Source organism: Heloderma suspectum, chromosome 7 (assembly GCF_057233095.1).
Source record: "Heloderma suspectum isolate Gila_16-S chromosome 7, 16-S_ref, whole genome shotgun sequence".
Lineage (NCBI taxonomy): Eukaryota > Metazoa > Chordata > Lepidosauria > Squamata > Helodermatidae > Heloderma > Heloderma suspectum.
Window position 1 is genome coordinate 1,758,801 of NC_139464.1, and position 69,527 is coordinate 1,828,327.

Sequence of the window (69,527 nt, forward strand, 5' to 3'; positions counted from 1 at the left end):
GGATTGACTGATTTGACCTCCTTGCAGTCCAAGGGACTCGTAAGAGTCTTCTCCAGCACCACAGTTCGAAAGCATCAATTCTTCAGCGCTCAGCCTTCCTTATAGTCCAGCTCTCACAGCCATACATTGCTACTGGGAAAACCATAGCTTTGATTAGACGGACCGTTGTCGGCAAGGTGCTGTCTCTGCTTCTTACTATGCTGTCTAGGTTTGCCATAGCTTTCCTCCCAAGGAGCAAGCGTCTTTTAATTTCATGGCTACAGTCACCGTCTGTGGTGATCTTGGAGCCCAAGAAAGTAAAATCTGTCACTGCTGCCATTTCTTCTCCTTCTATATGCCAGGAAGTGCTGGGGCCAGATGCCATGATCTTAGTTTTTTTAATGTTGAGTTTCAAACCAGCTTTTGCACTCTCCTCTTTCACCCTCAACAAGAGGCTCTTGAGATCCTCTTCGCTTTCTGCCATTAGGGTGGTATCGTCTGCGTATCTGAGGTTGTTGATAATTCTCCCGGCAATCTTAACTCCGACCTGTGATTCATCCAACCCGGCGTTTCTCATGATGTACTCTGCATATAAGTTAAATAAGCAGGGCGGCAATATGCAGCCTTGTCGCACTCCTTTCCCAATTTTGAACCACTTGGTTGTTCCATGTCTGGTTCTTACTGTTGCTTCTTGACCCTCGTACAGGGTCTTTCCATAGCATCCTTCTAAGCACTAGACATAATTATATTAGGAATCCTTAAAATAGCCCAGTACAGTACCCAAATTATTGTGCCCATTTTGCAGTGGAAGGGGGACAAGACGGAGGCTGCACAAAGAAGAGTACCTCAGCTGATGTTTGGAGGGAGATTCCGGCCCTAAAGCTCGTGCTCTGGTTTCCTCCCTTCTGCTACCTCGGCTCCCATTGGCAGCAAGGGCACAGTGGTGCCGCAGGAGTGCAGGCAGAGCTACCAAACTCAGGGCGAGAATCCCCCTCTGGGAATGGTCCACGGCTTGCTGAAGCTGCCCGACGCGCCCCGCCCCGGCACATGTTCACTGCAGCTCCCCCGACGGAGGCAGAGGCCGGGCCTTGCACGCCTCGCCCGCTGCGTGCGCTGCTGCACGGTGCGCGAGGTGGAGGCGGCCTGCAGGTGGAGATGACATCAGCAGCTGCTGCCTCCACAGCAACCCCAGGTCAGGGGAGGATACACAGAGCGCGAACACCCGCCAAGCCCGCGGCCCCTCCTGCGCTGGGCTGGCGGGCGGCCAAGGCAGGAGGGGTGCTGCCGCCGCCGCCAGCACGGAGCAGGGAAGGCAAGCCTGTCCCAGGAGAACGCAGGCCTGGGGCCGCTCCTCCCTCTGCTGCCTTCCCCAGGGAGATCACCTGGCCTGGGCAGGAGCCAAAAAGGCCCCGCCAAAGAGAGGCGCCGCTGCTGGAGGCCGGGGGCTTCCGAGCAGCGGAGCCCCCGGCCCCCCCTGGCCTGCGCGGGGAAGCCTCGCCGCCCCGCCCAGCTGCCCCCGCGCCTGCCGCAGCCTCGCTCGCCCACCTCGTGCGGCCTGTGAGCCCGTCCAGAGTCCCCCCGCACGCGGGTGCAGCCCTGCAGCGCCAGGCGCCCGTTCGCTCCTGCGCCGCGCCGGGGGCCCAGCTGCGCGCCGCGCCGCCCCTCCGCGGGCCCCAGGCGCTCAGAGCCAAGGCAGCGCCGAGGCTGGCGGGCTCCGCGGCCGTGCTGCGGGCGGGGCGCGGCTGGTCTGCAGGCTGCCTGTTCCCGCGCGGCGCTGGGCAGGCGCGGCCTCCGCAGCGAGCTCAGGGGCTGCCTTCTCGGCGCCGAGCCGCGGCTTCGGGCTGCGCGCCAGGCGCGGCGAGCCCGGCCGGGGGCACCCGGCGGAGCCCCGGGCGGGAGGCGAAGCTGCGCCCGGGGGCGCTTCCGCCGGCCACGCCCGCTCCGGGCTGCGGAGGGCCTCGGGCCGGGCGCCCGCGACGGCCCCTCCCGCGGGGAAGCCCCTCCCCGGCGGCTCGGCCCTCCTCCTCTCCCGCTCCGCCGCCCCCGCTGCCGCGGGCCAGAGCGAGAGGCAGCCGGCGGACCAGCGGCCGCGGGGCCAGGAGGAGCCGCGAGCGCGGGGCGCCCAGCGGAGCTGCCGGCGGGGCGCAGCTCGCGGGGACGCGGCGGCTCCGGGCGGCGCGGCGAAGCGGCGGGAGCCCGCGCCGGGGGAAGGGGAGCCTGCCCGGCCTGCCTTGCCAGAGCCCCGCGGGATCCTCCCGCCGCGCAACGGGCGAGCTCGGCGCCCTGGGACGCCTCCTGCCCGGCGGACGGCGGGGGAGGCCGCAGGGCGGCCGAGCCAGAGAGGCGGCGCGGCGCGGCGCGGCGCGGGCAGGAAGCCGCGGCCAGGCGGCCTTCGGGGTCTGCCCCCGGCAGCCGCGATCGCGCTGTTCCGCGACGAGAGCGCGCGCCCCGCCGCGCAGGGCTTGGCCGGCCGGCAAGGGCCGCGTGCCCGCTCCGTCCGGCCGGCCGGCGAAGCTCCAGGCCTCGAGCGTGCCAGCCCCGGCAGCCGGGCGTGTTCCTGGGCTGGTCGCAGGGAGCCCGACACAGGCCGGGCCATCTGGCACCGGGCCCTCTAGCATCTAGCTGGGCGGCCTTCTTTCTGCTGAGGGCTGCATTCCCTCGGCCGAAAGCTGGTCGGGGCTGCGGGCGGAACCAAGGCCGGTTCTCTCTCCCTTTCTGACACCCCCTCCCTTGCAACCGCGCGCACCTCACACACCTTATCTCCCCGTGACACCCCTGCTGCCTCGCTCGCTCGCTCGCTCGCTCGCTCACACCTCTCTGACACCCATTTCTCTCCCTCTAATACCCCGCTCTCACACCTCTCTCTCTCTCTCTCGCACACACACACACACGCACCCTCCCACCCCTTTTGACACCCCTTCTCTTTCTCCTTTCTTGTCCAGTTGGCAGAGGAGGGACAGACTGCTCATGCCAGAGGTCTGAACTAAATGTTTGCAAAGGGCCTTTGAAATTGGGCCAAGCAGTGCAGGGACATGGGACTAGAGCCATAGATTCCCCCCGCCCCCACGATCTAGAAGCACAGCAAGGGGCTGCTAGTGTAAGGCTGGGCAACCTACCCATCTACCCCCTTCACCACCAGTCCTGGCTATCTGGACACAAGCAGAGGGCAAGCAGGATTCAGAAAGGTGATTGCAAAGCAAATCTGACCTTGGCAAGTAAACCAGGCCACAGGCTGCAGGGCAAAACACAAAAGCAAGGAAGGAAACAAAATGGGGGGGGGGAGTTGAAATTAATTTCCCCCCAAATGTCCCCTTGTACATTTTGATGGTGAATATTCTGAAGGTTTTGCCATATTTCACAGTATCTGATCACTTTTCAGTGCCAGCTGTCAGTCTTTGAAGTATCTCATCCATGACTTGCAATTCAATTTAATTTTATATCCACACATGTATTCAATCTCAACAGATTAATTTTTGACATCAAAATTTGACTCTGAAATTTTAGTGCCAGATTTTGAGTTCATGGGGAGCAGGCCACCAGCCACCTTCACCATACCTATGCAGAGAGAGCGGGGGGTATATAAAACCCATCCAGCCTAATTTATTTATTTATTACTCTTATATCCCACCTTTTTTCCTCTCACAAGAACTCAAGGTGGTTTGCGTGATCCTCCTCTCCATTCTATCCTTACGACAAGACTGTGGGGGATGTTAGGCTGAGTGTCAGTGACCGATCGATCTGTAAGCACCCTCAAAACAACACAGTGATGACTTGAAGCCAACATGGATTTGTCAAGAACAAATCCAGCCAGACGAATCTGATCTCATTTTTTGATCGGGCAACCTCCCTTGTGGACTGTGGGAATGCTGTGGATGTAATATACCTCAACTTCAGCAAAGCTTTTGACAAAGTGCCCCATGATCTCCTGATGAGCAAACTAGCTCAAAGTGGGCTAGATGGAACAACGATCCGGTGGATCCACAGTTGGCTACAGAATCGGACTCAAGGAGTGCTTATCAGTAGGACCTTCTCAAGCTGGGGAGAGGTAACGAGTGGGGTACCGCAGGGCTCAGTCCTGGGCCCAGTGCTCTTCAACATTTGTATTAATGACTTGGAGGAGGAGGTGCAGGGAATGCCGATCAAATTTGCAGATGACACCAAATTGGGCAGGATAGCTAATACCCTGGAAGACAAAAACAGAATTCAAAGTGATCTTGATAGGCTGGAGCGCTGGGCAGAAAACAACAGAATGACATTTAATAGGGATAAATGGCAAGTTCTGCACCTAGGAAAAAGAAACCAAATGCACAGTTACAAGATGGGGGATACGTGGCTCAACAACACTACAAGCGAGAAGGATCTTGGAATTGTTGTCGATCACAAGCTGAATATGAGCCAACAATGTGATGTGGCTGCAAAAAAAGCAAATCCTATTTTGGGCTGCATTCATAGAAGCATAGCTTTCAAATCCCGGGAAGCACTAGTTCCCCTCTACTCAGCACTGGTTAGGCCTCATCTGGAGTACTGTGTCCAGTTCTGGGCACCACACTTGAAGAATGATGCAGACAAACTAGACAGGGTTCAGAGGAGGGCGATGGGGATAATCAGGGGACTGGAAGCAAAGCCCTATGCGGAGAGACTGAAAGAACTGGGCATGTTTAGCCTTGAGAAGAGAGGACTGAGGGGAGATACAGTAGCGCTCTTCAAGTACTTGAAAGATTGCCACAGGGAGGAAGGCCAGGATCTTTTCTTGATCATCCCAGAGTTGGGATAATGGGCTTAAGTGACAAGCCAGATTCCAGCTGAACATCAGGAAAAACTTCCTGTTAGAGCAAAATGACACTGGAACCAATGACCTAGGGAGGTGGTGGGCTCTCCCAGACGAGGCATTCAAGATGAAGCTGGACAGCCAGCTGTCAGGGACGCTTTGACTTGGGACTCCTGCATTAAGCAGGGCGTTGGACTCGATGGTCTTATAGGCCCCTTCCAACCGTACTATTCTGTGATTCTATGACTGGCCCAAAGTCACCCAGTAAGTTTCATGGCTGAATGGGGATTAGAACGCACATCTCCCAGATCCCAGTCTAACACTCTAACCCCTACACCATGCTGACTATTTTGAGGGGTCTAGAAAATTAATATCCAAGGACCAGGATGGCTCAGAATGCCAGTTAATTATTTATGGACTTCACCCTCAAAGTGGCAAGAGGCATGAATCACAGCTGTCACGTGTTTCCATTTTCCTTGTTTGCTCTGGTCTCAACTGGCCTTGCATCAGCCCATTCACCATGCCAAGCTCTCTGCTCTTAATTATGCTGGCTGGGAGAGGGACCAAATACATGTCTTGGGGTGGAGGAGAAACCAATGCCTCTTCCCCCGCTGGCATGCCACTTCCCAGAAATCTGGCAGTGAGTTGGACCCCTTGGGAAAACCTTGTGCGTAAGAGTATCCAATTCATCCACTTGCTAAGCCAACAGCATCAGTCACAGCTCTGACTAGGGCCTCTGTCACTCTCTTGGCCCATTCCTGGGGGATGGAATATGCATCGCAATGTGTGAGACTGACAGGAACGTATTGTATTTTGTAGATGTGGTTCTATATGTGTCATAAGCTAAGTCTGAGTGCAAAAATGTGTTTTAGAAACTGGGGCTAAGATGGGTTAGATAATCCTTGGAAGCAAAACCCTTCATGATTTAGATGGACCTTCACATGGGTGCCTCTGAAGCCAGCTGTTAAGTGTGGCTGCATTGAGAAGTAGCCCTCTCAGAGCTACAGTTATGTGCAGGAGCTTATGACAAGGACTGAAGCTCCTGTTTTAGTCAAGGTGCAGCAATATATGTTTAAAATAAAGGAACTGGGGCCAAGGTTAGGTAGAATGTTAGACATAGTAAGATTTTTACCTGGTTGAGAGAGATCCTGGGAGAATGCAAAACCTGCCAAACATGATTACCTACACTCTGCCAACTACATCTGCCAGATAGGTAACCCTAAGATCTCAGTAATGATGGCTTTGTTGGTTGAAAGGAATAAAACTTTAATTTTAATAAGAAACCTGCTAGCCACTAATTTTGTTTCTAATAATCCAGATTGCATTGTATGTAGTAATGTGTTTTGCTTATTTTATCCTTGCAAAGTTTAGTTATTTTCTCATACTCTTTGAGCAATAAATATATATTATGTGGTACCGCTTTGTGTTACCTGGCTTGAAGGGGGCTTCGGGGACCACAACCCATAAATTAATTCTTGAAGCTCACAACACTCAGCTGGGATTTTTGCATCTGCTGCTGAGTGGGGTCTGCTGCTGTTTTCTCTCTGAGGTGAGTCACAGACATACCTGTTGAGGTAAGCTAGTCAGATGGAGCAGCAGTGTTTTCCCCATCTCACTTCTGGAACTGTTAAATGCCTCTGGCATTTGACTGGGCATCTGTTCCCATCCAGCCTTCTTGGAAGGCGAGATACTAAGACCACATGTGGCATGGGTGGTGAGAAGAGGTCAAGGCACATCGTTGTGAGGCAGCTGGGGAGATTAAGCCAAGAGACCCACACTAGCTGGAGGACTGGCTGGCTGGTAAGTGGCCATCGCTACCAAGAATAGCAACTAATGTCTGTTAGTCGGAAGTGAAACCATTTGGGCTGGCTTTTGGAACATCACGTCTAGCACTGGAGGGAGGGAAAGCACAGTTCCCATTTTGCATTAAGCATACACGGGGTCCACAGCAGAAGACGGGGCACACTGTGTGGTTTTTATCTTGCATGTCACTGTAAGAGGGTTTCACCCTAAAGGCAGTCTAGAAATGAGACAGACAGAGCAACATCCCAATCAAGGGGCTATCTCGATGTGTGTTTGTTTGAAGGGTTCCCTTTCCAGCCCTTCCACCACAACCCAGAAAGCAGAGCCTTGTGGATGTCACACCTGGGCACGTTTGCAGTGTGCACCTCTCTCTGCTCTGCATGGATGTTCAAAATCCAAAACACAGCCGCTGCATATCCATGCAAGCCACCCAAAGGAGGGAGCATCGGTGGAGGAAGCACTTAGCAGCTAGGACAGCATATCAGAGCCCAGATTTTTTGGCTGTAAAGACCATGCAATAATTAAAGCTCACTGGGGATATTCACCCATTGGAAAGGGCAGAGCGGATTGAATGGAGTCAGAAGATCTATGGATTGAATGCAAACATCAAGGACCAATATAGTAATATTGTGAAGAACTCAGATGCTGGGGAAAATTAAGATTATGCATCGCCGGGTTTCTCAGTAAAATAAAAATTAAATGGGTGATCTGTGGGGTCCCACAGGAAATCACTGAGGCCAGGAATCAAGACAGTTTGAGGGGAGGATAAAATGACAAATGTTGCACAGCTGATTAAGGGATGGAGTTCTACGTCCTGGGACTGCAGTTCAGTTTTCCACAAAAGGGGAAATGCTTCCCAAGCAAATGTCTATTGTGTGTCTGCGATTTTGAGTGTGACCACATTGTTCAGCTCATCCCACTTCTCAGAGCAGTGATAACTCCCTTCCCAATGGCCAACACATCTGGAGGGTAAGCAGGTTAGGGAAAGCTCTTCCAAGAGGTTGGATGTGGACTTTTAAGGTTCAACACCCCTGTAATGACTTAGATATCATAGAATAATAGTAGGGTTGGAAGGGGCCTATAAGACCATCAACCCCAACCCCCTGCTCGGTGCAGGAATCCAAGTCAAAAGCAGCCCTGACAGATGGCTGTCCAGGTTCATCTTGAATGCCTCCAGTGTGGGAGAGCCCACCACCTCCCTAGGTTCCATTGTTGTATCGCTCTGACAGGAAGTTTTTCCAGATCTTCAGACGGAACCTGGCTTCCTGTAACTTGAGCCCCTTCTTCTGTGTCCTGCACTCTGGGATGATCAAGAAGAGATCCTGGCCTTCCTCTCTGTGACAACCATTCAAGTTGTCCAACTCTATATTGAGTTAACTTGATTAGGGGTGGGATTTTAATTGGTGCAATCCTCTTTTGGGAATTGGGTTCTCCTACTATGTACTCCTGTTCCTGCATTGATTTGGGGGCAGTGACTACTTTGGGAAGTATGACAGATTGTTTGGGGACTGATTGTTTTCCTTTTACTATTCCATCCAAGAGAAAAGTGCAGGGATGCTATCCCTGGCATTTTCAGCAAACAGAGGCAAATGCCTGGTTTTATGTGGGCCTGTAATGTGAGAGATGTCTTTCTGATGAAACCTTGCAGGAGGATAAAAGAGCTTCTGAAACAGCCTTTCCTAAATTAGCCCCCTTGGCTACGAGGAGGAATCCCACCCTCTGGTGGAATGAAGCCTGTGGCTGTGACTCAGAAGATAGGAAATAATGTCCGAGTGTGTGTACTAGGAGTTTGGTGAAAAGGGAAGTTTTTGTGCATTGGGCTCACGGGATGATCAGAAGTACTAAGCAAGAGCTGGAGACAGTATCAAGGGCATTGCAGACTTTGCAAGTTGTATGTGGGCAAATTAGGAAAGTGAGTTGTGGCATGAGGAGCAGAGAGCAAAGCTTGCAGTACCTCATTCCAGAAAGCAGCATGTTTGCTACAGCAGTTGCCCACTGAGTATTTGAACATTTTACTTGGCTTATGATTTGGTTTGGAGGGAGGACGGGAGAAAGATGAGATACAGGCATGTATTGGAATAATCAAAGTAGTAAAGTTGCCTCTAGTCCAGACTTGTAATAGGCATATAGCTTTAATGTTTTGCATAGAAGCTATGACAGGGGTGCTTAATGCTAGGCAAGTGGCTTATTTATTTATTGCATTTCTATACTGCCCAGCAGCCAAAGCTGTCTGGGAGGTTATTTGGATAGGCCATGATTATTGAATGCACCTGGAGCAGTTTTCAGGAAGGATGTTAGCATCAGTGTCAGGCAGAAAGTAGAGCAGGACCAACTGAGAGATCCCTGGGTGTTTGCAGTTGATCACTTCGCAATAGCAAGTATAGAACAGCAGGTATACAAGAAGCCACCTTCAGCTATGGGCGACCTTGTTCTAGCTGCTTCTCTCTCAGCCTCAGTTGTTCCTCACCTGTAAAATCAGACTATTGACTGGTTGCCTTTGACTAGATTTTTGTCAAGCTCTGTGAGCAAGTTTGACTTTGTTAGATCTGGAGTGACTCAGATGTAGAGTTCTACTTGCTTTCACAGGTCATCCACCTGTATAGCTCATGAAGTGAAGCTGGTAATCAGTTCTGTTCCCGGCACCAGCTCTGGTTGGTGGACTCTGGCCAGGAAAAAACAACGTAGCTCCTGCAAGGCTGACGTCTGCCCAGCTCTGCCTTATATCATGTTCTGCACTTGGAAATGAGGAACACAACCGTGTAACAAGGAATCCCTAATAGCAATTTTTCTGTTAAGTCACTGAAAAGGCAGGCAAGATGATGTTAAGGTAGGATTAGTTAAAAAGGTTTTATTTCTCAATTCTTTTTAAACTTGAGAACCACTACTAAAATTAACAGAGGACCATTTCGGACATTGGTTTAGTTCTGTACATGAGCTTCTGGCTTGCATGCTATCTCCTCCCTGACATGTGCCAGAGGAGGAGTTCTGAAGCATCCACATTTGGCTTTAGCTCAGGGAACTCTTACTGAACAAGCCAGGATTAGAAGACCCTCTTTGATCCCAGCATGGTTACACTAGACAATAGTTCTGACATAACAGGGAACTCTGATTTAAAACTGGAAGCTTTTGATCACCTCCTCTTGCACTTGAAATTTTGAAATAATTTGGGGAGGGGGGTGTTTTTCAGAGGTTTTTTTTTTCTTCCAATGTCACAATCAGGACACCCGAGTCTGAAGTGAAGGTAAAGAAAACCCACACGCTGGCTTCTGACAAAGACAGACATCACCTGCCTTTTGGGCTGCAGAACTGGGATGGAGGTGGAGAAGAATGGGCAAGATACACACAGTGCTGACTGCAATGCACCAGTTTTGGCCCCCAATCATCAGGGCCTGGGGCCACTCTCAGTGAAACCACATAACCCAGACGGAAACGTGGCTGAATGCAGATTATTGTCTTAGCTGGACTGATGTCCTTATAGGTAGCTAGGGAGACTGGATTGGATCCACCCACATATAGGAGCGGAGCGAAGTCCAGTAGCTACAAGGTAGAGCTTGGAGCATTCTGAGCCCCACCAGGTCCCACCTTACCCCTTCTGGTATCCTAGGAGAAGTTAAAACGATGGACGCACACAGAAGCTCCCCAGCCAATGCGGGCAGCCTCTTCTCCCCCCCACAGGGCCTTGCGTGCGCCCCCCTGCCAGGCCCACAACCTCCACAAACAGGCCCTCCAGAGCCCCTTCCTGCTGATGGGTGGCAAACTTCTGTGAGCGTGTGTCTCAGAATACAGCAGCTGGCATGGAAGCATAACCAACTGCACAGACAGTTGCTGCAATCCCCCTTGTGTACTGTGTTTATTTCAAAAAGTATATTTAAGGTATCAGTATTCTGCCTCATCACGCCGGCTTGACACGGTTTACAATATAATTGCAATGAATAAAAAAAGTAAACGATGAAAACCAGACCAGTAAAAACAGTCACCACTTGGGACCATGAGCTCTTGGAGGGAGCAAGGGAATGAAGCCATCGGGCCCCGCTGTGGCAGCTCTCAGGACTGGCTGATGCGAGAGTGCCGAGCCTCGGCTGAAGCTCACTGAAGCTGTGCAAGGGAGACCACTGCTTCCCAAGGCTCTGTTTCCAAAAAGGCCTTTTGGAGAAAGACCTGTTAGAAATTATTTCAGTACTGCAATGATGCCCTGTGGCCAGACCCTCCCGCTTGGCCCTCCCCCACTTCTTGCCCCAAGGGGAGGGGGCTGGGAGGACACCAGAGCTCCAGAGGAGCCTCTCCTCAGCCCCCAGCCACAGGGCCAGCCCGACCCTGCCCCACGAGCAAGGGGGCAGGGACAGAAGACTGCGTGGGCCGAGGCCCATGAGGTCTCAGGGCCACCCCCTTCCAACAGGCCACCCCACTGCTGCAGCAGAGAGCAGGGCAACAGGCCTCTGGAAGGGGCGGGGCAAGGCAGCCTCTGCGCCCTGAGGAGCACAGCACAGCGCTGCCTTTGGGCCAAAGAGGCTGTTCCAATCTGACCAGACCAGCACTAGGAGATCCGTCCTCCTGGGCCAGCAGAGGCCTCCCCTGGCTTGAGAGCTTCCGGGCTGGCTGTGCCCTCCTCCTTGCACAAAGACTTGCAAAGCACCGCCCAAAGGCGCGTGTCCACGCGGAATGCGCGGAGAGTGCCTGAAGGCGGCTGCCCCGGGGAAGAGCCCGGCGCTCCAGGTGGCTCCCTCCGCCTCGCCAAGTCAAGAAGTCCAAGACGCCAGAGGCTGAGGAAGGACTGCCTCTCCTTGGGCCCGAGGACTGCCAGCTGGTCCCCTTGCAGAGCAACTCAACTCTCAAACCATTTGCCCCCCTTGGCTGGCAGAGCACTCTTGCTGGGGCCAAGGATCTTGCGCTTGTATTGCTCCACCAGCTGCTCAAAATGGGCCTCTGCCTGGCTGCGTCCCGCCTGCCGCCTCTTCTTGGGCACCTGTGGGAGGAACCAGCACATCAGCACCCGCGCTGGGGAGGAGCGCTTCAGCACGCTGGAAGCGGAGGTGGAGCCGCAGCAGTTGCAGCGGCTTTTGTTTGAGCAAGGCAAACTCAGCCTGCCAAGAACAGGTGCGAGCCAGGGGACAGCGAAGTTACTGGGCCACTGCCTGCCCCAGCGGGATAGTCCGGCCAACTCACCTGCTTCAGCACTACATGCCGCTTTTCCTGCTGCGGTGACTTGCTCAGGGGCGCCGGCCTCTTTGTGGGGGGCAGCCTGACTTTGCCCTTATCACGCTTCCTGCCAGGGGAGACATTGCTTAGAGTCACAAGAGTGGCGGTGCCAGCGCCCTTTTCCAGGCTCCTTCTCCCACCTGTCTGCCACAGGCAGGAATTGTCTGTGCCAGGCACTGCTGTTTCTCAGCAGATACCCCTTCCCCCAAGAGGCGGCACAGAGATGTTCCCCCTCTGCCATACAGACATGCCTCCCTCTACTTTGACCCATGGACACCACCACATTCCAGGGGCTGGGCCGAAGCTACGGCACCCTGACCCAGAACGGGCTCTGCATTGCCGGGGTGGGCACAGAGGTGAAGCTGAACAGGAGAGTCTTAAGGAGAACAGAAGGGGCTTGCTAGATGCAGAAGCAGGGGAGCAGCAAGGCAGAACTGGAGTGGGGAGATAGAGCAGATGCACTAGTGGCACATGACAAGCCCGCAAGGGAAGCCGAGGCAGGAAACAAGGACAGGAGGGCAAGGATTTCCGAGGCTGGCGCCGGGGGCAGGCAGCAGGAGGGACGGCAGCATGCTTCCCGCCTGCCCCCTGCCATCTGGGTCCCAGGCACTCTTCCGTGCCATAGTGCTGGAAGAACCACCCCTTCCTTGCTCCTCCCCCTTGCCACTACCTGATCTTGGGTCCCCGGTGGGAGGGCAGAGCCAGGACCATGCGCCGCTTCTTGCCATCTGGCAGCTCCACCTGCTCCACCTCTGCACGTGTCCGGAACCCCGACCAGGACGCAGTGCCTGTGGTGGGATGAAGGCTCAGAGGCGGCGGCTGGGCTGCTGGCAGGTTCCTGGGCCGCTTCTTGGGGCGGTTCTTCTGCACCGCAGGGTCCAGTGGATCCTTGCATCCGGGAGGGGCCTTGCCCGCTCTTGTCCTTGGAGGCGTCTTTTGCCCCTTGGCCCCAAGGGCAGGTATTTCAGGGCCCCCAGGCTCTCTGGTGCTAGCTGTTGGCCCCTTGCCCACCAGCCCCTTGGCTGCTTGCTTCTGTCTCAGCTTCTGCTGCACAAGAGAGAGGAAGGGTCATCCCAGTGCAACAACCCAGGGAGCCCCAAGGAGGGGTGGAACAGGCTCCCCACTTCACAGACACCTGGCTGAAATACCATTAAGGACGTTCAGGGTGTGACCACTGTTGTGCCAAGAGTCGAACTTCTGCAGCTTAAACAGTTGCAGCAAAGGTGTGCCAGCTCAGTCTGCTGTATCTCTTGTGTACTCCTAATCAACAGAGGTGGCCAACACAGAGCACTGAAACCCAGTTCCCTGGCTGGGAGGAAGGCACTGATCAGCATTTGCTCAGGCAGGCTTCTGGGACTGCACGTGTGTTTTCAAGCTCATCTCCAAAGCCATAAGGGCTAGAAGTTTGGTTTTCTTTCAAATTTAAATGGCAGTCGAGATGCCCAGGACCCAAATTTTGCAGTTGCATGGCGAGATCTTTGTGGATGTGCAGAATCCTGGCAGTATAAGGGAGAAGACTTCAAGGCAGCTAGTTCTGCCTGCAGGCCATGGCCCAGGAGCCAGATGGCACCAGCCCCCATTTCTTCAAACTGGTCTACATTCACCAGGGGACTTGCCACAAAATGTCCCCAAGAGGCTGCAAGGTCTCAAAGGCCTGTGTGCTCCAAGGGTGAAGTCACAGCAGAGCCCTTGCCAGAAACCTGTGAGCACAGCTGTAAAAAGCCCCCCAAATTCTCACACTAGGCCTGTGAAGAAGGGAGCCCCCCTCTCCACCCAGTACAGACCAGTTCAGCCATAATTTCCCCTTTGCCGCCCAGCTCTGCGAGCATGGGGGGGGGGTTCACCACAGAACAGTCTCTTACCAGGCTGCGCTGAGCACGCTGCTCCTTCAGCTTCAGCTTCCGCCGATCCTCCAGGGAGAATTCCACAATGGGCCGCTGCGGAGACAAATAGAGCTGAATCACCAGCACCGAGTTCCACCCGAAAGCAACAGCCGAGAAAGCTCCTCGTGGCACCCAGGCTGGCCTCTCCCTCCCACGAGGAGCGAAGGCCAGCCAGCAACCTGCGAGCGCAGGCACAGCTGGGAACAGCAACCCCGTCTCTGGGAGAGCCGTGGGGAGGAGAACCACTTCCACCCCAGGGTGTGAGATGCCAGCACTTCCCCTTCCAGGCTGATGCCTGGAATTCACAGGGGTGGAAAAGGACACAGGAAACGGCCAAATCCCAGGGCAGGCTGATTGCTCGTCCACCCTGGTGCCGTTGAGAAAGCCTTTTCCAGGACCAGTTACCTGATCCATCGTTTTAACCAGAGAGCCCACAAATGAACCTGGGACCTCCTAAGATGAGAGGCAAGTGCTCCACCACTGAGTGGCAGTCTCTCTGCCAGAGACTGGGAGAGGAACGGGAAAGACAGCCACTGCCCAGCCTTCCACTCTGTGAGGCTCAATCATACACGCGCAACTGCGCAGCAGCCTCCGCTTGGAAGGTGTGCTGGGGGACCCACCTTTTGGTCCCCGAAGAGCTGGGGGTTATTGTTGACGTGGCGGAGGGCTGCCAGCGCATGCTCATGCTCCTGGAACTCCACGAAGGCGTAGCCCAGGGACTGGCCCCGGCCCTTCCCGGCAGGCGCCTTCAGGCCCCGCATCACGCGGCTCTGCAGAGACGGAAGGCAGAAGCTCAGCAGAGGCGAGGGTGGGCAGGGCGCCAGCAGCCTCAGGGCACATGGATGGCCAGAGGCCAAGCACTGCAGCCCACCGCAGGGGAGCCAGGGCCTCCAGCCCAACATGGAAAAACAGTGGTCTTCAGCAGGTCTGTGTCTTGAAGAAACTGAATTACCCCCTTCCAAGGTGAATTATTTATTTATTTTATTTATTATTAAATTTATTAATCGCCCATCTGGCTGGTCACCCAGCCACTCTGGGCGATGTACAACATACAATAAAACAGTTTAAAACAATAAAATTCTACCATAAAAACACTTTCTAAAATACCCTAACCCACCCCAAATGCCTGCCTGAACAACCACGTTTTTAATGCACAACGGAAGCTCATTAAAGATTAAATTAGATAAGGATGTGGGGAAAGCACATCTGACTATTTTAGGCTTTGGGTTTTTTTAAAAAATAAATGTAAGTTACTTTAAATTGAATCGATTGGACAGTGTCAAGGGTGAGGGAGAATTCCAGTGGCCATGCGGGAGGCGGGGGGAACACTCTAGTGGTCTGCTCAGCACTCCCCCCCGCCCCAGTAGCTACGGTCTTAGAATCATAGAACCATAGAAGAGTAGGGTTGGAAGGGGCCTACAAGGCCATCGAGTCCAACACCTGCTCAATGCAGGAATCCAAGTCAGAGCATCCCTGACAGATGGCTATCCAGCCTCGTCTTGAATGCCTCCAGTGTGGGAGAGCCCACCGCCTCCCTAGGGAATTGGTTCCACTGTCGTATTGCTCTAACAGTCAGGAGGTTTTCCTGATGTGCAGCCGGAATCTGGCTTCCCGTAACTTGAGCCCATTATTCCGTGTCCTGCACTCTGGGATGACTGAGAAGAGATCCTGGCCTTCCTCCCTGTGACAACCTTTCAGGCACTTGAAGAGCGCTATCCTTTCTCCCCTCAGTCTTCTCTTCTCAGCGCTAAACATGCCCAGTACTTTCAGTCTCTCCTCATAGGGCTTTGTTTCCACTCCCCTGAACATCTTCTGGGCTCCTGCCTCTCCAAGCACATCTGTTCCTATCAACCCCTCCCAATCTGTCTTCCCCTTTCCCCAACCCTGCCCAAGTGTTCCATCTTCTTCACTTCTGGAACAGAGAAGCAGGGTAAGACCACAGAAATAAGAGATCCCACAGCAAAAGGGAAGAGAAAAAGTGGTACTAGTGAACTCTGCTTCAAAGGCACTGCACACGGGAAGTGGCAGTGCTTGGAGACCCCCCACCCCACACCCTTCCATCAGCCCCAGAGGTGGAATTAATTCCATGGATTCAAGAATTAGCTTTGCCACCTAGTCTGCAGCTTTGGCTGCAGCCACCAGGTGTTGCTGGTAAATTGTAATAGGAGGGAGAAGGACCTCTGGCTCTCTGGCTGGCAAACGGCACAGGCTGGTCACCACTCTGTGGCCCCTGGGCCACCTGTAGAAATGCAGCCCAGGCAGGCAGGCAGCCACACGTGGCCAGCCCAAGGCTCACCTCCTTGACCCGCACGCCGGCCATGCCGGGTACAGCCTGGACCATCAGTTTCCGGAGCTGAGCATCATCGACACTCTTGGGCAGATTGTGGATGCAGAGCCTTGTGCGAGACACAAAGATGTTCTGATCCTTCAGCTTGTGCCGCTTCAGCTCCTCGAACTGAAAGAGGGAGACGGTGGTCACAGCTTTGCAGGGCAGAGGGGAGGGCACATGCAGAACTGCCTGTGGGTCAAGGCCCAAGAGGCCGGATCGGAAGTGCAGACGCTCGTCTGACACGCGTCTTACTTTGACCAGTGCCCAAGACACCTCTCGTGAGCACTGCCTCCCCACACCCAACTTTGGCTCTTCCCCTCTGAGTTTTCCTGAACAACAGCCAAACAAGGGCCCAAGGCCAACCCCAACTCCACTGCAACATGCTGGCTTGGGGGCAGCACCACTGCTGCCGCTCCGAAAGGAGCAGAGCAAGCGAGATGTCCCTGCTCAACTCATCAGCCTCGCTGCTCTCAAAGGGCACCTGTGGGCTCACCAATGGGGGGCTCACCAATGGGGGGCTCACCAATGGGGGGCTCACCAATGGGGGGCTCACCAATGGGGGGCTCACCAATGGGGGGCTACACTGGCCTGATGCCAGGTGACAGATGCCCTTGCCCAGCACCAAGCTATCCCCCCTTGCAAGGTCATGGGGGAGAGACCGGAATCCCCCCTCATCCCCATAGAGCGTTCTTAAAATGAGGAAATGACCAAGCAAGGAGGCAGGCTGCAGCTCAGGGGCGGAGCCCCCGCTGTGCACACAGAAGGCCCTGCTCAGATCCCCGGCAGCTCCAGGCAGGGCTGGGAAAAAACCCACCTGAAAGCCTGGAGAGCTGCCGCCGTCAGTTCACGCTGACAATACGGAGTGAGATGGGCCCAGGTGGGTCTGACTCAGGATCAGGCAGCTGCTTCCTACGACACCAGTCACACTCCCTTCCTCCCTCCCCTCCCGCTTACTTGGGAGTAAGGCCTGTTGAACACGGTGGGACTTCCAGTGCAATCCTGCACTTGAGGGGTTGTAGCTCAGTGGCAGAGCCCCTGCTCTGCATGCCAAAGGTCCCAGGTTCAATGCCTGGCTTGCCCAGGTGGGACAAGGAAAGAATCCTGCCTGAACCCCTGGACTGCCACGGCCGGCCCATGCCAACACTGGGCTGGATGGACCAAGGGTCTGACTCGGTATAAGGCAACTTCCGATGTCCAAGATTGGAATCCAGGCCCCAGATAGATGAACTGGACCGCCCGTTCATGACATTCCCTAGCCTGGGTCACTTGAGCTCCAAGAGTGGACAGCACTCATGGGAGTTTGTTCCCCACAAAGCAATGCTGAACATGCAACACAGCTAATGAGAGACAAAGCATCTTGCTTCCCATGAGGCTCTGAGCAGAACGGAAGGCCCCGACAGAAAAGCGAGTGCCAGCTGGAGGGAGGAGGCCACCCTGCGCGCCAGATTTGGCCTACTTCGCACAGGAGCGCTCTCCCAGCCTGCGGAAAGGAAAGGAGTAGCAGTTTCCTTGAAGTGATGCAGCACCTTAACCAAGCTCATCAGAATTCAGCCCTGGATGCTCCACAAGGCAAGACCATATATTCAGAAGGGTCACCTCTCCCCTCGCCCCCAGTTCAGCAAGAGGGCTTGTACAATTATGCCTGGTGTGGGCAAAGGGGACAACAAGAGGCTTTCCCCCCTCTCTCATAATACTAGAACCCAGTGGGATCATCCAATGAAGCTGAGTGTCGGGAGTTTCAGGACAGGAAAAAGGAAAGACTTCTTCACACTGCACATAGTTAAACAGTAGGATTCAACAAGGCTATCAATGGCTACTAGCCATGGTACCTATATGCTACCCCCAAGGTGAGAGAAGAATGCCTCTGAAAACCAGTCACTGGGGAACAACAGTGGGAGAGGGACACTGTGCTCCTGCGCCTGCTTGGGGGTTTCCCTTGGGCATCTGGCTGCCCACCATGAGAACTACTGGTCCAATCCAGCATGGCGGTTCTTAGGTTCTTCAGGAGAGCTGGATCAGGAACTCCGCTGCATAGGCAGCAGGCAGGCAACAGCACACACACAGGTGCCCAAGTCACTCTGCTGGCTGAGGAGCCTGAGGGTGAAGTTGACCCACACACACCCATACACGGAAGGCGCGCTGACTCACCCGTGCCCTCTTGGCTAGGTCGGCAGCGCTCACACCTTCAGCAGCTTTTGTGCCAGCGCGGATCACTGCAGAGAATAAAGGCACATCAAGGCTTTGCCAAAGAGTGTAAGGAGAGTGGAGTGAGAGACGGTTCTATAGGGGAAGCTCCATCTCCACTTGCTGGACTAGCACAGCCCCCGCCCCCTAACCACCAGCCTTGAACAGCTGGCCCTGCCTCCTCCAGAGACTCCGCAAAGCCGCCATGCCCCTCGGGCACTTCGCTCATCTTCCTGGGTGTTATTAACCAAATTGCACACACAGACTTGACCCAGACCCCAAAATTATCAAGAAACACCGCACACACACATCACAGTGCTATCTACCAAAGGAGGCTCAGAAGCTCTTTTGCCTCCAAGGAGGAGGAGGAATGTTATCGCTGCAGAGCAGCCAATGGCCGGGGGAGGCACCGTGATGTCTTCTTGCCATCAGAAAGTGGCTCAGTTCAGAGGGCGTCTTCTGCAGATCTCCACTATCACACCAGGACAACAAGTGACAGTTTACGTAAGTTTCCCAAACCACTTTGGCTTTGAAAGAGGAAAAGAGACGAACCTTAGCCCCAAATACTCCTGGCCCAAGTCGATGGAGGCAGGCTGCGCAGCCCTTCGCAAGAGGGCTGCCAACTTTATTTAGCTGACAGGAAGCCAGACGAGCAGAGCTGATGGGACAACCGACAAATTGGCCCTTCTCCGGAACAGCCTCTAAGCAACTTTGGAGACTGATTATAAGTGACTGGAGCAGGTTTCACAAAGTCCTGAACAGGCTTGCCAGCTGCCAGTCCATTTCCAGCTGCTGGTGCCAAAACCCTCTACAGTGGGGGACCAGGCTATCTGGGAGACCAGCTACTCCCATGTGAACTGCCTAAATGCAAAGGTGGTCTTCTGGGGCCCATCTTCGGGTGTGCCACTGTTGGGAAGCTGGGCAAGTGGCTGGCGAGAGGAGGAAGGGGGCCTTCTCAAACAGACAGGCACCCTGTCTAGTTTAATGATAGCTTTATCCTACCTCACAGCTTTGAACAGATAAAACAGTAGAAAAACATGAATAGAGCTGTATTTGTAGTAAACAGTAAAACAGGTTTCGAAAACATTTTGAAGGCCTGAGCAAATAAAAGGGTCATCATCTGGTGTTGAAAAGTCATGCAACTTGGTATCAGGCAAGCCCTGGGGCCAGAACTGAGAAAGCCCTTCCTCCTGTTGCCACTGGTCTGGTTTTAATGCTTGTTCGTTAGCTGCCCTAGGAGTTACAGAACTGAAAGGCAGGCTAGAGGCTTTAAAAACAATATAAGCGGGTTAAGGTTTGCTTGCTTGCTGCCAGTGCCACGGGGCGGGCTCCCATTTGCATTCCCAGCCAAGGGAGTTATAGTTGCATGCACATGCACAAGGGGAGAAGGAGAAGAGACCCGCCAGAACTCTGCACATAGAAGCCCCACACTCGCTCAACCATGTGTGAAGGAACAGAAATGTCTTATAATTCTGTATATAGTGTGGATGTTAAAGGATTAATTTCTCTGTATGTGCTGAAACAAAAAGGTTAATAGTGCAGGCAGTTGCCAGTATGTTTACAAAGCAGAGGAGCAGACAGGAAGTTCAGCTGCATGTCAGGAGCCTTGCTCAGCTCTTGTGTGCACAAGTATGTGTTCTGAGAGAAAGATAGGCTTCTGTCTACAAAATGTAGAGATGTTTGCAAGGAGCTCATCAGAAGAAATTTGGGGCAAGGGTGAGTCTTCCTGATTGGTCAGGAGTTACAAGAGCACCAGCAAGCTTTAACTTATAAAATGTTGGGGCCCCAAAAAAGAGTTTGGAGATGTTGTGAAGGCTGAAAGAATGTAGAAGAAGGCTGAAAGCAAGAGGAAGGTTGGAAGGAAAGAAGAATCAGAAAGAAAATCAGAGCGCTGCTTTTGGGAGAAGTTGAATGCTGGGAAGAAGGTGAGTGCTTAGAAAAGCTGAGAACTCTTGGCGGCAGATATTGCTGGGAAGAATTTAGAGAAAATCGGGACAAAGTCTAGTTAGGAATTAGCTGGATGGTTATTTTTTTTACCCTTTTGCTCTTGTGTGGTTTTTTTTTGGGGGGGGGACATGTTGTAACTTTCCAGATGTTAAAAACTTTTCCCTCATAATACTTTTTCAGTAAACTTTTAAAATTTTGTTGTTTGTTTGTCCTTGTGGACTCTTCTCTTGTTGGATTACCCACCCCATGGCTAAAAACCAAACCTCATAGTACTTAGATGCATTTACAAGAGACCCAGAAGATTTTAAGGCTGCTTGGTGGAGGCAGCTGGGAAAAATAAGAGATGGCCACCTAGTGGTAGTGGAAAAATACCAGGAAGGGAAGGACGAACGGGGGGGGGGGGGGGGATTTTATTTGGCCTGGTCTCCCTTCCACTCACGGGCCAGAGTGCAACTGGTCCCGTTATATCATGCTAATAGGATGGTGTGTATAACCACAACTAATTGATAGACAGATGGAGCAAGTGAAATGGCATGACATACTCCATGGTACAATGAACAATGGTGTGGAAGTGCCTTCAGGCATTGCGCTGGCTTGCTGTGCTTACTTTATACCAAGGATCGGCTGGTCACAAGGACCCTCCAGGGGAAGTCCATATGCACAGCCTGTGCTAGCCAGAGAACCAGGCCTATCCCCAGGTCTCTTCTACTGTCCTTTCCACCACCACTCACACAAGCCACCAGGGCTCTCGCCCTGGAGACCCTATTTCCTCACAATGCCACACCCATGCAGCAACTTGACACGGTGACCACAACAGAGGTGGGGGCTGTCCCTGCAAGTGTCAGGTGCATGGGACAGGCTGTGACCATCACAGCAGGAGGTCAGAGGACAGGCAGACCTGTCCCAGTCTCATTCCTCCCATGAGGCACTCAGTGGTCTTCCTACAGCCCCTAACCAGTTCATTCTGCACTACCTACTCACAGCCTTCACGTGCCAGGTAGAGGTTCCGGGTGCCGGTAGGTTTCTTCACCTTCTTGCTTCGCAGTTGCTGGGCTTCCTCACGGCTGACTGCAAGGTCCACCCGGAGGCGACGGCCACCCAGATGGAGCCCTCCACCCTTCCAGGAAGGAGGAGGAGACCAATGAGAAACACAGACAGGAGAAGAAGCAATGGCCAGCAGGGATCCTAAACCCAGACCCAGCCAATCCTGGCAGAGCTAGAGGGGCAACAAGCCTCCCCCACCGTCCCCCTACAACAGTCCTCACCTCACTCTCATCTTGAGCCTTCTGCAGACACTTCTGGGCACCTTCCTGGGTCAAGAACTGGGCAAAGGCACAGCCTGGGGAGCGAGAGATGCAGGGTTATCCAAAAGAACAGCGGGGAGGAGCCGCTCTGAAGAGAGAACACAGGCACAACACTGGCGCCTGCAGGGCACGGCTGAGGCTTGCAGGTAAAGAAACTGGGCTGGGGAGGCAGGCCAAGGGTCTGTGCCACACCTCTGGCTGGTCATCACCATGGGCACAGCATTTCCAAGACGCACCCACCATTCTGGGTGCTTTAAAAAGGAGAGCAGGAGACAAAGAAACCATTCAGTATTACAGCGTTTGTCCTCACAATGACCCTGTGAGGTGGGCTGCTACTATTCCCATTCCACAACTGAGGCATGGAAGCAGAGCAGGCGTGACTTGCCCACGGCCATGTGTCTGTAACAGCGGCAGGCAACCTGGTGCCCTCCAGATGATTGGAGTCCAACCCCATAATCCCTGACCATTGGCCATGCTGGGGGTGATGGGAATCACAGTCCAAGAGATCTGGAGGGCACCAGGCAGCCTACCCTGGGTCTGTAGCAAAGGTGGCCCTGAACCCATGCCTCCCAGTTCTACCCCACTCCTCAGATACTGTGCTATGCTGGCACAGCCATTACCTCTGGAGTGCTCCGTGTCCGGATGCAGCACTATCCGCACATACTTGAGATCCCCCAGCTGCTCCAGCAGTCCCTCCAGCTCCTCCTCTTCAGTATCAAAGGACAGATTCCTGGGGGCAAGCAGAGGACGTGTGAGGAAGAGGATGTGTGAGAAAGGGGCCGCCGGCTGCCCACCCCCCATGCTCACAGCCCCTGGCAGCATGATGGGCGCAGCAGGCCAGCCGAAGCCTGGCTCGCACAATCCTCTTGCAGCCAGAAAGCGTAGAAATGGGCCCTTGGCGGGGAGATACCAGGGTGCCTTGTCGGGCCCTCAGCCCCCCCAGAGCAGTTCCCGCCCAGCCACCAGCAGAGCTGCGCCCAGCATCACTGGGGCAGGGCCTTGACCACGCACACCAAGCAGCCTCCGACAGGCGAGAGCACGCATGCCGGACCACCGCTTTAACTCGGCTCCTTCGAATGGGAACAGAGCAATCCAGCCGCTCCCTGGCTTTTCTCCCGAGATGGTGTGGAGCCCCCCGCCTGAGCCAGAGCCCCAAACCCACCTGATGAAGACAGTCCTTCCTTCACTGACGTCTGACGGAAGCGTCTTCCGGCTCTTCTTCAGCTTGGAGGGGGCCGCATCTTCTGAAACGGAGAGAGCCGGGGAGCCCGCTAGGCCAGGCCTGCAGGTGTTCTCCGGAGGCACCTTACGCCCTCTGGAGATCACACTCCACCACCGTCACAAGCAGGGCAGCTGGGTTCCCCGTGCCCCCAGGCCCCCCGCAGGGACCCTGGGGCCGTCTGTCTCAGCAGATCGAGGCAGGGAGCCAGTTCCAGGAGGAGGTCATGAAACTGCCCCGAGGCTAACTCCACCCCCTTGCCAAAACCCTCCACAGAAGCGTAGTTTGACCCCCATCCCCCGCAAAGCCCTTGAGGCTGTCACATACCAGCTGCTGGACATGTGCCAGCAGCCACTAGATGGAGGTAGCAGAGGCCTATCGTAGGCTATTAGCCGCGACAGCAACACCGGGCCTCCACATGCAGGGGCAGTTCTTCTCTGAATACCAAATGCTGTGAGAGAGCTGTTGCTTCTCACAAGCCCCCAAACAAAGCATCTGCCTGGCCACTAGGGAAACAGGAGGCCGGGCTAAACAGCCCTTTGGCTCACTCCAAAAGGGCTCTCCTTCTGGTCCCCTGAGGTACTGGCCTTTACGAGTATACAGCACCCAGCCTCCAACATCCAGCCCCTCAGAAATACTACACCAACCTCCTCCTCCTTCCTCCTCGGAGCCCTCTTCCTCTTCACTGTCTCCTGCACCTTCATCAGAGCTCCGGGTCTCATCAAGTTCCTCCTCCTCTTCCTCCACCTTGGCTTTACCATGGCACTCCCTCCTACTGCATTCCTCTTCCTCCTCCTCCTCTTCCTCACTATCCCCAGGTGGGATTTGGTGCTCAAGGTACCTGCGAGTGGGACCATGCAAACAGAGTGATCAGCCGTAGGCAACTGTATTCGGAGTGGCATTTCTCCAGCTTACGAAATCTCAATGCCTGCCTGATTTGGGCAAAGGGAGGAACTCAGAAACAGTCACACAGCTGACCATTTGCCCCAAATGAGAAATGATTCTCTCTCAGCATAAAGTGTAGCTTGTGCCACATTTTTATGGCATCACCTGCCACAAATACTCTTCTTGCCAGAAACAAACTCATTTCCTTGTCAGCTGCACCATCCTCTAGAGCAGAGCTTTCCAAACTGTGTGTCGCGACACATTAGTGTGTCGCCGGCAGTGTGTAGGTGTGTCGCGCGAAAACTGTGCGGAAGGGCACCGCGGAGTTCCTTACTCACGTTTGCTTCGCTTGGTCCCTCCCCCGGAACTTCCTAAAGCAGCTAATGTTAAAGCAGCTTAGCTGCTAAGGCTTAGGTGCGTTAACATTCGCTGCTTTAGGATCACGTGGCATCTTGATGCAGGACGCACGTGATTGGCGGTGTTGGGAGTGGTACGGCGAGGAGTGTGGAAACGCTGGCTGCACGAGGAGTGTGGAAACGCTGGCTGCACGAGGAGTGTGGAGAATTCCAAGTTAGCAGAGCAATTAGTCGAGCAATTTGCAATCAGCTCGGGCGAGTGGCTTCCCCACGTCCTCGGTGCGGCTGCAGGGCAGCGGGGGAGAACAACGGCCCGCTGGACGCCCCCAGAGCAGGGAGGGCTGCACCGCGCAGGCGAGGAGCTTCGAGCCTGCGCTCCCCAGAAAGGTAGAGGCGCGGGGCGAAGAGAGGGGAAGGGAGGCACTGCCCTGGGAGCAGAGCTCGGCCGACACTGGCGCGGAGAACTGGCAGCAGCCACCAGCCCTGCGTGGTTTCAGGCGTGCCCTTCGTGGACTTCTGGCCAAAGTACCACACAGGTGGAAACGCCACCTGGGACTGCACCGAGTGGGCCGTCCACCATCTTGGCCAGTCAGAATGGAGCTCAGTTGATTTCTGCCATTTATTTTTATTTTTACTCTGCTGTAATTGTGGATTAACCACCCACTGGCAGTGTACCACCGGAGAGTGCTGGAACTGGAATCTGGACATAGGCATTGCAAATATTTACAGCAGTATAGCCTTGTAGTGAGACATATATATTTACTCCATTTTTGTTGGACTTTTGCTTCTCTACTTCATGTGTTTTTGCAGCTGAGCTCCTACCTAGGCCTATGCGTCCTAATATGTATTATAAATACTTTAGTTAATTTTGTTTATTTTTCACATTTTCTCCTGGTCCTGATTCCTATCTTTATCTCACTTTATCGCTGTGGGAGTGGAGCGCAGGTGCTGTTATTTTCATAAGAAAAAACAGAGAAAGATAAGCACTAAAAACATGAAAGTATGGTACCAAATAAATTAAAGTGTCATTTTACCTCAAAACACTGTCATTTGTCAGAAAAACCAGTAGGATACTTTACTGAGCTTTCAAAATCAATAAAGAAGCAGTCTGCATCATTCACAAAGAGAATGAAGACATCAGAGAAAGCTCAAAAGGCAAGTTACTTGGTTGCTCAAATAATTGCCAAAAACAAGGACCCACATGCTATTGCCGACACCACCATAAAGGAATCTTGCTGTGCTATTGTTCAAACAATGTTTGGGCCCGAATTTGAGATAGAAGTTAATAAAATCCCTTTGGCAGATAACACAATCAGAAGACGTATTCAAGACATGTCTGATGACATTAAGCAGCAAATGAAGGATATTTTTCAAGATGATAACATGATCTTTACATTGCAATTAGATGAAGCAACAGATGTCAGTGGGTTAGCACAATTATTGGTTTTTATATGCTTCATTCATACTGACAGAATTATTGAGCAATTCTTGTGTTGTCTAGAACTTCCAATTAGAACTAGAGGTGAAGATATATTTAAAACTTTTGATTGCTTCATGAAGGAAAATAATTTGCAATGGTTAAATTGTGTAGGAATATGCACAGATGGCGCACCCTCAATGGTTGGTTCAACAAAAGGTTTTATAGCTTTAGCAAAGAAAGAGAATGAAAATCTTATAATTACTCATTGCTTTTTACATCGCGAAGCACTAGTCGCACAAACCATTGGAAATGAATTAAGAAAAGTTTTGGACAAAGTGGTTCAAATGGTCAATTACATTAAAAGTAGACCTCTTCAATCAAGATTATTTGCTCATATTTGTGAAGACATGGGGGCAAGGTTTAAAAAGCTTCTACTACACACAGAAGTTCGTTGGCTCTCAAGAGGTCGAGTGCTTTGTCGTGTATATGAATTGAGGGAAATGATGCTTAAACTTTTTGAGGAAAATCAGCAGAATGAATTCTGCGATCTAATTCAAAGCAAACTTCGGTGCACAAAATTGGCATATCTTGCTGACATATTTGAACATTTGAATAAAATAAACACCAGTATGCAAGGAAAAGGAGAAAATATCTTAACAGCGGTAGATAAAATTTGTGCTATGAGAGACAAAATAGCAATTTGGAAAAGGAAAGTGAAAGAAGGAAATTTTGAAATGTTTTCCAAAACTGCTGAGTGCCAGCTAAAATGTGATATCAGCTCGCTAACTGTTGACCATTTAACATTGCTTGGAGAGAAAGTTCATCATTACTTCCCAAATGTTGAAATCCAAGACTATGATTGGATCAGAAATCCATTTCTTTCAACTGCAATGAGGAATTTTTCACTTATAGAAGAATTAGCTGACATAAAAAATGATCGAAATCTGTTAATGATGCATGAACAGGGTGACTTAGACAGCTTTTGGATTCACATTTCAAAAATGCATCCAAACATAGCTAAAAAAGCGTTAAAAATTCTTCTGTAGTTTTGTACTACATACATTTGTGAAGTATCCTTTTCAATGATGGCAAACTTAAAGACACTGAAACGTGGAAGCTTAAAAATGCTTGATGACGAAATGCGAGTGTCTTTATCTAATATTCCACCAAATATTGAAAACCTGTGTTCATCCCATCAACCTCATACATCCCATTAAAATGGTAAGTAGTTATTGGTGTTGTTCAACTTTTTTAAATTCTTGCACATATTTACATACTGTTACTCATAAATGACAACAATGTATGTTATTATCTTACAAATCATATATTTTTAAAAATATAAATGAAAGGTTTTCATGAGATATGTTGTATCCCCATACATTTCGTTATTACAATTTATGTATGTGTCCATATCTCTTATAACGGGTTAGTTTAACCTCCGGTTTGCTAGTAAAACTGAGTTACTGTGTCACGAAATGATGCATGTCTAAAAAGTGTGTCACCAGCACAAAAAGTTTGGAAAGCTCTGCTCTAGAGCAAGCCCCTTGCTGCTTACCTGCCCTGCCTCACTGGCTCAGCAGACCCCAACCTTTCTTCTTCGTTGTCATCGTCATCACCACCACTGACTGAGCCCTCCTGCTGGGCCTTGCAGAGTTTCTTTTTCTGAATCCCTGGGGGAAGTCACAAGAAACATGAGAAGATGCCTCTGACCAGTTTCACCCACCCAAGAGAGGCCTCCACCCCATCACGCTTTTATAGGTTTCCCAGGGAAGCCCTCCCTCTGACAACAACCAAGACCAGCTTTCAGGGAAAAAACCACCCCAAGGAAGGCCATGTGAAAAGACCCCAAATGGCCCACACAGCACAGCAACAGGACGCCTGAAGAAAACAGGGCCTCAGTCACAAAGTCTGAGTCAAGAACAGGGCCTCAGTCACAAAGTCTGAGCTGGCCTCGGGCCACCATGCCTCAACTGCAGAGCTGGGCAGAGACACTGTCATGCATGTGGGTGGAGAATGCCATTTCTAATGGCTCAGCGCCACACAGCCTCTGGCTACAAAGGGGCTGGAAAAATGGCTTCCCGCTTCCTCTCTCTCCCTCATGCTGTAACAGGGCAAAGTACAGGGGGCAAGGAGAAGCCTTCGGTCACTCAGCTGGCAGCTTTGCATTCAAAAGCAAACCACTCCCCACCCACACACTGCATGGAGAGACCAGGAGCACGGCACTGCCTGCCTAAGAATGCCCAGTGCGGCAGGAGTCCTCATGCCCCAAACCACTCACCAGCAGGAGACGCTGCAGCCTGCATCGCTTGGTACTTATCCCGGGCCACCGCCCAGTCCACAGCCACGGGGCGCGCTGTGGAAGGAAAAGGAAGCGCTGAGGCTGGCATGATTCAGAGTCTATGTATGCAGAGTTCCCATGACGTGATACTCATGAGCGTGGAGAAGTAGAAGTCGGACATTTCACAGAGCCTCACCGACAGAGCACCTGAAATTCTACTCAGCCGTTCACCTTGGCTCATGAGATTTTGAAAGCTCACTTGCGTTCAAGCCTATCGGTGCAGCCTCAGGGCTAGAAGCCTACTTTACAAAATAGACACATCCCAAAGGTGAGAGTCTCGGGATGCAGAATCCTATGAAACAAGGAAGCCGCCTCATACCAAGTTAGACCCTGGGTCCATCTAGGCCAGCATTGTCGACACTGACTGGCAGCCATGGCTCTCCAGGCTTTCAAGTAGGATTCCTTCCTAGTCGTACTTGCAGATGCTGGGGACTGAACCTGGGACCTTCCACAGGCAAAGCAGGGCTCTCCCAGAGCCACAGCCCTCTCTATGCTTTCCTGGAACTGAAGAATGTGCACATTCCTGGGCAGTGCAGCAAACTCTTCATCTGAAGCAGGTCCCAAGCTGCCACCTCGTATCACTCTCCAAACACCCCAAACACAAGAAGAGAGGGGTTGGCTTGGAATCACCATGGTAGGTAGAAGGCATTTCCTTGACCCTTTTTTAAAAGCCACCAGACTCACCCTTGATCTCCTTCATGTTCATTCCCTTCAGAGCCTTCCCTGCTTCCAGCACGTTCCTGAACTGCACAAAGGCAAAGCCTCGCATCTTTCCATCTGAAAGGGAGGATTACACTCAGAAGCTCCCTCCATCGCCATCTTTAGAGCTTGACCCAAAGCATCTTTTCACTGCTCTGGAACACCAGAGACTGAAGCAATGAGAGGCTGATCTGCCTACATGTTTGTCCAGCAAATCAGAGGGTGGAGCAAGCTGACAGAGTCAACAACACTGGCAAGACTTGGAGCTTTCAGCGCACCTCACTCCCCCTCTTGAAACCGCCAGTCATGAAAACATGGGTGGGGTTCTTACCTCCAACTCACGGAATGTATTGTTCCAACGGGAAACACAGCGCTCCATGAATAACTCGAGGTAATTCAGCATAGGTGTGCCGCTAAAAAGTGTTCATTCCCCAGTGATGGAAAAGGACGGATGTTGCCCTACCCAGCCATACCTGGTTTTCTGGGAAGGGTTGCTTCCAGTACAGTGCCAAATGGAGAAAACGCCATCTTCAGATCATCGTCTGTGCACTAGGGAGAGAAGAAATGAAACCAATGGCAGAAGCCATTGAAATGTAATGTAATCAGTCAATAAGAATTCCCCATCAAATCCAGTGAGACCCCTCAGGCCAGACCCAGCTGGGCTGTTCCTACATTCTGTGAGTTCACTGTGCTCCCCAGTAAGAATCTAAAAGGTTGTCTTGTGGCCCCTAATGCTGCTTCATTCTGAGCACCTAAACTGAGCAATTATCTATAATTCCCATCATAACCAGTGCAGAAACAGCAGAGGCAAGGTAGAAAACACAAGGAATCTCACAGAGGAGCGCTGCAGTCCTGCCACTCCATTGCAATGACCCAGCTCCATCATACATGACAGCAAGAGGCTGGGGTCACTCAGAAACAGGATCCCAGTTCCAGCAGCCTCACCTGTTAAGAAGAAGGAGACTCCCCTGCCCTTGGCTCATACCTTGAAACTCAGATTGCGGACAATCAGCCTGGCTTTCTTTGGGGCTCCTTTTGTCCGCTGGGGCTTCTGCACTTGCTGGGGGGCTTCAGAGGCACCTGGAACCAAAGAGCCAATCAAATGGGGCTTGGCAGGGCCAATAACACTTTAAGAACACAGCAGAGGAAACAACACTAAACATGAGATAACCTCCAACAGAGTCCTGAAGACACAGGAAAAGATTCCTGCTACCAAATCTGAAACAAAAGTGAAAACTGGGCCTCCTTGGCACCTTCTTGCTTTGCAAGCAGAGTCAGCCAAAACTGGTAAAGGCATGACTGGAGACAGAGCTAGGGTAAGGAATGGTTGACTACTCAGTCAGATCCACCAGTCCTTCCCTTAGTACTTGTAATATTTCACCCCAAACAAGTACATTGAAAACCCATCCAGAAGGAAACCCCACAACCTTGCTAGGCAGTTTGCTCCATTGCTGAATTACTCTTGTACCTGGGAACTTCTTCCTAACATAAGTAGCTTCTTGAACTTTTTTCAGTGAGCAGAGGGAACAATTGTTATCTCTCTTTTGTTCCAAGATCCATCTAAATTTTTTTTTAATTGTCCACAAATTATCAGGGAATCAAAGTTCATCTTCTAGGCCACAAGCATCCAGAGGAAAAACAAAACATGGCACAGAGGTTTCCTTGTGAACGCTAGAAACCACAAGGAGGCACATGTTGCATCAGAGCAAACACATGCAAATACATTTTCCTAACTACCTCGAAGCTCAGCAATGGCACCATTTGGAAATGCCAACAGCAGCACACAGTAAGCCTCTCCCACACCTACAGACCCCCAGGCTTACCTCTGTTCTTCTTCCCTTTCTGCCGTGGCTTTGGATTAGCAAGTGTCACGTTGATCTTGTGGTTCCCAAAACTGGTGATCTCCTGGATGGCTCTCTGAGCATCCTCTGACAAGGAGAAAGTGACAAAGCCGAACCCACGACAGGTCTCGTTGCCTATCAAGCAGATTTTCAGGCATAGAGCAAAGGTTAGCAACTTTGCCAGGGAACAAGACATCACCAAAAGATGGAGAAATCCAGTCTGCTGCCATCCCTCCCACAACCTGTAATTTAAGAGTGATAAACTTTTGGGGGGCTTTTTAGGTAGGATAGTTAGAATTGTACAAATATTCTAAACGTGGTTTCATCCTAGCGAGTGTTTTGTACTTTCAAGGAGATTCCACCACAGCTTTACATCACCTGGTTCTAATTGGTGACTTGTGATTAATAGATATTAAGATAAAACTCTCCAGTGTTCCTGTTGAACTCAATTACTGAGATGGTAAAAGAGGGGCAAAGGAATTGGCCTCTTCTCTTTCAATGCATGCCAGCAGGGTTTTGGAGAGCCACAAGTTGGCCATTCCTGCCTAATCCATGTTAGCAAATGCAAGCAGGAAAGTAGGAGAGAGTTGTTCAACTGGTGTCCTCCATGTGGAGTGGCAGAGTGTGATCTGGTGTACACAGAGGCAGCTACCACAGTGAATATCAACAGGAGCTATAGGAAGATTCCCTGCTGCAGATGAAAATGGGGACATAAATAGTAGAAACACCCCTATTCTGGTACTACAATCACCATGTGAGCCCTTCAGTTATACTACTGCACATTGCAGAAGGCTCTGCAGCATTCATTTATGCTACCACAGGGAGAGAGCAATCCTATGACCTGCTGGACACTGTCTAGCGGGCCATAGGATATGCTCTTTTCCGGGAACTGACCTCGGAAGACAGGTGCAGAACTACTGAAAATGGGCAGAACGGGGGGGGGGGGAGTTCCAGGGCAGGGAGAGCAGAGCTGCACGGCCCTCCACCACTAGACAAAAAAGAGCAAGGCAGGAGAGGCGTGAACAATCCCCCCCCCCCCATGCCTCTCCTGCCTTGCTTTGGATAGGCGGTCGCCTCCAAGGTCAGAGGCGGCCACAGATCTACTTAGGATTGCGCCCTAAACTTCATTTACTTTCCACAGCAGAGTAAACTTCTCTTACTCTAAAGCTTAACCAAAAGCTTTTTAGTAATGTAAAATAATCATTTACACTACCACATTCTGCCCTCGCACTAATTTAGAAACAAACCAGGAGGCTGCTGTTTTTCAAAATATTCCAGCCCAAAATACACTTCAGGCAGTGCAGGCCGCGAACCATCAGGCTGCAGGCCGCCTCCGCCCGAGCAGCGGCACTTGCAGGGACGCGCTCTGGAGCCAGGATGCGCCCGCCCGCCTGGCCCAGGGGCCCTGCTGGGAAGGGGCTGGCCCCAGGGGGGCACGAACAGCGGCCGCACCGACGACGCGCCCGAGGGCAGGGCGAGGCCGGCCTGGCGGGCCCTGCCGGCCCACGCCCGGAGGGGGCTCCTCGCCCGGAAGGGTCCAGCCGCCCTCCTCAGGCGCGGCCCCGCCAATGCCCAGGAGAGGGGGCTCTGCGCCGCCCCTCCGGCCACGCGCCGCCCGCCCGCTCACCGGGCTCGGTGACGGCCACAGCCCGCCGGACCGGCCCCGCCCGGCCAAACTCGCGCTCCAGGTCCGGGCCGCGGGCCGCGGGGGGCAGGCCCCGCACCAGCACCGTCCTCCCGGCGCCCGCCGCCGCCGGCGCCCCCCGAGCACGCCGCGCGGCCCCGGGCGGCGCCATCTTGCGCCGCGCTCGAAGACGCGGCCGGAAGCGCGGAAGGGGCTCTCGCGCTCCTTCCGGAACGGGGTGAGCGCCGCCCTGCCGCCCCCTGCTGGCCAGGAGGAGTGGCCGCAGACGGGAGGGGATGCCGAGGGGCGGAGGCGCGTCAGGCCGCCTGCCAATCCCGAGCGGGGGGTCTGCGCATGCCTCGGGGCGCTCTGTCCTTCGCCGGAGCCCGCGGGTGGCGCGGGGGGGCGCGGTCTGCGCGCGCTGCGTGGCGCTGGGCCTGTGGGAACGAGGTCGGCCGCTGGGCGCCGCGTGCTTCGAGGGGCCGCCGGGCCGCCCGCGGGAGCAGCTGGTCACGCTCGTGGCCTCCGCAAAGCGCCGCGGGGCGGCCGTAAGCAGTGCCGAGCGGCGAGCGGCTGGCGGGCCGAGCGACGCATCCCGGGACACCTCGGGGCAGGGGGAGGCCCGGCAGGCCCACGCGGAGTCCGGGCAACCTGCGGCACCGAACCGGCGGGGTGACCTGGCTGGTGTCCGCAGAGCGGCCGCTGAGTCGGGGCAAGGAGTTACTTGAGCGCTGAATACATGTGAGCCTGTTACTCAAGGTCAAACGTGCGTATCTGGTTTTTGCTTCAGCATCAAAAAGCTGGATGGAATGTATATACGTGTGTAGAATTTATATACTTAGGTTGTTATTCGTATTGTTGTTCCTGATGTTCAGCCGGAATCTGGCTTCCTGTCACTTGAGCCCATTCTTCCGTGTCCTGCACCCTGGGAGGATCGAGAAGAGATCCTGGCCTTCCTCTCTGTGACAACCTTTCAAGTACTTGAAGAGCGATATCCTGCCTCCCCTCAGTCTTCTCTTCTCAAGGCTAAACAGGCCCAGTTCTTTCAGTCTCTCCGCATAGGGCTTTGCTTCCAGTCCCCTGATCATCTTTGTTGCCCTCCTCTGAACCCTCTCCAGTTTGTCTGCATCCTTCTTAAAGTGTGGTGCCCAGAACTGGACACAGTACTCCAGATGAGGCCTAACCAGTGCCGAGTAGAGGGGAACTAGTACTTCCCGGGATTTGGAAGCTAAGCTTCTATGAATGCAGCCCAAAAGAGCATTTGCCTTTTTTGTGGCCACATTGATTGATTGATTGATTGATTGCATTTATAGGTGTATAAATGCAATCTTGCAAGGAACCCAAGGCGGCTTACATTCTCCTCCTCCTCTCCATTTTATCCTCACAACAACAACCTTGTGAGGTGGGTTGGGCTGAGAGTATGTAACTGGCCCAAAGTCACCCAGTGAGCTTCCATGGCTGAGTGGGGACTAGAACCCGGATCTCCCAGCTCCTAGTCCAACACTCTCGCCACTACACCACACTGGCTCACACACCACATTGTTGGCACATATTCAGCTTGTGATCGACAACAATTCCAAGATCCTTCTTGCTTATAGTGTGGTTGAGCCACGTATCCCCCATCTTGTAACTGTGCATTTGGTTTCTTCTTCCTAGGTGCAGAACTTGGCATTTATCCCTATTAAATTTCATTCTGTTGTTTTCTGCCCAGCGCTCCAGCCTATCAAGATCACTTTGAATTCTATTTCTGTCTTTCAAAGTATTAGCTATCCCGCCCAATTTGGTGTCATCTGCAAATTTGATCAGCATTCCCTGCACCTCCTCCTCCAAGTCATTAATACAAATGTTGAAGAGCACCGGGCCCAGGACTGAGCCCTGCGGTACCCCACTCGTTACCTCTCCCCAGTTTGAGAAGATCCCATTGATAAGCACTCTTTGAGTCCAATTCTGTAGCCAACTGTGGATCCACCGGATCGTTGTTTCATCTAGCCCACTTTGAGCTAGTTTGCTCATCAGGAGATCATGGGGCACCTTGTCGAAAGCTTTGCTGAAGTCGAGGTATATGATGTCTACAGCATTCCCACAGTCCACAAGGGGGGCTACCTGATCAAAAAACTGAGACCAGATTCATCTGGCAGGTTTTGTTCTTGACAAAGCCATGTTGGCTTCGAGTAATCACTGCATTGTTGTCAAGGTGCTTCCAGATGGATTGCTTTATCATCTGCTCCAGAATTTTCCCAGGGATTGATGTCAGACTGACTGGTCTGTAGTTCCCAGGTTCCTCCTTTTTACCCTTTTTGAAGATAGGGACCACATTAGCCCTCCTCCAGTCATCTGGCACTTCACCCGTCCTCCATGATTTCTCAAAGAGAATAGATAGAGGTTCTGAGAGTTCTCCTACCAGTTCCTTTCCTAAAATCCATGGTACGCATTTGGCTATACTCAGCTTTTGCTTCCTTTAGAAGCAAGAACTCGAGTATAACATGGTCACATGTAGATCTCCAGAACTTCAACTTCCAGAAGCCCCTCCTAGTATAGGATAGTCTCCCAAAAGAGCTGTGGGTGCAACAAGCTGTGGGTGGTCAAAGTGGCAGATATTTAACTGGGGGAGCTCCCCCACCCATTACTGCCTATCTTCATAGGCAAAGTTGCACCTGTTGAATTTCTTCCTGCCACATTGCTGTTTAAGTCACAGGAACTTTGCCTACTTAAACCTGTCTCAGACAGTTGTCAGGGCTCAGCTGGTCAGATGGACTCATACTCTGATGCCGACTCTTCTCCGTTTAGGAATTTCCTCTCATCACTGGAGGGCTTGTTGCCCTTCGCTCTGCACGGGGCTTGGCTCACTTGCTTATGTCACCCGGAGTTCTTTGTTCTGCAGGCATCTTTTCGGCAGATAATTCTCTCTCTGTCTCTCTCTCTCTCTCTCTGCTGATGGCGCTCAGACTAGGCTAGTGGATTGGGACAGGAAATGTCAATGCAGGGGCTACAGTTTGCTAAAGACAGTGGTAAGTAAGCCGCTCTTCCACGGGACATTTGCCTCTCCCCCAGCCCCCATTGGAGAGTATCTCAGCCCTATCAGATGTCACAGGTATCCTTTATTTAAGAATTCCACAGCTTAATGGACCACTTAACACAGTTCTGCAGTAGTTTTCCAGCAGCATTTATTTTACAGGTATAACACCTGCTGTTGTCTCCCCCTGCACTCATATGGATTGTTGCCGCACTTCTAATTGTATGTAATAATGGAGCGGCCAATTCCGGGCAGGCAAGTCCCAGTTGGCTAGGTCCTTGTTATGACTTTGCATGTTCCACCAGTGCTGCAAGCCTCCTGGGACCAAGATGCTTTATCCACAGCAGACGGGCACACTGCGATACTCCTGGCTGCTTCCAGCACAGGGCCCCAGTGAAGGATCTCATATGGCTGCTGCTGCTGTTTCATACAACACATAATTCATGGATGGCATCCAGTCATTGCCACAAAGTGTCGTGATGGACCCTGGCTTGGGACAAGAGGGTTAGGCCACTGCATGGAAGAGGGCATTGGTTCAACCGATGCCCATTAGCCAGGTTAGTGAATGGACCCCTGGGCTCTGAGGCACTGGGCCCTGGACGCCATTTGCATGGGCTGCCTCCCTGCCCTGCCCTGGCAGGCACAGCAGCCTCCCCACAGGATGCTTTGCCCACCATGACGGCCATTTGTGCCTGCGGGGGCTGGACATGCCTGGCACCCTACCATCCAGCACAGGGGGCAACGTCTCTGTCCAGCAGGCCAGGCCAGGCCAGCCTCCAACAATGTGCCCAGAGAGGCCCTGGCAGCTGGCTGGGGTTCCTCATCTTCACCAGACCAGATGATGCAGAAACAGTTCCCTGGTGGTAAGAGGTCTGGGAAACACCCCTCTCAACGGGGTGGGCCAAACGGTGCTGTGGTGGGGAGAGGAGAGGTCAGGGGGCAGAAGAGGCTAGGGAGAGGCAGAGGGCAGCGGAGACACTTTGCCTGCCCTCGTGCAAGAACTCCAGCATGGAGGTGCTGAAGGAATGTGTCTAGAGGAGGGGCCTGAAGGATGAAGAGCTCGTTGCCTGCCACACGCACAAAAGATGGCCGTTCCGGCTGTCCAGCCAGCTGTGGTTTGAAGAAACAGAAGGCCCCGCAGTCTAGTCTCACAGGCAGTCTTTGCATTCTTCTGGGCCTCCAGAGCATCACAAGAGAAGGCAGGGATGGAGAGGTGACAGGGCAGAGAGCAGGGGGCCTTGTGCAGAAGGAATGCCCCCTCTGGGGACTCAGACCAGCTGGGATGCAGCACATCCTCTGGCTTCATCCTTCCACCTTTCGGGGTAAAATCCAGGGGCTTTCCATTCAGCATGGTGCTGTGCAAGTCAGCCCACTGAAAGGAAAGAAGGGAGCCAGCTCCTCTCGCGGGAAAGGACTTTTGCTGCAGCTTCCTGACTTTCATCGCCCCCACCCCCACAATCAGGACTTTGGCTCTGGTCAACGTGGAGATGTTTGCCCAGTCACCTTCTGCTCTAGGACAGCAGCATCTTGGAATGGGCAGGGCGGTTGCTGGAATTAACTGGCTAGAATATGTTTAAACATTTACTGCCTTTGCACAGCCCAAGGGGGCTCACAAAAACCACCACAACCTAAAACAATAATCTAAAATCCACAGCATCATTTTTTTTAAGCCACAATAAGCACAAACCATCACCCACCCCCTTCCAGAAGTGGCAACGTCCGAGCACTTCCAGACTGCTCCAGGGAGCTTGATCCAAAGCCTTGGGGCCATGGGGATAAAGGCCCTGCTTTGTGCAAATTCAAGTTTCACACAACAAAGGCAATACTGGGAGAGGGGATCTGCAGGGATATGGGTCCCCCTAGGGCCTAGGTGCTGAAACATCTTGAAGTGGGCCGGGAAGCTGACCCAGTCAATGCAACTACAGCAGCAGCACTGGCTGCATCTCCCAGTAGCCAGGAGGTGACACGCAGGGACACTTTCTGCATCCGCTGCAGGCTTCAAGGTCAGCCTCATGTGAAGCACATGGCAGCAGCAGCCAGTCCCAGAGGCCTAGAAAGGGTGCAGAAGCAGTGCAGAAGGGGGAAAGATGCCACCTCGCCAAGAAAGCGGGGAGCTTGCACCACGGAGGCCACTGGCCAAGCCGCCTGGGCTCTGGCCACACTCGCAGCCCTCCCAGTGCATCTCCTCAGATACTGCTTTGGCCTGCTTAACCTCCCTGGTCATCTGCAGCTTCCGAGCTGAACAGCTGCTGACAAATGCCGAACTAGAAAATGCAGAGCTGGATGTCATCTCCATATTGATTGAGGAAGAGCTGGGAAGCTGCAAGCCCCGAAACCTTGACACTGTCTTCCCGCGGAAAAGCGACTTCTCTTTCACCAGCTAGCTTCCATTCCTCCACCGCTGACAATGGGATATGAGCTCCAGGTTCATGGCTGACACTTAGCGCAAGCCAAGCCGGAGGCGGCACGGGTCAGAAGGTGGCTTTGGGTCGTGGCTGCTCACCCATCTTTAGGCTCTTCCTCCACCGCCTCCTCCCGCTGCGACAGCTGCAGGAACTTCCCCCAGGGCGTTGGCAGCACCCTCTGGCAGGGCCAGCCGAGGTCCGTGCCACTCCCCAGTTTCTGCCACTCTCCGGTTTCACTGCTTGGGGAAAGGGTTGCCTTGCCTCTCTTTAGCATCTTCTCTGCGCCCTGGAGGACAAAGATTCCTGCATTGCTGGGATGCCGCTTCCAGTCGTCCTCATTGTCTCCACGTCCGCCATGCACCAGCCTTGCGCTGCATGACTCTTTGAGGGGAGCAGTGGACTCTGCCCCGTGAGTCATGGGCACCGTGCACGGTCGTCCTCCATTCCAAGCAGCGGAGCACTTGCTGAATTCATGTCTGTCTCTGCAGTGCTTTAGACAGAAGAGGATTTGGGGCCCTGGTCTGGAAAGCAGGCATTTCCCCACCCTGCACAGGTTGGCCAAATGGACACAGAGCGGCCTCTGAGTGGGTCTCTGTTCGTTCATTTATTGATTCTCCGCCCCGTCCGCCAAAGCTGGCTGGGCAGTGCATTTGGGGAGGGAGGGAGCTGCTCAAGGAGGCGCCTGCACATGGGTGCTCTCTGGGTGAATCCAGATGAGACTTCCACGGCATCATCACCCTGCCTCATGCACAGACTTTGCGGGAGGTCCAGATGACATCGACCTCTACTCGTGGCCCTCCCATATTTTCTTACTGCGTCTCCAATCTTTATCCTTAACACAGGAGAAAAAGACGGAACCACTGCTGCATAAGCCCTTCCAGTTGGTAATGCCAGGAGACCTCTGCCTGGAAACAGTGCCTTGCTTTCTCCCCGTTTTTCTCCCCTCTACTCACTACTCACATCCATGTAAATGTGAACCTCATCCCAGCGGGTACCAGCTTGCTGCTTCCATTCATGCCAGGCCCTTTCTGCCATGTTCCCTCAGGGCATGGCACATAGGTGTTCAGGCATCCTGCCCCACGTACAGTATCCCTCCCCACCCCCCAAGAACTAGCACTGGATGGTCAGGGAGGCTTTAGGCCAGCTCTCTCCCTGCAGAACTATATTTCTACTTGCAGGGAGAGGTGTGGGTTTTTGGTTAGAGTGTTGGTCTGAGATGCAGGAGGCCTGGGTTCTAGTCCCCACTCAGCCATGATGCTCACTGGGTGACTGTGGGCCAGTCCATGGATCTCAGCCTGACATACCTCACAGGGTTGTTGTGAGGATAGAATGGAGAGGAGGAGGACCGTGTACGCCGCCTTGGACCCCTTGGAGGACAGGTGGGATATAATGTAGCAAATAAAACCAATTAATCCAAACACCCCCACCCCACCCTGTCTGCAGTGTTACATGATGCTCTCCATTCTCGCAACTCAAGGCTTGCCCACCCCCTGTGACTGACGCCTAAGGCAGGCCAAGAGAGCCTCCTGGGCTGTTATGAGGATCAAACTGAGATCAGGATATATTACAGTCTGGCCCAAGAATTTGGAACAGGGCAAGTAGTGAATCTACAATTTTCAAAAATACTTCCCATTTCTTACCCAGAAAGCTCCAGCATCAAACAGGTAGGAAGAGGGAGCTCCTCTCACCATGACACTCTGCCTCCAGGAGAGGGCGGTAGCACCTTGTGGACCAGTTGCTAGGCAACGACTGAGTGTGTGTGTATATGTTACATGCGTGTGAACAACCATGCAGTGCACAGCCGGCCATTTCACCCGTGCTGGCTTCTGAAGTAAACATCCAACTGGTAACACAATCATGTTTTTCTTATGTATCTTGAACAACAATCAACGTTGTGCTTGGCTGTTAGATCAGTGGAAGACAGTCCCGCATTAAAAACCATTTTCATAGTTTTTTCCAGGAGACGCTGCCTTCTAATGCCTGGCCTTGGCTTAGCTGCCTCCTTGTGCAGTGCCATTGGCCAATGTAAAGTCCCCAGCCAACACTGCAGGGGTGCAGAGAACATCACCCATGCACTGTGGTGTAACCAGCTGTGAGAGAGATGGGATGGGAATCGTGGCCCACGCAGCACAGATTCCGGCACCACCCCTCGCTTTCCCTTGACAGGTTTTGCTGAGTCCCTCTGCAATAAGGGTGGGCAGAAAGTAGGCCTCCAGATGTTCTGGACTTCAGCTCGCAGAAGCCCCTGCCAGCATGGCCAACGGCTAGGAATGCTGGGAGTTGAAGTCCCAAACATCTGGAGGTCTACATTCTGCCCACCTCTCTTCTACAATGCTCAGTGGTGGCATCATGAAGGCAGCCTCGGTGGGTGGAGAGTTTGGGGGAATTTTCCATGGGGTTTGGGGCTAAAGAGCATTTTGTCACCGAGGGCCTGGTCATCACCCTCAGCAGGGCAGAAGCAGTTGTTGGAAAGCTTACGGTCAGGCCGGGGGGAGTGCCATCACAGTCTCCCGCACAATGAAGGGTACTCCTGAATGGTCAGTCTTAGCAGTGCATACTGCAGAGTAGTCGGGATAATAAAACATAATACTGGATTATGTTTTCAAAGACATCAGTTGAAGTTTTGGTTGTTGTGATGTACAAATGTCACTTTTTTTTTAATGGCAGGCAGCCCCCACTTGAAGCATAGAAATGAGGTGGGGATGGGGAGCAAGGCTGATGACAGAAGCCACAAAATCACCCCTGCTAACTAAATTCATCTTGTAAAGGTGATGGGAAGACAGGCCCACTTTGCAGGACAAAAGACTGAGGCACGGGCTGCATGAAGGTCTGTCCAGGCACCCGGAGCTTTTGTGTGTCGGGCAGCGGGGAAGAAGACGTCCATGCGGAGAGGGGCCTTGGCAGCTGACATTTGGCACTGGCTCCAGTGAACCCCTGGGGAGGAGCAGAGTGGTGCTGGCGGCAGCCTTGCAGAGGACATGGCACTCCCCAGGTCTTGCCCTGTGAGCTCCTCTGGAGAACGTGGCCAGGGCCTTGGAAGGATGAGGGATGGCTGGAGATGCTGCAGAGCTTCATTCTCTGACCCAGGGGGCTGAATTTGATTTCAGCAGCTGCAGCAGCACTGGCAGCATCCCAGAGACTGCCATCCCCTCTGCACTTCCTCCTTGCCCTTGACCATAGGCAGCCACACCCCCTTTTTTGAGATCTGTTCCAAGGTTACACATCCTACACCATGGGTGGGCAACGTGCGAGCCACACGTGCCCCGCAGCCTTTTTTGTAGCCCCCACTGCCCCACCCCAGTGGTGGCAGATGTGTCAAGAAAAGTGGCAGTGAAACGAGTAACTCCTTCTCCATCAGATTAGCTTGTTTCCCAAACCTGAATGGGTGTACCTGAGAGAGAATGCTACGGCTTTAAGGACAGACCCCACTCAGTGAAAGATTTGCAAATCCTTACGGAGTGTTTTGGGCTTCAACAATTAGTATATGGGTTGCAGTCCCTGAAACCTCTGTCAAGCCAGACAACACAAATATGGTATTGAAGGATTTGTATTTATTGCTCAAACAGTCTAAGAGAATAACGAGTTTTAACTAAGATGAGGCATATTATAAACATCCCTAAATACACACAAGTTAGAATCACTAAGAGTATAATGAAAATTGCAGCAAGCATATTGTTAACACAGTAAAACTTAACAGTCAATATCAAAGTTTCATATTAACCTAAATGGGAGGCATGGTGGGCAAAGCCAGCCTGAGCACACACGGCGGGCTCTCGTTCTCCAGGATCTCTCTCCCAAAACAGATCAAACCTTTGTCTTTTATAACCCCCAGGATGTCGATGACCTTGTCCTTAATGTTGGACCTGGTCATACCACTCTTCCTATTTCTCCCAACGTAGCCAGGCCTGCCACGGACACTAGTAACACCTCGACGAAGGTACCCCTGCTAAGCTGCGCAGCTTTCTGCTTCCAGTACTTGACCAACCCACTTGTGGCAGCCCTGCTCCATGTCCAAGAGTACATTCCATTGCTCACAGTTATTTTGTAACACACAGAGAACTAGTCACATTTACACAATACAATAAATTCTTATCAGTTTCACTCACTGCAATGCATAGTCCACTACAGCAATTTGCTGCCAAAATTCAGTGGCGCAGCAGTGTGGCAAAAAAAGGGGTCTATAGCCTCCCTTTTGCTGCCACCACATCACCTCAGTGGCAAAGTCAGTGGCACCATAGCAGCAGTTTTAGCAGTGGTGGGGAGAGGTGCGGGCCCCAGTTCATTCGGGGGGGGGTGTTGGCCCCCAAACCCACTGAAGTTGCCCACACTTGTCTTACACCATCTCACAGCTGAGCTTCAGCAATGACGTTCCACTCCTGGATTGCTCACACCCAGGAGCAATCCCAGGACAAAAGTTGGCCTCTGGCTCAGCTGCTCTCTCCCATCTCCTCCACCCACACAGCTAATGTGGTTCTTGCCTGGGCCTTGTTTGGCTGCCCCAGTGATTCCCACTGGCATCCTTCCCAGTCGGAGGCCACGCTTGGTGCTCACTCTCCTCTCTCTCGGGCTGGCTGAGCGCACTGTGTTCTCCAGCCGATCCATCACTTGCCTAAACAGCCCATTCAGGCCTTAGCTTCCACTGTCCTTTTGCTTCCAGTGTGTCTGCAGGGCAGGAAGCTAGGCCAGGGGCTGGGACTGGCACACGTGGCTGGCCCAGGGCTGGAGTGCCTTTGTTTCCTGCAGAAAGTGCAGCCTAGCCACTTGCTGTGCAGCCCTGGACCCGCCCCCAGAGGCGAAGCATGCCTGTCTAGCCAAGGCAGTCGCAAAGCCAGCCACAGTGCCAAGAGGAGGCTGCAGTGTCCCCACAGAGCGCTGGAGGGTGTGAGGCAACCTGTGGAATTAGTTGCTGCCAGGTGAGGGGGGCCGCTAGATCTTCTGTTTAATTGCACTAGATCCCACCATTCTTCCACCCTGGAACTCCAGGGGGGACACACGGGGCTCCCAGGCATCTCCCATCCAGCAGGCACTGACCAGACCCAGGCCTGCTGAGTGCCGGCCCACTGGCTGCCTCCTGGCCCTCGGGACACGCCCTGGCCTGTGTCAGGCATGCTGGTGGTGGAGGGCGGCCCTAGGCGCAGCCCGCCTGTGGTCCAGCTCCGGCAATTAGATGCTGCCGCCGAGAGGGGGCCCACCGGGAAAGGGCCCTGCACCCATCCTGCCCTGCTGGAGAGCCCGGTGTCGTGGAGCCAGGGCTGGCAGGGCACTGCGCCAGCACTTCTGGATTAGCGGGGACGATGGCGTCATCCCCCCTCCCCCTTCCCTCTGAGCTGAGCTGCAGTCTCACAGTAGCAGTGGGCGCCGGGGGGGGGGGGGATTCTCCCAGCAACAATGTCTTGTTCCCTGTAATCATGCGAAGTCCTTTGGGCGCCTTGCTCTGGAAGGGGCCCTGAAGACCCACTCGCTTTACAGAGGACCTGCTCCGAGGCTTGTTGATAGGGAGCCAGACAGCGGCCTGCATTCCGGGACTCTCCTTGGCGCCGTGGACTCGGGGGCTGCCGCGATGAGCGCCCGCGCGCCCGAGCGGACCACTGCACTGCCGCTGGAGAGGGTGTGGCGGGGGGCTGCCCGGGCGGAGTGCGGGCCTAGGGAGAGAGGCCGGGGCGCACCCACCAGGGCAGCCCTCCTCCCCGCGCCCAGCCTTCGGCAGCCCCTGCCGGGCAGCGGGCGCCTGCCTGAGCCGCTCCGCCATCCCCTTTTCTGGGGAAGAGAGACGCTCAGGCGGGCGAGGCGGGAGGGCAGCAGGACCGTTCGGCTGGGGAGGGAGACGGCGGCTCTGGTCGCAAGCCGGCGGCCGCCTCTCGCCTCGTCCCGGCGGAGCGCGAAGCCCACCGCAAAGGAAGGCGGGCCAGCAGCCCCGCGGGGACGCAGGCCTGCGGAGAGGGGCGGGCGGGGGGGGAGCCGGCGAGCGCGTTGCCGGGCGTGCGCGGGGGGGACGCTGCCAGCGGCGCCGCGAGGGCCCGGGACAAAGGGGGTCACCCCTGCGCCACGGGCACGCAGGGAAGAGCCTCCCGGGCCGCTCCGCTTCCCCCGGCCCCGGCATCGCAGAGCGCGAGAACAGCCGGCGGCTGGCCCTGCTGTGCTCCCCGGGCCGCGCCTCGGGCGTCCAGTGACGCAGAGGCCGGCCACGAGGCCTGCGCTCGGGGGCCCCAGGCTGAGATCCCTCGGCGGGCTCTCGGAGGGCCGCCCGCCGGCTCAGAAGGGGGCCTGGCGTGTGCGGGGGGCGCGGCAGGTGTTAGTCGGGGCCACGGCTCCGCCTCAGGCCCTCCTCCGGACGCCGGGGCTCCGCCCCAGCAAGCGCGTGAAGGCGGCGGCGGGAAGCGTGCGCGCCTCGGCCTGGCCGAGGGGAGACGCCGCTCCCGGGGCTGAGGACCGGCCGGGCGCGTCACCCGCGGGTGAGCACGGCCCCCGCCCCCGGAGCCCGCAGGCTGCGGGGAAGCCCCTCCCCTGCCGCCGAGGAGGCGTTGCCGGAGCAGAGCCGCGGAGCCCTGGCGCGGGCGAGGCCCTGGCGCCGCGGGCGGAGGGCGCCGGCGCCCCTGGCTGGGGCGCCCCCTGGCCCGCGCAGCGGGGCCGCGCCCGTGGCGAGCTCAGCACCTGCGGCGGACGGTGCTCAGCGCCAGCGCTGCCGCGTGCTTGGGCTGCCGGGCCGGCCGGGCGGGCCCGCTTCCCCCAGCCCGTCTCCCCGCCCCAGCCAGGGCCGAGGACGACGCCTCCCCCACCCCGCCAGGCGCGGAGCACTCCGCGTGTCACAGGGGAGCGCGGCTGCTACGACCTCTGCCCCCCGTACCTCCCCGGGGGAAGCTCCCCAGCCGGAGGAGCGCCACGGCGCCATCCCCTCCGGAACGTTCTGCTAGGCGGCTGCAAAAAGCAGAGCGATGCTGAATGTTACATGTTGCTTTCGCGCGGTGTTAACCGGTGTTCCTGACGCTGACCGGCAAGCAGCTCTCCAGGGGTTCAGGCAGGAGCTTTTCTAGCCCTGCCGGGAGACCCCAGAGATCAAACATGGCACCTTCTGCGAACAAAGAATGAGCTCTGCCACTGAGCTATCACCTCCCACACAAGGCGAGGCCAAAGCCCATCCAAGCTGGTCTCCTTCCTCAGCCTGGAGATGCCAAAGGGAAAACAGGGCTCTCCTACTACTCAGTATCTTCTGGGACCTGGCATTTGAACACTGAGTCCCAGGCTGCGCCCTGGATCAAATGTAGCCCTGCTTGGCAGTTTCCAGAGGCCACAGGGCTTTGGTTCACACTTTGGCATCCCACTGACAGCTGCCACATCCCACCCCAGCAGGCGCTGCATGCCAGCAAATTGGTTTACCCTGGGCAAGGACTTGCTCAAGAAGGCGAAGCTGGGCCCTGAATGTTTACAGCAAATTTTGAATGTGAGACATTTTTGAGACCATTGGATCTCCACTGCAGGTTGTTGCCTCGGCACTCAAAGTCTATTTGTCATGGCACCGTCATCATCACCCACAATCCAAATGTTGCCATTTGTCATGTCTGTAATTTGCTATTTACGCAGTTGTGGTAACATTCTGTTTCCATGGGTAAGAGGTGGGGCTACTGGGCGGGATAACTGGAGCCACAGGCAGGGCCAGTCCAAGGCCGCTGGCTGCACTAGGAAGCTGGCTTGGGTGGTACACCTGGGATCCCTGGCATCCTCACAGTGGATGTGCAGAATCCAAAAGCCTTGCACCAACATCCTTGACAATGCTGTCAGGGATCCTGGAGGGCACCTCTCAGATTTGCACACGGCAGCTTCACTGATGCCCCAGAAATCAGAGCCTCTCAGGGCTAATGTTGTCCCTATCTCCAAAGGGCAAAAAGGAGGAACCTGGGAACTACAGACATCCATCTCTGGGAAAATTCTGGAGCAGATTATGAAGCAATCCATCTGTAAGCACCTTGAAAACAATGCCGTGATTACTCGAAGCCAACATGGATTTGTCAAAAACAAACCCTGCCAGACGAATCTGATCTCAATTTTTGATCAGATAACCTCCCTTGTGGTCTGTGGGAATGCTGTAGACATAATATCCCCCGACTTCAGCAAAGCTTTCGACAAAGTTCCCCATGATATCCTGATGAGCAAACTAGCTCAAAGGGGGCTAGATGAAACAACGATCCGGTGGATCCACAGTTGGCTACAGAATCGGACTCAAAGAGCGCTTATCAATGGGACCTTCTCAAACTGGGGAGAGGTAACGAGTGGGGTACCGCAGGGCTCACTCACTCCAGTGCTCTTCAACAATTGTGTTAATGACATGGATGAGAAGGTGCAGGGAATGCTGATCAAATCTGCAGATGACACAAAATTGGGTGGGATAGCTAATACCCTGGAAGACAGAAATAGAATTCAAAGTGATCTTGATAGGCTGGAGACCTGGGCAGAAAAGAACAGAATGAAATTTCATGGGGATAAATGCCAAGTTCTGCACCTAGGAAAAAGAAACCAAATGCACAGTTACAAGATGGGGGATATGTGGCTCAACAACACGACAAGCGAGAAGGGTCTTGGAATTGTTGTAGATCACAAGCGGAATATGAGTCAACAATGTGATGTGGCTGCAAAAAAGGCAAATGCTATTCTGGGCTGCATTAATTGAAGTATAGCTTCCAAATCATGTGAAGTACTAGTTCCCCCCTGCTCAGCACTGGTTCAGCCTCATCTGGAGTACTGTGTCCAGTTCTGGGCACCACACTTTAAGAAGGACGCAGACAAACTGGAGAGGGTTCAGAGGAGGGCAACAAAGATGATCAGGGGACTGGAAACAAAGCCCTATGAAGAGAGACTGAAAGAACTCGGCGTGTTTAGCCTTGAGAAGAGAAGACTGAGGGGAGATAGGATAGCGCTCTTCAAGTACTTGAAAGATTGTCACAGAGAGGAAGGCCAGGATCTCTTCTTGGTCTTCCCAGAGTGCAGGACACGGAAGAATGGGCTCAAGTGACAGGAAGCCAGATTCCAGCTGAACATCAGAAAAAAGGTCCTGACTGACAGAGCAATACGACAATGGAACCCATGGCCTAGGGAAGCGGTGGGCTCTCCCACACTGGAGGCGTTCAAGACGAGGCTGGACAGTCACCTGTCAGGGATGCTCTGACTTGGATTCCTGCATTGGGCAGGGGGTTGGAGTTGATGGTCCTATAGGCCCCTTCCGACCCTCCTATTCTATGATTCTATGTTTGGCCCTGTTCATCTTTCTAAGGTGGAGAATGTGGCTCCTTCCTCCTGTGATATATACACAGGTCCCTTTCCATAGTGTCACCCAACTTATGATATTCCCTACTCTGCACTGGGGCTGGCAAGACTGTGCTGTTCTGCCCAAGACATTTTGCTGCCTGAGGCAGAGCAGCTAGGGATGTACGAATCCCTTACCTTGCTCCGCTCAGGGGCATCTGCGGTAGGGGGAGTTGATCCGTCCGTCCCCCCGGAATCCTGCCTGGCTGGCTCTGCTCCACAGCAAGGCCGCAGAGCCACCAGCCGGGGCCAACCGCAGCCGGACTTCCAGCTGCTGCCGGACTGCGGCTGCCATTTGCGTCCCTGCCAAGCCGTGACAGGCTACATAAGTATCAACGTAGCCTATCATGGCAAAAGGCAGGGATGCAAATAGTGTAGCGGCCACCATTTGCATCCCTGCCTTTTGTGGTTGTAGGCTACATAGATACTTACGTAGCCTGTCACAGCTTGGCAGGGACGCAAATGGCAGCTGGCATAGCGGCCGCCATTTGCGACCACAGCCCGGCAGCGGCCAGAAGACCCAGAGCTGGAGACACCGCCACCGCCAGGTAGGCTCCGTCCCAGGGGGATTCCATGGGGTGGCAGGGGGGATCCGGGGGGGGGTAGATTCTAAAGTTTCCAGCCTCACTGAAGGCTGTGGCAGAATTCTCCAACATCCCGAAGAGCAGCAAATGGCATCATCGAGTGCCCCCACCCTCCAAGTCAAAGGGCATACTACCCAAGGCTGGTCAAGTTATTTTGGCATCAGAGGCAGAAAATCCCACAACCACCTCTTCCTCCCCTGCCCTGGCAGTGAAAATACAACAAAAATAAACAACTAAGAACTTGCTGTCCTTTCATGACAGCCCAACTCATCTGCCTGAGGCAGCTGTCTCACTGGGCATAATGGCAGGGCTGGCCCGTTTTCACCAGGCTTTGTTTTGCATTGCTATGATGGTTGATTATTTTGTTTCATTTCATTTGTTTCTGCTGATGCCGCTTCTGTTGTTGCTGCTGCTGTTGTTTTAATTGCTGTTTTATTTATTTATTACACATCTATACTACCCAATAGCTGAAGCTGTCCTGGTAGTTCAGAACATTATTGATCATAGTTTTATTCGTTAGCTGTCTTGGGGGGCTTTGGGCAGGAAGGTGACCTATACATGTCTATATCTGTCACTGTTGTATCCTACCCATCCATAAAAGGAGCTCAGAGTGGTAGACAGGGGATCATACCATCTTATTCTCACAACAACCATGTGAGGTTGGTTAGGCCAAGAAAGAGTGTCCAACCCAAAGCCCCCCTCTACCGATGAGCTTCATGGCTAAGCTGGGCTTTGAATGTAGGTTTCTCTGGACCTAGTCCGTTACTCCGAAATAGGTGTTAAGTTCACTGTGACTCGCATGCCTGACCAGCAGAGGTGAGCCAAGGCACACTGAAGATGACCGTAAGAGGAGCTTGGCTGCTGGGTCAGACCAGGCTGGGCCCACCTAGTCCAGCACCCCCACACACATTCCCCCCACTGCCCTCCGGCCACTGGCATTCAGAGTTCAGTGCCTCTGAAGATGGAGGTTCCCTTAAGCTCTCAAGGCTAATATTCAGTGACAGATGACAATGCCAAATCAAGCTTTCAAAGCCAGGAGCACATCTTGTGGCAGCGAGTTCCATAAGGTGATTATGTGCTGGGTGAAGAAGGACCTTCTGTTGTCTGTCCTGGGTCAACTCCCCATCTGTTTCATTAGGTGACCCAAAGTGATAAAAGGAGGGGGGCATAATGACAGAGGAGCGGCTGCTGTTGGCGACCAGCCAAGGGGTGCTGGTCACTGGGATTCTAGGCTGGATCCAGCAAAGTGCCTCTGACCATCCTTAAACTCAGCATCACTTTCCACCAAAGAGTTACTCCTTCCCAGTGACAGGAAGCAGCCGGTGTGGTGCTTTGGCGTCTTGGACCACCAAAACCAAACCAAACTGGTCCCATCCGAGAGATGTCAGCCCAGCCCTGGCAGAATGTGGGCCACATTTTCTAAACTGTGAGCCCATAGGACAGGCGTCTTCACACAGCAGCACAGCGGTAAACTGTGGGATTCACCTGGATGGCTTTAAAAGGGGATTAGACAAATTCATGGAGAAGTTTATCAGTGGCTACTAGTTGTGATGGCTACCAGTAGCCCACTGGGACACCTAGTTGGCCAATGTGGGAGCAGAGTGCCGGACTAGATGGACCCCCCCCCCCCGTGGGGGAAACAAGCGCCACCGCCCCTTGATCCCGGGGGGCCCTTCTTGTATTCGATGCCCGTACGCGCTCGCTCTTCCCGCTCTCTAACGCCAGGCAGCTGTGGTCGAAGGTGAGAGAACGGCCCTTCGCACATGCCCCATGGTGCTCTCTTCACGAGTCTGAGGCCTAACCCAGGCGTACAGGACGACGGGCGGCGTGGAAAACCCTCCGGCCGGCCCGGGCCGGGCCGGGCCGCGATCCACGCGGACCAGTCCTCCCGCTGGTCCAGTCTTGAACGCGGCCGCGATGGTGAGCGCGGAGCGGCTGCTCGGAGCTCATGCTGCGTCGGGGGCGTGCGGGGCTGCGCGCGCGCGCGCGCCGCTGTGGGGAATCCGGATGGGCTCCGAGCCCCGCTGCCTTCGCTGCACCCGGAGAGACGGGCGGCGCGCGCGGCGAGGGGCGGCGCGGCGGGCCAGCCCACCCGCCCCTGGCGGCGCGCTGCTGCGCGCGTCCCTCCGACGGGCAGCGGCAGGGAGGAGCCGCCGCCGCCGCGCTCCTCCGCCAGCCCAGCCGAGCCGGCGGCGAGCCCAAGCGCCGCGAGCCAGGGGCGCTGGCGGGATCCAGCCGGGCGAGGCCAGGTGAGCAGCTCCGGGGCGGCCGCGGCCCCGGCGGCAAGGCAGCGCTGGGACAGCAGCAGGCCCGCCCGAGGCCGCGGGGCGAGGGTGGCTCCCGTGCGGCGCAGCTGCGCGGGGGTGGGGCTGCGGGAGGCTGCAGAAGAGCCTGCGGGGAGAGGCGCCCGCGGCAGGCTCCCTCGGTGCGGGGCGCAGCCTAGGGCCGGGGGGCATGGCCCCCATGTCGCTCGTCTCCATCCGCAGCCCGACTCCGGCGCCAGCTTTGCCGTGGCCCGAACCTGGCGGCGTGTCCGACGACGCGTCGTGGCCCCTTCCGCGCGTGAAGGCGGGTGCCCGCGTGCCTGTGCCGGCGCGCGGAGACGGGGCGGCAGGCGGCTGTGGCTTGGCGGCGGATGAGCTGCGCCTGCCGCGGCGGGTCTGCGTCTCTGGGCGGGCGGCTCGTGTGAAATACGCGCGTGTGTGAAGCGTCGCTCCCGGTGGGGCTCACTGGGCAAACGAGTCCCACCGAATGGCGACCCCAGATCCGATGCCCGCCGCGACCCCGTTGGGCTCCACAGCGTGGGGCTGTTTCCACAGCGGGCCTTCTTTAGGCCCCCTGCCCTTCTGCGGCGTCTGCCACTGGCTGGCCAGAGAGGGCAGCGGGTGGCACTGGGCCCGGGGCACCGCCTGCAGGCCTCTGTGGTTGCGGCCCAGGGCAGAAGATACTGGGGGCCCGAGCAGCAGTGACTTCCTCCCCGCACTCTGTCCTGTGATTCTGGATGTGATCGGGTTTGCGTGGGGAGTGAGGGTCTTCCTACGTAGCATGCAGCTTGGCTGGCTGACTTGAGCCATCAGAAGTGTGTGTTCTGCAGACACGGCAGCCTTTTCTGTTGTGCCCAGGTTTGCTATGGGGATGGTGGGGTTGTGTGTGTGACCTCAGTTGCTTTCCCATGGCACGTGGGTTGCTGGGAGTCACTGTGGGACAGAGTGTGTGTGTGTGTGTGTGTGTGCGCGCACGCGCACGTGTGAGCATATGTGTGTGTACAGTGATGATCTTTGTATCCTTTGTGGGTCTTATAGCTAATCCAAGAAGTATCAGATGCATGACAAAATAAACCGAGTGGGCTAAAGACCAGTCACACACACCCCACCCCCACCACACCCTCCACAGGGAAGAAAGTGGCACTGCACCAGCTGTCACAGGGGCGGGTCAGAAGTCCCCCCACTCCATGCTCACAGGGGAGGTCTAGGCTGTATCAGAGCTGCCCTAAGAGGTGGCCAGAACGTCTAAAGGACCTGTGGTCCCATAGATGTGGGTTACATCTCACACACATGCACACACTGGCAGTTTGAGCTCCCTCTGTGCATGGAAGGGAGAAGGGGATCTCCATTCTCTGCACCATGCAGGTTTGGGATGCAGCTACAGTATATAAGACCCCTATTGTCATGGCTGATTTCTGTCTTCTTCATTTACTTCAGTTATTTACTGCCTTTCTGCCAAAGTCTTCAGGGTGCTTTACAATTTAAAATACCTTACTGTAATGCTGCCTTTGAAGAAGGTTTGGAGACTGCAGTTGGCCCAAAATATAGCTCTGAAGCTGTTAACTGGGATCCGGTGTGATGATCACATAAGAACATAAGAAGAGCTGTGCTGGATCAGCTGAAAGGGCTGATCAAGACCAGCATCTTGTGTTCCGCAGTGACCAAGAAGGGTTAGGCCACTAACCCCAGGGAAGCCCACGAGGAGGACGTGAGTGCATCACATTATGCCCATGCGTTGCCAGCTGCACTGGCTTCGGGGCTCAGCTCAAAGTGCAAAAGGGTTTTGACAGAGTCCCTCACCAAAGACTCCTGAGCAAACTTAGCAGTCGTGGAATATGAGGAGAGGTTCTCTTGTGGATGAGTAACTAGTTAAAGAACAGAAAACAGAGAGGAGGAATAAACCATAAATTCTCCCAATGGAGGGACACCAAACAGTGGTGACCCACAGAGATTCATATTGGGACCAGAGCTTTTCAGCTTGTACATAAATGATTCTAACTCCCAAATGATCCCTCCAAACTGGGAGAATGGGCATCCAAATGGCAAATGAAGTTCAGTGTAAGCAAGTGTAAGGTGATGCATGTTGGGGCAAAAAATCTTAACTTCACATATCAGCTGATGGGATTTGAGCTAGCGGTGACCATACAAGAAAGAGATTTGGGGTTGGTTTGTTTGTTTGTTTGTTTGTTTGTTTATTTCCAATATCCGATGCTCTCTGGGTGGTTCACAAAATTAAAACCACAAAAATACAACAGAAAATATAATATAAAATATAATATAATAGATTAAAACTACAGAATAAATTCTGGGGTTGTGGTGGGCAGCTTGATGAAAATGTCAACCCAGTGTGCAGCTGCTGTGAAAAAGGCAAACTTCATGTTAGGCATAATTAGGAAAGGAATTGAGAATAAAACCACCAAGATCATACTGCCCATATACAAATCTATGGTGCAACCACACTTGGAATACTGTGTACAGTTCTGGTCACCACACCTAAAAAAAAGAGCTGGAACAAGTGCAGAAAAGGGCAACTAAAATGATCAAGGGGCTGGAGCATCTCCCCTATGAGGGAAGGTTATGACAGTTGGAGAGCCTCGTGTGGCGCAGAGTGGTAAGCGGCAGTATTGCAACCGAAACTCTCCCCACGGCCTGAGTTCGATCCCAGTGGAAGCTGGGTCTCGGGTAGCCGGCTCAGCTCAACTCAGCCCTCCATCCTTCCGAGGTCGGTAAAATGAGTACCCAGCTTGCTGGGGGAAAGGTGGTCACGACTGGGGAAGGCAATGGCAAACCACCCCGCTATAGTCTGCCATGAAAACGCCAGCGCAAGCGGCGTCCCTCCAGGGGGTCAGTAGTGACCCGGTACTTGCACAGGAGGAACCTTTCCTTTCCTAGGACAGCTGGAACTCTTTAGCTTAGAAAAGAAGTGAGGGCAGACATTATGCCTGGTGTGGAGAGTATGGATAAGGAGACATCTTTCTCCCTCTCCTAGACAGGTCATCCCATGAAGCTGACTGATGAGAGATCCAGGACAGATAAAAGGGAGTCCTTCTTCACACAGCACATAGTTAAAACTATGGAATTTCCTACTGCAAGATGTAGTGATGGCCACCACTTTGGACGGTTTAAAAGGGGATTGGACAAATTCATAGAGAAGGCTATCAATGGGTACTAGTCTTGACGGCTATGTGGTACCTCCAGTACCAGAGGCAGTGAGTCTATGTACACCAGTTGCTGGGGAATATGGGTGGGAGGGTGCTGTTGCACTCATGCCCTGCTTGTGGGTTTCCTGTGGGGAGCTGGTTTGTGGCGGAATATGCATTGCACCGTGTGGAATTGATAAGAATTTATTGTATTGTGTAGACGTGACTAGTTTCGTGTGTGTGTTGTGAGAGTGATGGAATGTGTGCATACAGGAAGAAGCCCCAATAGGAGGCAGAATACTCGCTTACGCATCGTTCACAGATGAAGTTTCTGAAATGGAAGCAATATTATCCCTGTAAGGAACATTGCCATTTGTGAAGGAGCCCCAGGCTTTCTGTCACAGAGAGTGAATGCAACATGTATTGTCGATAGGAATTCATTGTATTTCATAGGAGTGCTATTCCTAATCATCTGTATATGCCAACTATAGGTTATCAGTGACCGATGCAATTAGTTCTGTCTGTGTTGTGAGATGACTGTGAGTAACAGAAAGCATTCTTGGACATGGAGCAGGGCTGCCAGAAGTGGGTTGGTCAAGTACTGGAAGCAGAAAGCTGCGCAGCTTAGCAGGGGTACCTTCGTCGAGGTGTTACTAGTGTCCGTGGCAGGCCTGGCTACGTTGGGAGAAATAGGAAGAGTGGTATGACCAGGTCCAACATTAAGGACAAGGTCATTGACATCCTGGGGGTTATAAAAGACAAAGGTTTGATCTGTTTTGGGAGAGATCCTGGAGAACGAGAGCGCGCCGTGTGTGCTCAGGCTGGCTTTGCCCACCATGCCTCCCATTTAGGTTAATATGAAACTTTGATATTGACTGTTAAGTTTTACTGTGTTAACAATATGCTTGCTGCAATTTTCATTATACTCTTAGTGATTCTAACTTGTGTGTATTTAGGGATGTTTATAATATGCCTCATCTTAGTTAAAACTTGTTATTCTCTTAGACTGTTTGAGCAATAAATACAAATCCTTCAATACCATATTTGTGTTGTCTGGCTTGACAGAGGTTTCAGGGACCGCAACCCATATACTAATTGTTGGAGCCCAAAACACTCCGTAAGGATTTGCAAATCTTTCACTGAGTGGGGTCTGTCCTTAAAGCCGTAGCATTCTCTCTCAGGTACACCCATTCAAGTCTGGGAAACAAGCTAGCCGGATGGCGCGAGAAGGAGTTACTCAGGTTGGCCACTGTGTGTACAGAATCCGGGGCTAGATGGAACTTGATCTGATCCAGCCTAGCTCTTCTGGTGCTCTTACGCTTTGACCTTTAAAGCCCTTCATGGCCTGGGCACAGGAGACCTGAAGGACCATGTGGGCTCCACATAGCTGCTCGTACCCTACAGCCCACAATGGAGGCCCTTCTGCAGATGCCACCACCATCTGAGGTGTGGGAGGGGGCCACAGCATGACGGACCAGCTTGGCAGCGGCTCCCTGCCTGTGGATGCTCTCCCCAAGGAGGCTCGCGTGACACCCACCATGACACCATTCCGTCGCCAGGAAAAGACCCTTTTGCTCTCCCAGGCTTTGTGTTCTCTGCCTTTTGTTTGTTTGATTTATGCTGACTGCTTTTATGCTGCTCTTTTAGAGTGTACAGTTTTAATTTGTTTTCTTATAATTGTAACTTTTTGTAAGCCACTGTGGGAACTTGTTGAAGGGTGAGAGCAATATCAAATAAATAAGTACCTGAGCAAATAGCACACAACCCGGCCTAACAAAAGAGCCAGCTCGCCTCAGGCCATACGAGGGAGGAGCTGCCCGGCCTGCCTCCCCCTGCTTGGCTTCCCTGGGGTTGCTGGGGCTTGAAGGAGCCCCAGGGAAGGTGGGGAGGGGTGTGGGCTTGCAGTACCCCTTTCTAAGAGGAGGGGTCTGGGTCTGGGGCTTGCACTGGCCATCCAGCATCGCCTCCTGGCAAGGACAGTCCCACATGGTTGTGGGGTGACCTTTGGTGACAGAAAGGCCTGCTGCCGTGTCCAGAGGTCCCCTGTCACTGGGACCCATCCTGGCCTGGTTGGCACCTGCCACTGTCTGGCTCGCAAGAAGAGTTTGACCGCCTCACCTCTGGCAGAGACCAACTTCGTGGGAGCCGCTTCTCCTGTTCCTCCGGTTTGGGATGCCAGAGGTGAAAGCATCACGGGCTGTCATAGAAGCATAGAATAGTAGGGTTGGAAGGGGCCTACAAGGCCATCGAGTCCAACCCCCTGCTCAATGCAGGAATCCAGGTCAGAGCATCCCTGACAGATGGCTGTCCAGCCTTGTCTTGAATGCCTCCAGCATGGGAGAGCCCACCACCACCCTAGGGAATTGGTTCCATTGTCATATTGCTCTAACAGTCAGGAAGTTTTTCCTGATGTTCAGCTGGAATCTGGCTTCCTATCACTTGAGCCCATTCTTCTGTGTCCTGCACTCTGGGAGGATCGAGAAGAGATCCTGGCCTTCCTCTCTGTGACAACCTTTCAAGTACTTGAAGAGCACTATTGTATCTCCCCTCAGTCTTCTCTTCTCAAGGCTAAACATGCCCAGTTATTTCAGTCTCTCCTCATGGGGTTTTTTTTCCAGTCCCCTGATCATCTTTGTTGCCCTCCTCTGAACCCTCTGCAGTTTGTCTGCATCCTTCTTAAAGTGTGGTGCCCAGAACTGGACACAGTACTCCAGATGAGGCCTAACCAGTGCTGAGTAGAGGGGAACTAGGACTTTCCGGGATTTGGAAGCTATGCTTCTATGAATGCAGCCCAAAATAGCATTTGCCTTTTTTGCAGCCACATCACATTGTTGGCTCATATTCAGCTTGTGATCAAGTATGCGGGGGCTCTGGCAGAGGTGGTTGTGGTGAAAGGGCTTTGCTGAAAAAGAGGAAAGCAGAGCCAAGGTGAAGGGCTGGTGGGGGGAGGCAAAGGTCTGAGGCTTCTCTGAAGGCACACAGACCAACTGCCCCCTGCCTCCTTCAGAGCCACCTCTTCTGCCAGGCCTTTGGCTTCATCACTCACAGTGCAATCCTATGCACGCCGACCCAGAAGAGGTCTGCAGTCCTAGTCCTCACTCCCAGGTGTGAGTGTGTCCAGCTGCATCTGCTCACCTTTGTCCCTTCAACCCCCTTCATCCGTGGCTTCTCTGCCTTCCATTGCCTATTTTAAATTGTAAGCTGCTTGGGGGCAGAGATGGGGGGTGGTTTGGGGGCTTATCAAGCTCTGTATACTGATGGTGCTGTTGTATAAACAAGAACTAATAAAAGGTCAGGAGAAGCAGGCAAAGTTGAACGCACAGCGTCAAGGAAGCCCACAAGGGAGGTGCTACAGTCAGGGCCAGAAAGGTGGGTGAGGAGGTCTAGCTCGAGGCTGATGCAGCTCCACTCCCTCCTGGGTGTCCCCCAGGACACATCCCCTCCCACTGCTGAGAGGGAAAGTGCGCTCGCTTGGCTCCCCTTTGGCAAGAAGGTGTGTTGTTGTGCCTGGGATGGGACCACCTTCCCACGACAAAAGGCGGCTGTGGTGATGGCTCAGAATGATGGCACTTTGTGGGAAAGGAAAGGTTCCTCCTGTACAAGCACCGAGTCATTACTGAGCCCTAGAGGGACGCTGCTTGCGCTGGCGTTTTCATGGCAGACTATAGTGGGGTGGTTTACCATTACCCTCCCCAGTCGTGACCACCATTCCCCCAGCAAGCTGAGTACTCATTTTGCCAACCTCGGAAGGATGGAGGGCTGAGTCGACCTGAGCTGGCTACCTGAGACCCGGCTTCCGCTGAGATCGAACTCAGGTTGTGGGGAGAGGAACTTGGGTGCAAAAATCCTGTGCCAGGGAGCGCCAGATCTTGTGCCGAGAATAATTCATGCCGATTGAACAAAATGCGTATTTTATTTTGCATCTGGTTTACCTTGGGTCATGGCCAAAGGATCCGCTCTGTTCTGGACCCAGAACTAGATCAGCGATCAATGGCTGAGCCCCAGCTTCCCCACAAGGATGCGGGTGTGACAGGTGAGCAGCGGCCTCTTTCCAGCTCAGAGGGGGCCTCTTTCCAGCTCAGAGGGGCGGTCTCCCCGGAGCACACCCCGAGGCTCTTCTTCCTGGGTCACGCATAGGTCAGGTGGGCTTGCAAGGAATTCTGACCTACAGTCTTCTTTGCATACCAGAGATAAGAGCCCTGCTTTTGTTTAGTGGGCCCTTACTCAGAGAGGAAAAGGGCCTGATCCACCACCCCTGCTTTAGCCTGGGGTGCTTTGCCTCTTAGATCACTCAGCTCCTGATTCGCCCCTTGGAGGCAGCATCAATTAATCCAAGTGTTTGGGGTTGGTCACGTTAGAGCCACACCTGTAGAACAAAGCATGCAGGCAGGTTCAATCCCCATCCTACAGACAGACATTTAGAACATCTGTAAAGGACTACAGACAACTCATCATGCAGATGCCCCGCCCCACCCCGCTCACAGCCCATCCCTGGGTTGACTTATGCAGCCACTTCCCTGCTTTGGGACGCTGCTGGCACATGTGTGGCATGCAGACTTGCAAACTTGACATGTGAGCCACTGCAACTGCACTAATGGTGATCCCAAGGGGCACCCAGGCAGGGCACCCAGGCAGCGCTGGCCAGGCCATGCTGTGCGTGGTGGCAGGAGCAGCCGAGCTGCCTCCATGCCCTCATGCGTCTGGGCTGGGCTGTCCGCGTGAGATCTCCAGGCTTCAGCAGGAGCTGCTGCACTTGGCCCCGGCTGCCAGCACAACTGATGTCCTGTTCCCACACCTGGCAGCCAACCAGCCGCCTCCGGGGAAGGGTGCCATGGAGGTGCCAGGCTGCATTGGGCCCTGTCGCTTCACATCCCTGCCTGCCTGGTTCCAGGAAGGGCATCCTGGCTGTACTGATGTGACACCATGGAGAGAGAGCTTGTCAGAACATGAGTGCCCAGGGCTGAGCTGTGTCCCGGTTCCTCCGCTTCCTCAAAGAGGCTGTCTGGTCGATGGGGTGGGGTGGGTAGGCTCAGCTGGGACCAGCACATCCCGCCCCCATTGCCCCACTTGCTTGATTAATAACCACAGGACCTATTTTCTCAATACATGTCCCAGATTGCACTGAATATTGGGACAGCGAGAGAGGCAATCGTGCCTCATTTCTCTCTGATCCCGCTGTGTCCTGGGCTGGAGTCAGACAAACAGACTGAAGCGGTGACGCCATCCAGGGTAAGGCTGAATTGCCAAGGGGACTGTGGCAGCCACCAGCTCCTGGCTCATCCCACTTTTCCAAGGGGTCTCAGGAGGTCCTGAGCTGCATGAGAACATTCACAACAGCGGTCACAACACGTATGGCCATTCACCACCACCAACCAATCTGTGGGATGCAGCCAGGCCCATGTGCTCCCAGACACATCTGTAGGGAAAAGCCACAGCCATGGAGGGCCAAACGATGGGGTCCTTCAGGCGGTGGGATCACTGTTCCCTAGGGGTGCTGTTGGTGTGGGAAGGAATCTCGTCATTCAGCCAGTTCAGAGGGCTCCTCTCTAGATGTCAGTGGAGCTGCATCAGACCAGACATTGAAGGAGCATCTTCCAGCCTGCTCCAATTCCCTGTGGAGCTGACAGTGTTCTGTTACGTTGGTGCAGTTGGGTGGGGCGGGGGGAGACGGCCTAGGCTTTGCTAAGAGGGGCTTCCCACCCAGGATAGAGCCCCTTCGTCACTCCCCCCCCCACCCACACACACTTGTTCTCCCTCGTTGGCCATGGGAACTTGAGGAGAGGGCCATGCTCCTCCCAGCAAGGAGCCGGAGTTTGCCTCTGCTGGGGGAGATCAACGCTGGGGCAGGGATCTCTCTGGAATATAAGTCACTGAAGATAGAGGAAGGACATCCCCCTTCTCTCTTCTTCCATTCTACTGCTGCTTCTCACTGCTGGAGGGCTTCATTCTGTAGGCAGGTGCTGTCAGGGCCTGCAGCAGTTTGTAAACTCTCTGACTTGGAAGTCCTGCTGCCTTCCAATCCCAGATGTGTGAGGGTGGGACTCCATGAAAACAAATTCTTCACAGGCTCAGAAGCACTTTTTCCCAATCACTTCATGTGGTCCAGGATTCAGCCCTCGCAGCTAAATGGGTTCAGTTGAACCCCTGCTAAGTTCCAGGGCCAAAACACTGTCTTACCTGCCCCTCTCTGTAGTGTGTGTTCATGTTTCCCTGAGTCTGTACTGGGGAAAGTAGCCATTGTATAGGCCTGCGCTCTCTCTCTCGCGCGCTCTCTCTCTCACTCTCTCTCGCTCTCTCTCTCTGGAGATTGCCTCCCTGGGGGTGGGGCGTGGTGGGCTGCTGACCTGCTTTCTCCCACTCCAAAAACTCTTTTGGTGCTGGAAGCCTTGAACAGGCTTGTTGGGCATTTGCATGGATGTCTGCTGGAAGGAATTTCCCCTGCAGATGAGGCAGCTGCAGGTCAGCTCCTCTTCAAGGGAGAGTCACCGCTGACTCCTGGGCAAGTGATGCATCTGGGTTCAGCCAGTTCTCCCCAGTGGAGGCCTGAAATGGGGCAGAGGGGCAAGCCCACCAGTGGCATCCATGCCAACAGCTGGGGCAGCAATGCTGTTTCACGCTCTTCATTAACAGAGACAGGAAATTCATTTATACCCTGAGTCCCCTTTTGAGAAGAAAGTACTGAAGACTTGCTATACAGGTGGAGTTAGCCCAGGCAGGCACCAGAGGGGGCAGAGGAGGGAGGGTCAGATAAGAGAGGCATAGAGATAATCTTTGAAGCAGCACCAGATCCCGGCTGATTCTTGCCTGCCAGCCTCTCCAGTTAGGTTGGGGTACACACATTAGCTGGTAGCCACTAGACATCAAAGGCTATTAAGCAAGCACCCTTAGCTTGCAAATGATGCAGAATCCTGAGAGAAGGTCATTTTTCCTACCCAAAGAGCATCTTTGCACCAGTATTTTAAAGGTGCCAATCACACAGCACATCATCTAAGAAACTCTGGCACTTTGCCCCTGACACTGGTTAGACAAGTGCATGCTTGCAAATGGAGCATAAAGATGGCCAACCCTATTGTTTCTCCCTAGTATATGGGATGCAGAGGTATGCCAAGTTTGGAAAGTGCATTTAAGTTTTTATTCTCATATTGCCCTACACTCCATCTGCAACTGTGATAAAAGCTTTACTCTGAAAATACTTCTGCTGCCCACAAGTGTATTAGGCTTTGTGCTGCTGGCTCCCAAAGTGATTTTCCTTTTGCCTAATGGTTATGCACACTTGGATGGGGTGTGGGGCAGGGGGGTGAATTTACTTGAGCCTGGGCTGAATGCCCTGGGCCGACACAGAATTCTATCCCGGCCCCCAGTAAAGCATCTTTCAATGGCTTGACTTCTTTTAAAAAAATGACAGACAGACAGACAGACAGACAGGTGTGTGTATCTAAATAAAAGAATCCAAACACAGTGTTGGGACCATTGCTCAGACTTTAGGGATTTTTAAAATCCATGCACAAGAGAGCACAGCCAGACAAATAAAAGAGGTGGCCTGTCCAGGACAGGGCTGGACTTTGTGTCTTTTGTCTTCTTGACCCCAGCTCAGCTCAGCTCGGGTGACACATTTCTGGCACTGGGCTGCAAACCTGACCCAAGCCGGGAGGGAGGGAGGGAGGGAGGGTTTCTCCTCGTCACTGCTCAATGTGAGTTTGTGCATAATCTCCAACCACTGGGTGTCAGATACTTGCTCCAATTTGGATACTGAAGCAGAAAATGTCACCTCACACTTCTCTCTCCCTTGTCACATTGATTGCACAGCATCTTCTTACTGATAGAACTGGGAGTGAGCTTTGTGCCTTCCAGGTTCCTCTTCCCAATTTGGGCACCAGCATGTGTGGTGATGCAAATGGATGGTGATGCTGTGCACTGCCCTCGAACCTTGTCCTAGCCACAGAAGAAGCAAAGGTACCTCTGTGCAGTGTTCAGAAGCACGGTGAGCCTTGCATTGTGCAGGTCCCTTGCTAGCAGTGCTTGTGGTCTGGAGAGAGGGGGACGATGTCAAGTCATTGTCAAGACTTTCACCAACAGTCTTGTTAGAAAACCCGTCCAGTTGTACATTATTTAGTTTCAGTTTTTGAACTTAAAAAATAGGGTGATTTCAAGTATGCCAGACAAAAATGGGTGTGTGAAAGGGTGCTTCAGCTTCAGGTGAATGTTTCATTCTGCGTGTGTGTGCGCACGCGTGCACGCACGCACACAGATGGTGTTATTAACAAGAAAATCAGAAGGAATTTGTCTTGCATCCCAGTCCTTAGTGGCTGTGGAACTGTGATTGGTCTGTTTTGCCATCCCAACATCACCACAACACTGGCATAATCCTCCATTTTATGAGGTTAAGCTGGGGTAGCTGATGGGGTGCCCCACTCTAAGCATTTACTAGCTGGCTTGGGTTTAGATTGTTCAGGGCTGCCTTGTCCATGATTAATTAATGACATGGACATCGCAGTCCATACAGGTGGAAATTCCATATGATGAATGCACAGGTGTGCATCTTCATGCAGGAGAAAGCCCCAATAGGAGGCAGAATACTCACCTATGCATCATTCACAGATGAGTTTCTGAAATGGAAGCAATATTATCCCCGTAAGGAACGTGGCCATGTGTGAAGGAGCCCCAGGCTTTCTGTTGCAGAGCGTGAATGTAACGTGTATCGTCAATAGGGATTCACTGTATTTCATAGGAGTGCTATTCAATGGGAATGGTGGTATGGCCAGGTCTGAAACTAAGGATGAGGTTATTGACTTCATGGGGTTTATAGAAACCAAGAGTTTGGTCTGATTGTCCAGAGAGATCCTGGGAGAACATGAAGCCTACCAAACATGATGACCTTAGCTCTGGCAAGCATGCTTGCCAGATGGGTAACTATAAGATCTTAATGATGACTGCTTTGATGGTTGAGAGGAATAAAACTTTTAAGTTTACTAAGAAATATGCTGGCAACAATTTATATTATGCCTCTAATCATCCTAATTGCATACTATGTAGCAATGCGTTTTTCTAGTTTCATCATTATGAAGTTTTGTTATTCTCTAATACTGTATGAACAATGAATATGTACTTTGTGGTACCACTTTGTATTATTTGGCTTGAGAGAGGTTTCAAGGTAATTCTTGAAGCCCAGAACACTCAGCTGAAATCCATACATCTGTTGCGGAGTCTGTCCATATAGCTGCAGTTTTCTCTCTTGGTCAGATGAGTCACAGACACACTTATTCAAGTTTAAGAAACAAACTAATCAGATAGAGTGGGAAGGATTTACCCGTCCCATTTCCACATGTTTACTTCTGGTAAATTAGATTATTGGTGCAATAGCTCTAAGACTGCAAATACGATCCTGTTTGTTGCTTGCTCTTATCTCCCCCGCCCCACTCAATCCTTGCCTGAAATGTAGATCCAACACAGTTTGTGCCTCTCCCCGATTTTGTCTTTCTCACTCTGTTCAGTAGGGATGATTCGTCCCAAGCACTGATGATGACCCATGGAAATGGCTGCCTGTGTTTGCTTCTGACTCCGGCTTAGTCTGCAAGGAGGGGCTGGGCAACTGCTGGAGCTGGCCAGGCCTGGATCTGGGGCCTCCCTTCATGTTGTGGGGACCTCCAGCCCAGCTGCGTCCCAGTGGTCGCTGCTGCCAGCGACGTGTGCATACGGAAGGTGCCCAGCTCCGGCTCCAGGGGGACAGGGAGGCTCTTCCTTGCCTGCCAGCTGTCAAGGGGAGGAGGCTCTGCAGAAGGGGATGTTCCCCCACAGCTGCTGCAGGCAGACTTCCACACAAAATTATATTCTGTGGGACTCAGGCACCAGTGTTGGCTTGTTTTCGCCATCTGCAAAAGACATTTTTATTTACACGAGCTTTCCCGAATGACCAGCCACGGTTTCATTGGCATAACTTGGTTTAAAATATCTTTATTCTTTTGTCCGTTGTTTTTCTTCCTTTCCCCTCTCCCACTGTCATCTTCTTCAGATACAGAGCAGGTTATACGTGCTGTAAAGAAATGGCAGTGAGGTCAGCCACTCTTCTTTCCATTGTACTGGTGGGGGCTGACCTGAGGGCCAAACTAGACATGAGGATAAATAAGTGTCTGCATTGAATGCACAGGGTTTGGCTTTGTTTTAAAACCGCAAACAGCATTAGCGGAAGGTGGGGTCAAGGTGACACTCCGGCTTGCAGCATGCATGGAGGGGGAGTTTAACTCTCCTCTCCCCGCTGTGGCCTGAGAAAAACCCTTCGTCTGAAGCTGGCATTTGCTTTGGGGAGAAATGCCCACGGCTGCCAACAGAAGTGCTTTTCAACTTCCATTCTGGGCAGAATGCATCCACATTGCGGCGGGGGTGAGGGGGAGTGGCACCATATTTTATGTATTGATTTGTTCTCTGCCCCGCTTTTCTACTAAAAATGGCACTCAGGGTGGCACTACAGCTGCAGGCCCCACCCACCTCCCATGGGCCTAATTTCAGCATCTCAAGAGAGCCCAGGGACGCTTCAGGCATTGAAACAAAGGTGCGTCCTTCCGGGAAGCAGCAGCCGTGGCAGCATCACACCTCCCCTCTCCTGCCACGCCCCAAAGTTACGTTTGTTTCACCCAGAATAAACGTCTGAAAAGGGCTCTTGGGGCCCTAGTGCCGGAGAGACTTGGGCCCAACGGTCTCAGTCTGATGGTTCTGATGAGGTCTGGACCGCTTGTGGCTGAGCACAAATGAGACAGGGCGGGCCACTGTGTGAACAGAATCCTGGACTAGATGGACCCTTGGTCTGATCCAGCCTCAGGGCGGCAGCTGTGAAAAAGGTGAATTCCGCGTTAGGGATAATTGAGAATGGAACTGAAAATGGGATGGGCAGTGTCGTCATTTCCCCCTGAATTATGGGGGGGGGGCTTAAGAAAACTCACAAGCCCACCCGTTTAGCCCCTCCCACTGGTTCTGATTCTGCTGGGTGTTGTTCAAACTATATGTGCATCCCGAATACATTATGTTATGGGGAAAGGCGGGAGGGCATTTTACATCTGCGGTGACTGGCTGTTTACTGGGCAAGGTCCCTCTTTTCCAGCACCCATCTCTGGGGGATCCCTGTTCCCACTCTTTCAGGGCAGGAGATGTGGCGATGGCTCTGGGGCTGGGCCGAAGCCCTCGGGGAGGCCCTGGGGCTGCCCTGCACACAGCCCCCGCTGCCCTTGCAGCTCCAGCCCGGCTCAGCGCCCCTCGCCTTCCCCTTCTCAGGTGCTTCCTGCGAGAGCTGCTGGACCGCGAGACCGAGGCCAATGTGGATGCTCCTGGCACTGCTGTGCCCGCCCCCTCTGGGCTCCGGGCTGCCCCTGCACACACTCCAGGCCCTGGTGCCCACCGAGAACAAGCCCAGCCACGGCCCCCAGGCCTCCAGCACTTCTCCGGCCCCTCCGGTGACCCCCACGTGGCTGCTCACCCACAGCGAAGCCCCCTCCCTGTCGCTGAACCTGGGGCTCAACTTCAAGATCAAGGTGCGGAGTCAGGGCAAGGGCCGGCCAGGCGAAGGGCTGGGGGGAGCCAGTGCAAAGCCTGGCCTGCCCCCCACCCGGCCGGCGGCCCCCAGCCACCCTGAGGTTCCAGGCAGCCGCTTCTGGGCAGAGGCCCTGGGGGGCTCCGGCTGGCTGGCCCCTGGTCCCGCGGAGATGCCCTCGGGCCCCGGGGCGTGGGCCTGGGACGGCGCCCCAGCACGTGCCGCCCCCGACCTCCCGGCTGCTCCCGGACCCACTGCCCAGCCCCCGCTCGCGCTCTGGCCACGGCTCACCAAGAAGGAGCTGGCCGTGCCCAGCCGGGCGGACAGCGGAGAGCTCGAGTTCCAGATTGGCCTTGACCTGACGGCCGGCCTGGGCAAGGGCGGCAGCCTGGCGCCCAACAGCAGCCGCGGCGGCGCAGGCGGGCGGCATCCGCGCCTCCCCGGCCTCGGGGTGGGCCCCTCGGAGATCGCCGGCAAGCCGGGCGCGCCTGGTGAGTATCGGCTGCCCGCCGAGGAGCAGGGGCGCGGCGCGGTGCGGCCGGGGCGGGGGCGGAAGGCCCTGGCGCGGGGAGGGGCGGCCTCCTCGGGGGCCACCAGGGAGACGCCCGCGCGCCGCCCCCGGTGTCCGCCGGGGCCCAGCGGGCTGCCGGCCGCGAGGACGAGCCGCGGGCGCTCCCTGCCAGGCGCTGCTGCAGCTCCGGGCTTCCCCGAGGCGCCTGCCGGCCGCCGCGGGAGGCGAAGGCTGGGTGGCGCCGGGCCCCTGGCAGCGAGGCCGTTTCGGAGCAAGACAGGCCCGGCCCCGGGAAGAGCGCGGCCGCCGCGGCGAGTAGCGCGCCGGAGGGGCGAGCGCAGCCGCAGCGGACGCGCTGCAGGCGGCGGGCCGGGGCCGCGGGAGGCAGATGCTGGCCGGCTGTGCCTGCTGGGGAAGAGCGCGGGTCGTGAGGGAGGCCGAGGGGCCGCGGCCGCCCGCGCAGGCCAGCAGGCCCGGGCGAGCACGGCAAGCGGCCGCGGCCCGTCGGGCGCCTCCAGGGCGCCGCTGAAGCAGGGCGCGGTGCCTGAAGCGCAGGCCGCCTCTTTGGCCCGCGGGGGCCGCGCTGCGGAGGGGCGGCGGGGCGGGGCGGGGCGGGGCGGGGCGGGGCCGGTGGTGCTGGCGCGAGGCAGCAGACCTGCCTCCTCGCGAGGAAGACGGCGCTGCTTGCAGAACGAGCCGGCCAGGGCCCTCCGTGCTCAGAGGCTCGCAGGGCAGGGATGACGCCGGGGCCGGGGCCTCGAGAAGCAGCCCCACTGAGCCCCTTCCAATGCCCCGATTCTCTGCCCAGGTCTCTTTGGACCCACGCTGCCCCCAGAGACGTGGGAGCCACCAGAGTGGAACGGCGCAGGCAGCACCGGGGAGCGACCTGGGGACTCCCGCCCAACCCCAGAGCGGGCCTTCGGGCCAGGTGAGAGCATCGTCGGCGGGGCCGCGCCCGCGCTGGGCCCTCCTTCTGTTTACTGAGCTCTGTGTGCGAGTGAGCGTGGTTGATCTGGGGCTCTGTCACCTCCCCTGCTTGCCCTTCTCTGCAGGAGGGAAGGGCTCGCCTGAGCTCCAGGCTCTATGGCGCCAGGCAGGTGGATGCGGAGAAGAGCTGGCTCGGCAGGTCAAGCGATGGCCAGGAATGCAGGACAAGGCTGGCCGGGAGGTTGTGCAAGGGCTGTGTGAGAGCTTGGTCTTCGCAGAGTTCCCACCTGAGCTGTGGAAGGGGCCCACCAGTGCCACAGAGGGGCAGCACCTGAGCAGTCAGGCCCAGCGGGTTCCACGTTGTGTTGGGTGTGCCAAAAGGCACACGCACACGCATGTGCTTCCTTTTCACGGGGAGGTCCTAAGGATGGTAAGGCTGCTTGGAAATACGTATCTGTTTGGAAAGATGATTTCCTGGCTTTTGCCCCCACTAGGGTCTATTTGGCCTGCAAGGAGGTGTCTTAAACAGTGTTGTTAGGAAATGCTAAGCTGTCCCAGAGTTGAGCTGAGCTGAGCTTGCTAGATCAGAGTAAATGCATCTGAGCCCCTTTCGGATTGCTTTGCTGAACTATCTTGCACTGAGCAGCATGGGTCAAGAAGGAGGTACAAGGCACAGAACTTCAAAATTAAAGGGAGCAGATTAAGTATCTTTTTTCTAAAATATATTTATTTCAAAAACATTCCACCCCTGTATTTCAGCAATGCCATAGTCAAGGCAGATAATGGCAGATTTCAAAAAATACTGTTCAATAAAATATAAAGCAAATTAAAACAGATGAAGGATCCACCTCTAATTCCTCCATGAGGCTTACATGTCAAATTCCCTGCCTTCTTGTCCTTGGAGATTGGAGCAGCAGCCAACTGCTGGCTGGAGGGAGCCCCGGCACTGCAGCACCTTTTCTCAGAGGGCTCCAGGCAGCATTGGCTGAGGATGTTTTGTTGCCCCATGGCAGGATTGCCCTTTCCCAGATTTGTGCCCCCAAACCTCTGTGATGCTGTGAATAGTCCTTCCAGGGCTTATTGGTGCCCTAAGCTACCCCTTCTGGCAGCCCTGCCTGCAGCCCAGGTGGGCATGGGGGGCACTCCAGGGCCTGCGGTGCCCTTGCCCCCCCCCCCCGATGCAATACTTTCTGAAGCCATCCGGTGCTTCTCTGGTCCCAAGGAGGTAACCACGGGCCATTGTTCCTTGTGTTCCAACCTTATAAAGCCCACTTGCCTTCACCCCCTTTTGCTCTTTTTCACCTCCCTGCATTTTATCTTGTGGCAGGGGAATATCTGTGAAGACTAACTCCAACAAAGCCTTGGAGGGCTCCCCCCCCCCAGCTCCATTCCATTCCTGAAGAGAACATGCTGCAGTCAGTACTTGTCATATTTCAAACAGAGCCATGCCTACCCTGGCTGAGGAGTGCCAAGTGGTATTAACATCCAGCCAGCCCACCATTGCCATCCTCCGTGCCCGGAGCCTGGCAGAGCAGTGCCACCTGGGGACCCTGTCACTCCTGTGTCTGAGCAGTCTGGAGGGTGAGGACTGGCTCTGCCCAGGCTCTCCATCACTGAGGGCCATCTGGTCCCTCCAAACCGCCCCTCTCCTGCTGCTCCGCAGCCGTGCCGCAGAGCCAGCTCCATGGTGTCCATTGAGGAAAGGCAGGTGCTGGAGGTGCAGAGAGCCTCTCCAAATCAGAGCACTGAGCCAGAAGAGGCCCATCGCGCCCAACCTGCTTCCCAGAGCAGCACCGGCCCCTCCCTCCTGCCCCCAAATAGGCTCTGCAGTCCAGCCCACCTGCCACACAAGCAGAGAAATGGCAGCCTGCAAGGAAAACCTTTTGGAGGCAGTCGCTCCAGATTGCTTGCGCCAGTGGAGCAAGCCGTGCAGGCAGTGTCTGGAAGAGGATCTCCTAAGCAGCCAAGCCAGCTTGGCCTGTGGAAAGATCCCTTCTCATCCCCAAATCAGATCAGTGATGCTATCCGCATGGCCACCCACTCCCACCACTAGTTGGAGACAGCACCTTAACATGGGCAAACAGCTGCATGTGCCAGATGTGTCAGGCTCCAGGACCCAGTAGACACCACCTCCTGGTTCAAAGTCCTCCCTAGGCGAGTGCATGAGCCACTGGACCTGCCAGCTGCCATCTCTGGGCACCTGGCTGGCTCCCTTCCCTGCAGCCCAGCTGGCTCATCCTCTGTGCACCTCCCTGCCTGCCCCCCCGCCACCCTTCCAAGTAGCTCCCCTTGTGCATCCACCAACACTGCATCTGTCTCTGGGCATGCCCCCATGCCCAACCCTTCAAATTCAGCCTGAAGCATGGCAGCTTTGTAAGCAAGGAACAAGAGATTGTTTTCAGAAAGGACAGAACATGAGTTCATTTGGAAAACATCACAGTTTGGGGATTGAAGGGGAAGCAAAGGAGGCCATGCAGGAAACAAATGTGCCATGCGGTTTCCAGCTCCAACGCAAACCTTCAGCGCTGCCGAGGCTCTTCCACAATCAGCCGGAAGCAGAATTAAAATGGTGGTCCATAGAACCATAGAAGAGCAGAGCTGGAAGGGGCCTACAAGGCCATCGAGTCCAACACCTGCTCAGTGCAGGAGTCCCAGTCAGAGCATCCCTGACAGCTGGCCGTCCAGCCTCGTCTTGAACGCCTCCCGTGTGGGAGAGCCCCCCACCTCCCTAGGGAATGGGTTCCATTGTTGTACTGCTCTAACAGTCAGGAAGTTTTTCCTGATGTTCAGCCGGAATCTGGCTTCCTGTCACTTGAGCCCATTCTTCCGTGTCCTGCACTCTGGGATGATCAAGGAGAGATCCTGGCCTTCTTCTCTGTGACAACCTTTCAAGGACTTGAAGAGCGCTATCATATCTCCCCTCAGTCTTCTCTTCTCAAGGCTAAACATGCCCAGTTCTTTCAGTCTCTCTTCATAGGGCCTTGTTTCCAGTCCCCTGATCATCTTTGTTGCCCTCCTCTGAACCCTCTCCAGCTTGTCTGCATCCTTCTGAAAGTGTGGTGCCCAGAACTGGACACAGGACTCCAGATGAGGCCTAACCGGTTCCACATGGCACTTAATGGGGCACCATGTTCCCGTTACAGTCCCTTCACTAAACGGCCAGCTCAGCACACAGCTGGAGCCTATAGATCAACTGCCGTTTCCCCAGGTGGCTGCAGCTGCTCCAGGGCATGTGTTCAGGTGCCCGCTTCACAGGAAACGGTGGTCTGGCTCTGCCCCAGGGATGGTCCTGAGCTCTGGGCATGGATCATGCATTCCATGCGCTGCTTCTATGGATGGTGACCTCACCAGCCACTGCTAGGCAACCTTGGAATGCAAAACCTGCTTGAGAATCTGGCTAGTTGGCAGCTTCAGCTGTGAGAGATGGATGCCACGAGCAAGCCCCACAAGATCCCCCCAGTGATGGCGCTTTATGCCGAGAGGCACAAAATCTTCCAGCTCATGCAGGGCCTGACGGAAGCCCTTCTGGTGCACCAGCCCACCGATCCCATTAACTTCATGATTCAACACCTGAAGAAAGACAACGAGGAGGTGCCCAGGGTCGTCATCGTGGGCCCCCCCGCCTCTGGGAAGACGACCATCGCGCGATGGATCTGCAAGCACCTCAGCGCAGCATACCTTTGCCCCCAGCAGCTCGTGTCGCTCAAGCTGCTCAAGAGGTCCAGAGAGGCCATGGCCTACCAAGCCAAGGAGGAGACAATTCCCGACGACCTGTGGGCCTCCCTTCTGGAGGAGCGCTTGAATGACGTGGACTGTGTGAAGCTGGGCTGGGTGCTGGATGGCTTTCCCGAGACAAGGCAGCAGGCCCTGCGGCTCCAGGTGGTGGGCATTGCCCCACGGCACGTCATTGTGCTCCACGCCCCGGACGTGGTGCTGGTGGAGAGGAACCTGGGCAAGCTGATTGACCCCATCACCCAAGAGGTGTACCACACCACCTTTGACTGGCCAATAGACTTCACCGTGCAGAAGCGCCTGGTGAGGCCGGAGGACATCTCAGAGCATGCCACCGCCAGGCGCCTGCTGGAGAGCCACCGCA

The 69,527-nt window shown here is 54.2% G+C and overlaps 3 protein-coding genes across 6 annotated transcripts in view; 2 read left to right on the top strand and 1 right to left on the bottom strand.

Annotated features, from left to right (window-relative positions):
- Positions 1–9,372: 9,372 nt before the first annotated feature.
- RBM28 (RNA binding motif protein 28) lies at positions 9,373–31,987 on the bottom strand. 4 transcript variants are annotated; one of them, XM_084808781.1, is made up of 19 exons: positions 31,779–31,987; positions 30,134–30,286; positions 29,296–29,390; positions 28,784–28,859; positions 28,296–28,388; positions 27,552–27,626; positions 26,829–26,943; positions 23,260–23,453; positions 22,556–22,634; positions 22,014–22,123; positions 21,355–21,428; positions 21,071–21,206; positions 18,107–18,171; positions 15,926–16,084; positions 14,250–14,399; positions 13,609–13,683; positions 12,417–12,790; positions 11,714–11,813; positions 9,373–11,513 (listed from the first exon to the last, which is right to left on the bottom strand). In XM_084808781.1, the coding sequence occupies exons 1-19, from the start codon at positions 31,945–31,947 to the stop codon at positions 11,373–11,375; spliced, it is 2,433 nt and encodes an 810-aa protein (XP_084664907.1). In that variant the 5' UTR covers positions 31,948–31,987; the 3' UTR covers positions 9,373–11,372. The 4 variants fall into 4 exon arrangements, with proteins under 4 accessions (XP_084664907.1, XP_084664905.1, XP_084664906.1 ...); XM_084808779.1 differs by having other exon boundaries at positions 12,417–12,793; XM_084808780.1 differs by having other exon boundaries at positions 22,556–22,637.
- A 31,756-nt stretch (positions 31,988–63,743) lies between these two features.
- Positions 63,744–69,527, top strand: part of PRRT4 (proline rich transmembrane protein 4) — a 13,908-nt gene continuing 8,124 nt past the window's right edge. Inside the window, exons 1-2 of the mRNA XM_084808782.1 lie at positions 63,744–64,484; positions 65,313–65,432. Of these exons, the coding sequence (XP_084664908.1) occupies positions 63,779–64,484; positions 65,313–65,432 (826 nt within the window). The 5' untranslated portion in view covers positions 63,744–63,778. The remainder of the gene's footprint in view (positions 64,485–65,312; positions 65,433–69,527) is intronic.
- Positions 68,427–69,527, top strand: part of LOC146339204 (adenylate kinase 8-like) — a 1,960-nt gene continuing 859 nt past the window's right edge. The window contains exon 1 of the mRNA XM_084808783.1: positions 68,427–69,527. This exon is cut by the window's right edge and continues 859 nt beyond it. Within this exon, the coding sequence (XP_084664909.1) occupies positions 68,855–69,527 (673 nt within the window). The 5' untranslated portion in view covers positions 68,427–68,854.

Excerpts from the sequence above, each read along its gene's own strand:
- RBM28 (XM_084808778.1), bottom strand. The coding sequence starts at position 31,947 with ATGGCGCCGCCCGGGGCCGCGCGGCGTGCTCGGGGGGCGCCGGCGGCG. Across the intron at positions 22,638-23,259 it reads CGAGGAGGAAGGAGGAGGAG|AAGATGCGGCCCCCTCCAAG; the intron begins GTTGGTGTAGTA and ends TCTCCGTTTCAG. Across the intron at positions 21,429-22,013 it reads GGACACGGAGCACTCCAGAG|GCTGTGCCTTTGCCCAGTTC; the intron begins GTAATGGCTGTG and ends CTCGCTCCCCAG.